Source organism: Mytilus californianus, unplaced genomic scaffold, assembly GCF_021869535.1.
Source record: "Mytilus californianus isolate M0D057914Y unplaced genomic scaffold, xbMytCali1.0.p SCAF_1, whole genome shotgun sequence".
Lineage (NCBI taxonomy): Eukaryota > Metazoa > Mollusca > Bivalvia > Mytilida > Mytilidae > Mytilus > Mytilus californianus.
In genome coordinates, this window is record NW_026262581.1 from 44020349 (window position 1) to 44092437 (window position 72089).

At 31.3% G+C, this 72089-nt stretch overlaps 2 protein-coding genes and 2 long non-coding RNA genes across 5 annotated transcripts; 3 read left to right on the forward strand and 1 right to left on the reverse strand.

Moving 5' to 3' along the window:
• Positions 1–5736: 5736 nt before the first annotated feature.
• Positions 5737–19737, reverse strand: LOC127702053 (uncharacterized). The gene is made up of 7 exons (XM_052206060.1): positions 19551–19737; positions 14182–15178; positions 10422–10790; positions 9709–10118; positions 7813–7912; positions 6847–6932; positions 5737–6347 (listed from the first exon to the last, which is right to left on the reverse strand). Exons 2-7 carry the CDS (start codon positions 15173–15175, stop codon positions 6300–6302), a joined length of 2007 nt encoding a protein of 668 aa, XP_052062020.1. The 5' UTR covers positions 15176–15178; positions 19551–19737; the 3' UTR covers positions 5737–6299.
• A 5760-nt stretch (positions 19738–25497) lies between these two features.
• Positions 25498–42739, forward strand: LOC127703054 (uncharacterized). Of its 2 annotated transcripts, none has more exons than XM_052207445.1 (5): positions 25498–26023; positions 37907–38033; positions 39819–39918; positions 40233–40394; positions 41366–42739. In XM_052207445.1, exons 1-5 carry the CDS (start codon positions 25911–25913, stop codon positions 41383–41385), a joined length of 522 nt encoding a protein of 173 aa, XP_052063405.1. In that variant the 5' UTR covers positions 25498–25910; the 3' UTR covers positions 41386–42739. The 2 variants fall into 2 exon arrangements, with proteins under 2 accessions (XP_052063405.1, XP_052063413.1); XM_052207453.1 differs by lacking the exon at positions 25498–26023 and adding an exon at positions 34168–34480.
• Positions 42740–50337: 7598 nt separating this feature from the next.
• Positions 50338–54890, forward strand: LOC127703262 (uncharacterized). Its single transcript, XR_007982884.1, has 4 exons — positions 50338–50501; positions 50756–50807; positions 51431–51556; positions 52467–54890. It is a non-coding gene; the product is annotated as an uncharacterized LOC127703262 (long non-coding RNA).
• Positions 54891–64399: 9509 nt separating this feature from the next.
• On the forward strand, positions 64400–70725 carry LOC127703280 (uncharacterized). The gene is made up of 4 exons (XR_007982890.1): positions 64400–65064; positions 66162–66285; positions 67732–67843; positions 68941–70725. It is a non-coding gene; the product is annotated as an uncharacterized LOC127703280 (long non-coding RNA).
• Positions 70726–72089: the final 1364 nt, after the last annotated feature.

Sequence of the window (72089 nt, forward strand, 5' to 3'; positions counted from 1 at the left end):
ATTTCTGAGGGAAAAAGTTAAAATAATCGGGGGTTCACTGTGGCTTTCCATATTAAACAGTTCATTAGAAAATTAGGATTGTATTTTATCACCATCTTATGTTTGTGGACGTAATTGCTTTAATGTTCAGTGCAAACTGTGTGTGTGTTGATATTAAATTTGATTTCCCGCTTCTTATTTTTTTACATATACTGAATGGAAACAATTCAATCTTATCTTTAAATTTATTATGATATACAATTAAAAATGTTATTTTTTGCAAATTACTATTTGAATAAAAATTTCAGTGATTGACAACAAGTATCTTTTGAATCATGTGATTTGCCATTTTTCGGTACAAATCTTAAGAAGAAGAAGCAGTTAAATTAAAGTTTATGGTTTTAATGTTCATTGTTACATCAGATATAGCGATGGCAGCTGGCGGTAAAGTTTTGTATTGTCCTAAATGTTTGTGTTAGCTCGATTGATAAAAGATTATTAAGAGTAGTGAGCAATATAAAATACTTCATAACATGTTGTTTGCTGTTTTTCTGTTAAATGATAGAAAGCTTGAAACCCGTAAGAGTCTTTTAATTTGTAATGGAAATACATTCGTTATACTGTTCAGTGTTCCAGGTTTCTCCACTGATACAATTTTAAATCTTAAGCTCTTCATGAAATGTAGACGAATGCCTTTAATACCTTGTTGAGAGGGATACGATTAGAATGGCGGCACATATGAACTGATGGCAATGCTGGTCAATTTGTGCTCTCTCTCTCCCGTCGATTAAAACCCAGAATTGGTATCTTCGACGTACAGATACAGAAGATTGTTTAAGTAATAGCTAGAATACATTAAATCATTATATAACCAAAACTTAATCTTATTTCAATAAATTTCCTTCTACTATCACCTGCTGGTAAATAAATATCTTGATGCCACCGAATTCAAGTCGCCACCTGTTCAAGTTTCATATTAATCTATAATCTGTATGTCCACGGTATAATGCATGCATTGCTGTCCATTTCAGCAAACAATCTATATGCGACTACTGACCAGGTTTATGATACTCGTATAATTGTAAAGCGTATTAAATATCTTGATACTCATACTAGTAAAACGTATTACATATATTGATACTCATATACTAGTAAAATGTATTGGATAGATTCTTACATTTTTTATTAAGTTAAATGTTCTATTGTTGTATTCTTGTACGTGTATGCATGCTATTTGTAATTGCTTGACCCTTATGGGTGTTATTTTGCAATGAAGATCATATAAACGATATTTATTAATTTTTTATAGTTTTTTTTTAGATTTCTATACCCCCGTTTTCTAAAGAGAGTGGTATATAGTAATGGGGAATAAGTCCGTTCGTCCGACCGTTCGTTCGTTCGTCCGTCCTTCTGTCCTCAACTGATCCTGGACCTCTTCACGTCAGAATTTTGAGAACCTTGATGTACTTTTGTTCCTGCTATTTCATTTCTTTCTCTGAATGATTTTTGGGTAAAACTTCTAAAAACATTGGGATGATATGGACTTCATCATATCTGAACGCTATAGTACACATTACATCTGCTTCTAAACCCGTAGGCATAATTGAATGAAACTTTCTCAGAATCTTCACCGTAATATAATGCCATTGTGCACCTCCTGTATTGTTTTTTTTTATCTGAATCAATTTTTGGGCTTCCTTTACAAAGCATGGACTTTGCCATTGATTTAGTTGGCCATGGGGTTACATATTTTATATTCACATCTGCATGCTTATTAACCCCTCATTACAATTTATGGACAATTCTGAAATCTTAACCATATATTGCCATTGTGCATCAGAATCATTTTGAGGTTTCCCTTAGTAAATCACAGTCTTTGCAAGTGGTGAGGATATCATTTTGTGAGCCATCTAGTTTTTGTCTCGCCTTGACGGAGTCAAATAGCGAGACATAGGTATGCTGACATATGCGCCGTCGTCAACAATGTATTAGTTTGTGATTATGTCTAGTTTATGGTGAACCACTAGTGATAGGTCAGTGATATTTGGTATGCAGTTGTATCAGCAATGGCACATCTCATTTCCATGGAGATTATTTGGCCCTTCCCCCTCAGTCATGGTCTATAGACTTTGAAACTTTTGCTTAGTTTACATGTACCAGTTTGTGATTAGGTCAGTTTATGAGGAACCACTAGTGGTAGGTCAATGATATTTTGTATGCAGTTGTATAAGCATTGGCATATCTCATTTCCATGCCGATTATTTGGCTCCGCCCCCTCAGTCATGGTCTATTGACTTTGAAACTTTTGCTTAGTTTACATGTATTAGTTTGTGATTAGGTCAGTTTATGAGGAACCACTAGTGGTAGGCCAATGTTAATTGGTATGCAGTTGTATAAGCATTAGCACATATCATTTCCATGGAGATTATTTGACCCCACCCCCTCAGTCATGGTCTATTAACTTTGAAAATTTTGCTTAGTTTACATGTATTAGTTTGTGATTAGATCAGTTTAAGATGAAGCGCTTATGTTAAGTCAGTGATATTTGGTATGCAAATTTATTGGCATTTGCAAGACACTCCATGGAGATATATAGCCCCACCCCTTCATCATGGTTCATTGACTTTGAAACTTTTACATAGTTTACAAATAATGCAATAAAATGCATTAGTATTAAAAAAAAACATACTATAGATCCTTTATCTACGTATTCTTTAAGAACTTAAATAGTTCTCATTCTTTAAGAATTTAAATAGTTCTCGTTAAACTTTTTTTTTTTATTTCATTGTTTGTATTGTATTATGAAAAATTATTGATGTTGTAATGTTTATGCCCTTTGGGGCCCATAATTGGAAATAAAATATCTTATCTTATCTCATCTTACAAATAATGTTTGTGTTTAAAGGGATCGACTTATGATAAGTCAATGGTATTTGGTATGCAGTTGTATTAGCATTGGCACATCTCATTTCCATGGAGATTATTTAGCCATGTACCTTCAGTCATGGTCTATTGACTTTGAATATTTGCATAGCTTACATGTTAAAGTATTGCTATTTTAATTTCAACATTTGCATTATCAAAATTACAAAAAGACGAGACATATCTCTGTGTTAACAGTTTATATTAAATTTGTGTTAGATATTTCAATTTATTTTCCCTTATGCAATATATGTTCTTGCTCTTATCCATACACAAGCTAAAAATAACTGTAGTTTATACATCCTGTCCGTCTACTCTCAGTTTCAAATCAAAATTTTTGGAACTTCTTTAAACAAATAATACTTTGTATAATAGTCTCTCTTCTCCTTCTCCTCGTCTTCTATTCAATATACATGTAACCAGGGTAACAAGTATAATGATGTTTAGCTTATCCTTGACATACCGATCGTTCGAGGGCTGTATAGCCAGTCATGGTCGTTAAAAACTCCCATCATCATCCTTGACATGATTTGAAAATTATAGCGTTGATTATGATGAATTGCCCAATTTTTTGGCAGTCTTAAAGATTTAATGTGTTAAATAAGGAAACAAAAGACGGCATATAACTTAGAAAGCAGGGCCAAAATGTGCTCGCTACTACAGGAAGATAGCAAGCTAGGGTAGCTACCGCTTTTGGCTGGATACTGACGCTCGAGGAAACAAAACAAAATTAGATATCACACTCCTGACAGGTTTAATGAAGTCTCATCATAAATATTAATTGAAATGGTCAGTATTTGTGAGAAGTCAGTAAGTATGTAAAATCGCCAGACCATCGGAAGAAAGTACATTTTAACTGAATTAGTTTATAACGCCCGAAGCTCTTGCTCTTGAAAGATGTAGAAAATTCCCCCAAGTGCATATACATCATAATTTTTCAATGTTTTAGTGTTATTTACGACATAACAAATTTACAATGAAAGGTACGGTGAAATACACCATACAATAATGAATATTAATTTTAACAGAGATACATTATATTTACAGATAAAATACTATACTAACAGATTTTTTAAAAGTATTAATAAATCGGTGGTATCTGTAACCCTGTAAAAAGTAACTTTTGTGTAAATGCAAGGTTACTTTCATTAAAGTCGGTTTCATTTGAACGATATTCTACAACCGTACAAGTTGTGAAGTGTACACGCCATAGGATGCAGCAAAAGGAAAATCGCAGTCATCCAAAAGAGGGGACGTTAGTTATGGCAAATTTGAAGTCTTCTCTTTTGTCGTATATATTAGTTTCAGTTTGTACCAATACAGCTATACTTGAAATGGACAATGTTGACTGTTATTATCAAAATTGACAGAATGTATACGTTTAATTATACATTGCTCGCTTTCACTGCCATATTTAGAAGTAATTAGGTAATTAATCTTCATTAACATGGTTGTAATGTTAGAGACGTATTATAAGAATAATATGTCCTTTTTAATTCGGTCAATATAATTACTTATAATGTCATTATTTGTTTACATCTAGTTTAATATGTAAACACAATTAGAATATAATTTGACGTAAAATGCATATTCTGGCAAAGTACATCCTAAATTTGAATGAATTATAAGAGTAAAATTATTTTTACAATCAACACTATTAAATATTAAGGAGATGTGGTATGATTGCAAATGAGGCAACTATCCACCATAACCCAAATGACGTAGATGATAGAAACTAAAGGTTACTGTACGACCTTCAACAATAAGCAAAACACATACCAAATAACAAGCTATAAAAGGCCCTGACATAACAAAATATGAAACAATTCTCTGTGCAAAATATATGAAAATTGGTCCCCCCCAAAAAAAAAAACAAAAAGAAAGAAAAAAGAAAAACAAGTTTAATTACTGCCCATATCTTCTATCTACCACTCATAGTAAGCATTTCTTTATTTGCAATTTGAAATTCGATATCCAACCAGTCAAAACTTGTTCTAACTAAAGTCCTACTAAGAGTTTATTCTCCTGATTGATAAATGGATTGAGTAGATGATATACTACTCCTTCACACCTGAGAATTTGCCAGCAGTGCATGCGACTCTGGCAAATCCATTTGCTCTTATGATGCTGTAAATAACTCATTCATGTATTAATTTTAGGATATCCAAGAGAAATTGATATGGTTAAACACAACTTAACTCAGAGAAATTAGTAGAAAATCTCATCAAGGACACCAGGCTTATGCTACTGTATTTAACTAGACTAAGTTATAAGAATCAATTTCACTTGTCATTGATTTTTTTTTAGATTATAGTGATCGATATTTTAATCGTACTTTATACTCATGATTATCGCTTTTCACTCAAAAAAATTTGAATATCCAACCAGCTTCTAGCAGTTGACTGAATTTTTTATATTGAATGAACGAAACAGGTACTAATTTTGCAGTCAAGGATCTTAGGATTTTAAAGGATATAAGCAGATCCAACAAGAAACGGACGAATTTCTGAAAAAAACGACCTTATTTTAACGTGGATGTACGTTTTAACAAAAAATACTAAATCAATCTATTGGTTTTTCAGATGTTCACTATTTCTCGTCTAAGTTTTTATTAAATAATTGTTAGTTTTTAAAACTCTTAGGGAGAAAAAACCTAGAACTGTTCGAACGCAAAATTAATATAGATATAATTCTTTATTAGTTGGGATTGCAGTTTCTCTTTTTACGTATGGGTCATGTCGCGGAGAAGTGACATTGAATGTCCATGTGGTGTTATGGTGTTCCATTCGAATGAAGATCTATAAAATTGTAAAATAATAACACAAGTAGACAATATTGAAGTAAAATGTTTTATTGGATTTCGCTTTATATTATACACAGTCAAAGAAACATATAGATGTGAATCGTACAACCCGTGAAATTCATAAAATGACAAATAAATGGCAACAATAATTTTATACTCAAAACACATATTGTTTTCACGTTCCAATTTGCAAGAATACGTTAGTATATTATGGTATGTGCTTAGGCATTACAACTCCACACGAACACTAATTTCCATATGCAAAATTTCATGGACAATTATTGTGTGTATACTATAGACCCGAATCTATGTAATGATCGAATAAGAAAGAATTTTTGTATTGCTATAGGAAATTTGGGTGAATTTGTAGTGATCTTTTACCAAAAAATGTGTGATATAAGCTAATGTGTCTATTGTGATTGAAAAATCATAAGCTATGGAAATATATATGCTTGTGAAATGTAAATCTAATCTGATATAATTGTTGGCATTTTTTCGTATTTTGATTTGAAATAGAGTTTAAACAAACACCAATTCTGTTTCGAACTATAGAACTTTTTCAACAAATATGATATTTGGAAGTCATAAGTTTTTCTCACGATGCTGAATCTTGCTCATATTTACACTGTTTCACAATCTGTAGCTAAATAAAAAAAACATATGTTATAAAAGTTGCAATATAGATTCCACCACAATACGACAATGTTATTTTTAAACAACCCAACGAATTACAAAAAGCAAAGTCCATCATCAAACAAATATTATGTACGGATGAGTGCTAGATGATAGACAATCTTAGAAATACTGTGAACTACTTTATTCATACACGTAATGTTTGCTAAGTAATTACTTGCTCGTTTGCTGTTCTTTTTACTCACATTTCAACTTGTATTTGCTTAATTGCTTAATCTAGAATACCTTTGAGCAAAATTATGAAAAAAAAATCAGTCTTCCTTAAAATATGATGCATAATCATTTTAATGTTTACTTGTTTCTAAAGAATTCTAGTGTGATAAACTAAACGGAATCAATACACAAAAATAATATTTAAGACACAGTTATTAAAGGAAAATCTTTTCAACCATATCAAAACAGTAATTCGTTGTTAACGAATGTTAATTGTGGAAAAAAAATTAACTTACTTCATCCAAATATCCATCAAAATGTTCTTGTGGATTTGTAGGTGAACCTGCCACTGTTAACGGGCAATCCGTCGATTTAACTCGTCCTGGAATACACAAGCGCAATGTATAAGAAACAGACTATTTTCTTAATACTTACTTACACCAAGGAACTATGAAGTAGGAAACGTTGAAGTTATATCATCAACAATTTCTATTTATTTAAGATTCATTTGTTCTGCAAATAAAAAAACCCCTTAAAAACAAACAAAGGAAACCTCCCAAAAAAACACAGCATGATACACTTTTACAATATTCTTTGGACGCACTAATTCATAACGTGTTATCATTATTTACTAGCACCGGGTCAATATCGCTATCAGTGGCGGCATAGTGGCATAGTGTGCGTACACCCCTCTTTGATCGCTAAATGAAATTTTAAATCTCATGTTTTCACGATATATATAAATTTTTGATATATAATGGCCTAAAAATGTTTTCGACTCGCTCCACTCGGCAATTTATATCCAGTTATCGTGAATTACGCACCTCTTTCAACAATCCTGGATCCGCCCCTGGCTATTTGGAGAATGCTGACCACCGCTGGCATCATTAACCCAGTTGTAAGTGCTTCACAACTACACGATTTATATCATACGATAGAGAATGGAAAGGGTAATGTTTCAAAGAGACAACCCCTACCAAAGAGGTAAAAAACAAAATGGGTCTTAAACGCATCGATCCAGCATTTCTTAAATTTCCACTTGAAAATTATTCAGAAATTAATGCTCCAACTCCTTTGGGGAAAGTTGACCGTAGAATGTTTTGGTTATTATTTTAAAGTGTTCACTATTTAGATAAAAACTTAACTACAATATGTAACACGTTCAGAGAAAACCTGCATCTAAACGAACATTGGAAGTCATTACATCAAGGTAATAAATTGAAGGATACCGATACTGTAATGATGGTTTATCAAAGACTAACCTGACATTCCGTTTGTCGAATAAACTTTTTTGCCATTTACTTTTAAGTTCAGCACCCTGTCTTGTAAATATAAAACACATTGGTACCATCCACTTGCGTCCTAAAAATAAAGCAACAAAAATCGGTTTTCAATATGTTATTATCTATAATCTAAACAGAAATGTCTGATAACGTAAGATTTGTTACTTTACGAATATTCACTGAAATCAAATATTTAGTTCGTCCTTATTGTCGAGCCTGCGACTTTTATCACAAAAGCGAGACATAGCGAGCCTAAATTCCGTCGTCGCCGTCGTTGTCATCGTCGGCGGCGTCCACAAATATTCACTCTGTGGTTGAAGATTTTGAAATTTTAATAACTTTCTTAAACTATCCTGGATTTCTACCGAACTTGGACAGAAGCTTGTTTCTGATCATAAGATAGTATCCAGAAGTAAATTTTGTAAAAAAAAAATCCTGTTTATCCGTATTTTACTGATAAATGGACATAGTTTTTCTGCCAGTTAACATTACATTCACTCTGTGGTTAAAGTTTTAAAAATTTTAACAACTTTCTTGAAATATCCTGAATTTCTACCAAACTTGGACAGAAGCTTGTTTATGCTTATAAGATAGTATCCAGAAGTAAATTTTGTTAAAAAAAATCCTGTTTATCCGTATTTTACTTATAAATGGACTTAGTTTTTCTGCCAGTTAACATTACATTCACTCTGTGGTTAAAGTTTTAAAATTTTTAATATTATAACTTTCTTAAACTACCTGGATTTGTACCAAACTTGGACCGAAGCTTGTTTATGATCAAAAGCTAGTATCTAGAAGGATATTTTGTAAACATTTATTTTCTGTTTTTCCGTATATTACTTATAAATGGACTTAGTTTTTCTTCAAGTTAACATAACATACTGTCTGCAGTTAAAGTTTTTAAAACATTTATTAGATTCATAAACCATCCTGGATTTTTACCAAACTTGGACAGAAGCTTCTTACAACCAAAAGATAGTATCTAGAGGCCCCATTTTTGTTGAGCCTGCGACTTTTGTCAAAAAGCAAGACATAACGATCCTACATTCCGTCGGCGGCGGCGTCCACAAATATTCACTCTGTGGTTAAAGTTTTTTAAATTTTAATAACTTTCTTAAACTATCCTGGATTTTTAACAAACTTGGACAGAAGCTTGTTTATGATCATAAGATAGTATCCAGAAGTAGATTTCAAACGTTTTATTTCATTAACTGTAAATCTATTATGTGCATTCCCCTATCACACTGAAAACATAGACAACAGCAAAAGTAGGCGAGACACTGGGTTCCGCGGAACCCTTACGAATATTTGTTATACTTTTCGGTATGCACCATTTCCCATTTGAATGGTACTTTATAAAGACTAAAAGACGGCTTCGGCTGTTCTATCATAACTCTTATTTTAATACTCATGCAAGATTTCTATATATTTGTTTTCCTACGTTTTGGGTCTCGAGAGTACCATACGAAGTTTATACCATAAACAATTTATCTTATGCACTGAAATTGACATCATATGTATTTTCCTTTTATATACAGAAGTGTTTAATTGCACTGATCAGATCATGGTACGGTTTCATGCTTGAATGTGTAAACATATACACAATGAATGTATAGAGGTGCAGGAGATACCAATCAAAACGACATCCATGTGTATACATTTTGCATTCTTGGTCTTGTCATGAAAATGTAATTAATTCAGTAGAGAACAATTGGGATTTCACATTTGTAACTCCAACCGTTTTAACAATTAAGTTTAACAATATTTCGAAATATCAAATTTTGCATCTTCAGATCACGAAAGGCTTCCATTTTGTTTCGAATACTAGTAGTTTGAACTCCTGTTTTTCACTACCAATTAATAACAAAGGCATACCTTAACTCCTTTCATAAACTCAACAACCGTTTTTCCACTCGTTGAAAACTGTACTTCAAACGTTTCATTGAAAGGATAGAACGCTACTTCTAATGATGGCTTAATCACTTTACGTTGCCAACGCCTTTTGCAACCATTTGACATGATTATCATCTTTTGACGCCTGCGCACTTGATCTGGATGAACTTTAAAATTGAATTTGAAGTACACAGTAGATTGTAAATCATTTCCATTGAAAATTCCTAATTTGAATGGTGCACGACGAATTTCTACTGACTTTCCGATATCTCCTTTTTCTTCCACCACTCTAATTCTCTGACGGCCAAACAGTGGAGTAAGATCGCGACCGTCTGCATCTCTTAATCCTTCATCTAATGTCATATTCACCAAATTTACGCATTTGGTCATTACTGAAATAAGTCATACGTTGTAGATTACACATGAAATTCAACAATTTACAAAAGGAATATATTTGAACAAATTTAAAATGGTAAAACATCATTTAAACACTGAGGTTTTTGAAAAAGATCATTGAAAAAAAACATAAAAACGCTTTCAATTTTAGCAATTACCCGAAGAAAATTGAATCCATATTAAAAAAAAAGGATAGACAGGATTTCCATCTAGACATTATTAAAGAATACATTCTTGCTGTTTAAAAAAATGAGCAATACACTAAAACAGCTTATTATGAAATAGCTAAAGATACTAACATTTAGGTAAGATAGCTCCTCTGAAAACTGGTGCTTTGTGTGATTGTGGTTTATTTGGGTTCCACACACAAGTGCAGTTGTCATCATTCCATACTTGACTATCAGTATAAGTGCTGCAAGTCTCTTCTTGCCATTGTCCATTTACCAAGCGTTGATACATTTGTGGATTTGTATGTGCTTTTAGTCCTTGACTACAGCATTTGCATGATTCAACAAGTTCAGGTTCTGCCCATCCACATCTGCACTGGTCTTGTCGCCATACTAATGGTACTGGGCAACTCTGATAGATATTTTCAAACACATTTTCATTAAAGGCTGTTTCAAATTTTGTCTTATCCAACGGATGCGCTTGAAATCGAGAGCTGCATGCTGTAACAAATAGAAAAATTATTATACCAGGAAGAGCCCTGAAACGTGAGAGGTTTAATGACCGGTGTATCAAAAAATATCAGAGGTTAAATACAATATAAAACAATAAGATTCTCCACCTGAGACAAAATGGCGTTGAAGTTAGCAACTATAGGAAACTGTACGACCTTCAACAGTGAACAAAACCCAATGTATAGCAAGCCATAAAAAGTCCCGACATAACAGAACGTAAAACAATTCAAACGTGGAAAGTCACGGCCTGATTTATGTACAAAGCACTAAAGGAAATACAAATATGATAAACAGAAACCAACGTCAACCACTGAAATACAGGCTCCTCACTTGGAACAGGCTAAAGAAAATGTGGCGGGATTAAACATGTTTGTGGGCGCCCAACCCTCCACCTGACCTGGATCAGTGGCGTTACAGCACAACATAAGAACAAATTTAAAAAATCAGTCGAAATGATCGACACAAAGCAAAAAAATGAAACCGACTCCAAATTTATCACAACGATATGTTCACATGTAAACAAAAAGGCACATATAGCTTAGCATGAAATAGGGATACATTAAATGCAAAACGTATTTGTAGAACTATCATTCTTTCATTTGTTAAATGATTTGATAGCTCCATTCAAATTTTGAGTACATCTCTAATGTGGTTGAATGCTTAAATTTTAAAAGATGTTTAGCTGAAAATGTTTGCGTGTCTCGTTCTTTTTTTATTGACAACTGTATGCCTTGCAGCCTTGCAGTGTTCCGGAACAAAAGAAGCAATTTCCAATCAAATTTTGATAATAGAGTTTTAGTGAAGAAACTAGTTCTCTGATGAAACAAGTTTAAAGACACTGTGGACTTGTCTTTTCAACACGGTATTTCATTTTTCTTTCGTTAATTGAATACTTCGTTGCTCTAAGTAAATATTGAAAAAGAAATAGGCTGCAACAGTAGTATACCATGCTCAAAACTCGTAAATCATTTTCTTTAAACAAATAAACATAACAAAGTGCAAGAATCGCATAAACTGCAAACGGAGCGAGAATATTCTTGTATTTTAAGACATAATATCAGGTAAACATGTCAGGGTGTTGAGACAAAGATACATGGTATCGAGCAACCAATTTGTGATAATAACTATAAAAAAACTTGTGTATTGTCGTTTCGATATCAGTCATTCTTACTCATGAAATACAAGTGTCATATGGTTGGGCTTAAAGTTAACTTTGTAAATCAGAAAGGTTCAACTGTTTAATATGAGTTTCTTTGAAGCACTACTTGACCACTAGGCCAACCTCCATACCACAAGATAAACAATTCTTTTCTTTATTTGAATTTATCTTATTTTTTCCTCATTGGTTTGTATATTTCTTTATAAATATAAAAGTCTTAAGCTTTGCGCAACGGTGCTAATATAAGATAGTAATATACGAAGATGATGTTATAAAATCGTGTTTACAAATATTTCGACTTAACAAATAGCCTTCGTCAGTGTCAATAACTTTTACAATACTATATATATAAACTTCATTTGGTCGTTGTCCCGTTTCACATGTATAGTGAGACTTCACCGATTTAGATAGTTTGGATTTTGTTTTAAATAAAAAAAAAAATGACCGTCAATTTTTCAACAAATTACTTAAATCCAAACTTATGTTACACCTTTCAAATTGAAATATGCATTATGCTTGATAAAATAAAATATCGTGATTTAAAAGTCTTTGTAGTTTAGGCTTTGAAATGCTAAAAGATCAATCTAAGTGATTGATGAAAAAAAATTGTATATTCTACAATGAATGAAAATAAAAAAAAGTCTTGGGACATGTTACACCTGTTTAATTTGTCAATTTGATTTTCTTTATGTCTTTGTTAAATTGTGCAACGAAGAAAACAATGCAATAAAAATCACGAAAGTTGATAAATTGTGATTCACAAATACTTCATGTAATGTAGAAAAGGTTTGTTAGGTAAATATAGTGTTTAACATATTTTACCGTTCAATGTAACAAATCAGCTGTAATCTGGTTAGTCCTGCTCGCTCTACTAGCATTTTAAAAAAAATTAGAATAAAAATGAAAGCGTAGACCTGCTATACTTTTTATCATAGATAAACGACCGAAGAGATGGTACTGCAGCGTATCCAAAATGAAAAAAAGTCCTTTTTACCCCGCTTACCCCAAATCGATGACATCAACAAAACTCAATGTTTCTCTGCTCAACATGTGATTCAAACTTAATTAACATTAACAGGTTCTAGTTTTGCAAATGGTTTAAAATAACCCGTTACACGTTATAAGCATCCGTTAATTTTTTTTGTTAAAAATCAAGGTATGATCAAGCAATATTTTTGGCGCCTGGAATTCGAAAATAAAAAGTAATATCTACCAAACACAATCGCTCAGATTTTTACAAGACTGAAATCAGTATTTATATTTTTGAATTTGCTTAAAAATTTACCTTACGACTTCAAAACTGCATAAAAGTGTTCATAATAACATCATTTTGTTTCTCTTATATTAAAGTCTTACTTAAAAAGATATGTTTTATACAAAAAAGTTAACGTGGGAAAACTATCTTTTTGGGATGGACCTTGGCTCATATCTATTTATGATAATACCAAATTATTGTGTAAAATAACAAGTTTAAGTCAAATATGTCGATAACATATTGACATCACACATGCCATATTCTGTTCGAGATTATATTATTCTATTCATTTGTTAATAATTTGTTAAAGAATTTTCCTTTTTTTAAATCCCAGAGGACATATGACGACTCTTAGCATATCTCATTCTTTATCCCTAACTTTTCTATACTTGGGGTAATTTTGAGCATGACAGAATGTACAGACACCTATCGTGTTGAAGACAGAATGTACAGACACCTATCGTGTTGAAGACAGAATGTACAGACACCTATCTTGTTGAAGACAGAATGTACAGACACCTATCTTGTTGAAGACAGAATGTACAGACACCTTTCTTGTTGAAGACAGAATGTACAGACACCTATCTTGTTGAAGACAGAATGTACAGACACCTATCTTGTTGAAGACAGAATGTACAGACACCTATCTTGTTGAAGACAGAATGTACAGACACCTATCTTGTTGAAGACAGAATGTACAGACACCTATCTTGTTGAAGACAGAATGTACAGACACCTATCTTGTTGAAGACAGAATGTACAGACACCTATCTTGTTGAAGACAGAATGTACAGACACCTATCGTGTTGAAGACAGAATGTTAACCTTCTTTTATTCAAAATTTTCAATTCTAAGCATAACACAACTTATTACATAACAACGGCAATCACTATGAATGCTTCACTGAATCATATTATGGTGATGTATAAAAAAGAAGAAGTATTAAGACTGAGCATAAAACTTACGTAACCCATCCCATGTTGTAGCCGTCTCCATTGTATCAGTAGCTGTAGCTTGTGTGGTTGTAGATGTTGTTAGAACATTTCTTCGGACTGTTGATTTTCTTTCATTTTTCACATTATCTTCTTTTTGTTCATTTTTTTTCGCTGTCTCACGTTCCGGATCATTGCTTTTGATTTTTGTTTCAGGGATAGCCTTACTAGCATCTTTAGCAGAAGGATTTGATGTTGTACCAACTAAACCTTTTTTGCTTTCAATATCTTTTGTAGTTTTGTCTTTAGGGGATACTTTATTCTTCTTTACATTTGTTACATCTGTCGTCTTTGATTCTTTCAAATTTGGCCTGTTAACATTTTGAGATGTCTGTTCTGGTTTTAAAACATTTATATTGTTCTCTTTTTGCATGGTTTTAGCATCATTGCTTTTGTTATCTGCTTTTATTATTGTCTTAACAGTGTTTGTTGAAACTGTCTTTTTCTGATCTGCATTATCTTTAGTTGTTGAATGTTTAGATTTTGAAGAATCTATTGCGGTGGTCACTTGCACTGATTTCGTGTCACTTATTTTCTTGGTTTGTTTTTTTATTTCTTTAACATTGTTTTGTCGCTCTTGTTTTAATTCAGAATTACCTATGACTTTGGTAGTCGTCGATGCATTAACAATATTATTAGATTTCATTTCCGGTAGGTTTGAAGTAAAACTAGATTGGGTTTCTAATTTAGAAGCTTTACTAGAAATATCTGATTTTGAGTTCTTGCTTTCGATACCTATTTTGGTTTGTCCTGTTGTCGTAGACGGGTTTTGGGTTTTCTTTGATTCTACTGATTTTTTTCTATTTGTCTTTATCATCTGTTTGTTCTCTATTTTTATTTTATTCGTTGCGTTTTTCGTTGTGGTATTTGCCTTAGTCGTTGGTGGTGTTGTTGGTGCTGAATAAGCTTCATCAAGAACAATTACTACTAGAAAAATTACTAAAAGTTTTGTGCGCTGTAATTTCATAATCTGAAAAAAAAATCATGATTTTAGTTAGCCTCACTTAATCATTATTCTTATTATACAAAGACACTTTTATCTTCATAACATATACTAATTAACAAAAAATAGCAATCATGCAACATTTCTAGGGAATTATAAAATGTAAAACAAAAAACAATAAAATAAAATTCAGAAACTTACTTAACAAGTAAAGGAAAAAGTTTAGTTTCAACATTTCTTTAATATTTTCAATAATTTTTTAAAGCAATTCGCTTTTAAAAGTTCTGAAAAACACAGATAACATAATAGGCTAGAATTAAATGCGTCAGAGACGGCTTAGATACACCTCAGTTGCGCTCAAATTAAAACAGCAGAAAAAACAAATCATTCGATTTGCTCATATGGTGCAGTTAAAATTAGTACCGTTTATTTTATTACTACGACTGGGTCGATACCTCTTCTGGTGGACTGCAAGTCGCCGATGGTATCACCAAACCAGTAATCAGAACCTCGATACTGGCATGACAATACGGATAATTATTTGATTGAAATTTGCTGTTATAAAAGTATAATGTATTGGCCTCAAACATTACTTAATATAAGGCGCATCCAGTGCAGTAAGATTGGTACCATTGATGTTATCAATTATTTATTTAATAATAAATTTACATCAAATGGTTGTATCAATAATATTTCATGTCAGCACATGATGGTTGACTAATAATGTCGCAGACGAAATGTCCATCAACAGTTGCTCTGACCCAGTTATTGTACAAATCCCTAAAGATACCATACCTAAATTTATTAAGCCAGACGGCGTTTTGCAAACATACAACTTATCAGTGTCGCTTTCATCAAAATAGAATCCCAATCAATACCATAATTAATGAGAAAATAAAACCAATGATTCCAAGAGGTTATGCCAAATCTGGATAAACCACTTGAAACAATACAGATTGAAGTGCAAATAATAACTAAGTTAAAGAGCTTTGAAAACCAAAATAAATAATAATAATAAAACAAATGAAACGACCATCAAATCATTTTGCAACAAGTTATTAGATGTCAGGTGAACATTATGGAAATCTGAATTGTTGATAATTAGCACATAATCAATTATGGAAGAAATGCACCCAGCGAAACACCAGAATAAAAATGAAAATTAAGCAAGTACAATATGAAAACTAAAAATATCAAAAGTGATATCAGATAATTTCACATGATGTAAACATGAAATATCTGTCACGTTTTTACAGTAATATTTGTATGATTTATGACATAGAAATTCATAAACAAACTGAATGAGATTATGAGAAATTAAGAAATAAAACAGTAGAACAAATTACAAGAGAAGAAAAAATTCTCACATAACTAAGAGTCCGAATGACATACCAATCTTAATTCAGATACATTTATAAAAGCTACAGTAGCTCGACGATATCATGACAATGTAACATGTTTTCCTAGAATATTTCATCTTTTTTAAAAGGAATATAACTGATTCAAATTTATAGAAATGAACAAAAATTTATACAGAAGTGATATGAAAATTACTGAAATATGTGTTTTTATATATCTCAGAACTATAATTTCGAAAATCTTATTAGTGAATTTGTTTATATATATATATATATATATATATATATGGAACTAACAAGTCTAAATTGAAAACAAAGTTCAAACCTACGATTGCGTTGGATAAAAACCGCAATTTTTATACGTGTGCATGCAAAACAAATTTCTTGATAGAGGGGTCTAAATACAGCACAAACAACATTTTTCAAAAGACCAAAAAAGTGAAAAAGTCTATTTTAACAAAACGCATTTGACTAGCAGGTCGAACAACGGATGTTCTTACACCCTTCCTGAATGCCATGGCGATTGCCAAATAAACGGATTACCAGATGTAACAAAATGGATCTTAAAACTATACATTCATGGTCACCGAATTCGTTTTGGATGTTAAAATCTTTCTATGTTTAGTTTGAAGTGTAAAGTTGAAAGACAAAGTGATGGGGTCACTACAGTTAACAATGTTTCGCTTATTTATAAGTTTCCTTATATTTATCGCCTCAGATGTCTGCCTAAAATTATCTATGCAACAACATCTACGTCATTTAATAAATACGATGATGATTATCACTGTGACGTTGAGGAAAATACTGCGTGTAACCATTAATCACTAGACATCGCTACACACAATCACTATAGACAACGATCATATACGGGAAAAAAAGTTTATACGAATAAATTTGGAGTACAACATAATGAATAGAAACTTAACAAGGTCCTATTATTTCAATTTTAAGTTAAATAGACAACAATATAAAAAATCAGCTATTCGTCGAAATTATTTTTACTTTAGATTCCTTTCAGAAGAAAACTGAAAATTTGAATTTCATCTAACAGAGTTTATTGAAGAATTAAAGATTTTATAATAGTATGGTGCCTTAAGCATAACAAAACCTTTTAATTTTATGTTTTTCCGAATGTAAAATTGAAAAGAAAGTATATGTTGTATCAATTCATGACAAAAAAATCACTACACGCTCACAAAAAACAAAAGTAAAGTAAATTGGTATTGTACATTTTGTGATTTCAAATGATTCTGTTTCCTTCATTCAGTACTTACGCAAATCGATTAGTAAAGACATTGACCTAATATGTATTTCCTTATATTCGTATATGATTTTCTCCACAATAAGGAAATAATTGCATAAACATATACTTACGCAGACAAAGATGGTCACCAAATGTGTCAATTCTGTCAATCAGTTTTATAATTAACGTATAGTGTATGTAGGTGTAGTGACAAATGTTATATGGACAAAAACTGCAAGAACATGAAATTTTGACAGGCTGTTAAGAGGGCTACTTTTGTCATATTATAGGACCATTATTTCATCTCCCTGTGTCATTTAAGACTTCCAAATAAAAAAAAATCAATTTAATGATTCACTGTCTATTCCATTTTGCTGATTGATACCAATATGTCAACTCTGTAGACCACTATACCACGAAGACTGACGCCAAATGGAAAAAATTACAATTTTAAGACAAAACACGTAGCCTTGGTTTAAAACATTAATGCATACAGATAATGTTTTACTTGCATACTACAAACAAGCTTTTACAGTTTTTAAAAATCATTGTTTTAAACACCATATGAACCTAAATACGCAATTAAGATGATATAATTTCTTTTGTAACCACACTACGTCGTGCATTGAAGAAATTTAATGGAGGGTCAATCATCAAATGCCCTAAACTTCATTCATTTCTGTCTAATAATGATAGATTAATAAAAAAAAATGTAACCATTTGATCTATTTACAAAAGAGTAGAAACAAATTCTCGTTAGTACAAAACAAGAAATTATGTATTCATGTATTGCTATGGCGTCATAACCGAGCGTTTTGGTGATGAAAATCTGGAATTTTACTGCGTATGAATTAATAATTTAGAACTAAATGAACCTTTAAAAGAATAAAAATAAGAAATCTTGTCAATATCTTGAAAAACATTACACTTTTTAAAGACATCAACACTCATCAATGCAAAAAATAGATAGATCGAAAGAATACCTTTTACATTTTTTTCGACGCTCTTTCATTTCTTAATTGATTTGGTTTTGTAGCTGTTTTGATTTATGCACCACTGATGAGTCTTTTGCAGACGAACGGTGCATTTGGCGTACTGAATTATAAACCTTTAATCTTTGGAGAGTTTTTAGGTCCGGTCTGTTAATTTCAAAATGTAAGTACATTATATGTGTATCAGCAGGGATATGACATCTATTTTTTCCAAAAAGTATGTGTAAAATGGTCATTTTAGATGCGGTATATCAATTTGAACATGTTTATGACATTACCGTGATACCACAAGTGACCTTTATGCATTTAAGTGTCCGGACTATATTAACCTGTTCATTTATCCTTAAAATAAACATACTTCTGAAGGGCATTTACTTTTTTGTAATTTTAGGGGCCAAATAATAGCTCTTATCATACCTCTTCCTTTATGCAAAAACGATCACCTGGTGCATTTTGAATTAGTTTATAATTTCTTACATCCGGAGTAATCTAGAGCTTTACATATAGCTCAAGTGTTGATGACCATTTCTATACCTCATCAATTCGATTTGTAGTTAACTTGTGATTGTTGATTGCTGTCTCTTTGTAGCTGATAATTATAAGCCTAGTATCTTTGATGAATTTTTTTTTATATCACATCTCTTTTTAAATAATATTCACTTGCACATTTTCTGAATTTGGTTATTGTATACGACAAGGATATCAGCTTTCCCGTTTGTTTTATTATAACAGAACGTCTTTTGTACTCGTCTTACATCATATTTTTCTTCTCTCTTCATGAATCTATTCAAAATCAATTTACTTACGTTTAGGTTAAAAATATTCCGTATTCTCCAAAATAATAATGCTTTACAGGAAACAGGCAATCTACGATGGAATCACTAGACCTTCATTACGGTAAATGGGTGTTACTCATTAGTACGTTGTTAAGAAGTGTGATATTTTTGTCACGAACATTAAATGCTATATAAATGACACCGATGATCCATCACACGACTGGAGTATTCCCTGGCATGTAATAGATACAAGAATACCTTACAGAAGACAAAATACAAGTTGTGTTTTAATTAGATACTACCTTTTTATTTAATTTAACATTAGATTTGACACATAACATATGATAAATTATAATAACGATAAATAAATAAATAAATAAATAAATAATTAAAAATAAATAATAAAATCAGGAGTGTTAAGCGAAAAACTGCATATATTTTAGAAATGCTAATTTTATTACTATTTTGTAAAAAAACCCAGCCTTTTTCGAATTTGTTATGCGACGTATCATGATAATTCTTTATATTCTTAAAAAAAAATTTCACTTTGCTGATTTACATTTAATGTGATGTGTATCAGTGTAAAAAAATAATTGCAGGGATTTTCAATATATGAAAATAAGGCGAAAGTACGAAGTATGAAGCAAGCCATTGTATGGTCCCTGAAATTGCAAAGAAAGTGAAACTCTTCAATCACTCCAAGTTATGTTAATTTCCCTGAAAAATGAATTGGATGATTTAAGTACAAAAATGTTACTTGTGATGCACTATGATCACGTTAACATGTCGAAATTGACATATTTGAACAAAATTGAAAACATACTTTCTGTCGAATTAATTATGAGCCAAGACCTTACTTTTCCATCAGAACCATCTATGTATTAGGCATCTTTTACCGACAATATCTTTTTAGGTAAGACCTGGGCTGACATCTCGATATTAATGACAAGATCTCAAGGCTATTTTGTATTTTGAAGTCCTGATGCAAACATGAAGAAGATAAAATAAAAAAGTATCAATATCTGTCAAGCTAGTGTCTTGTCAATATCTGAAAGATGATATTTGATAGCTTTTTTAGATTAAGGAATGTATCTTTCCCGTGCTTAGCTCTGATTTCCTTTTGTTCTTGATGTTTTGGCTTTACGTTTAATCGTTTTTGGTTTTATTACTTCTTTAACGTTTTTATTAGGTTTTGGACTTTCAAATATTCAAGCCTCGCGCATCACTGAAGATACATTTATTGAAAATTTTGATAGCTATTTAGGGAACATTTAGGATAAATAATATATGTTTGAGACAATAAAATAACAACATACACAGTTATGTGTACAGATGTTTTTTGCTCAAAGTTCTGACAGCTTGGGCTTTTGACCGATATCAAGCCTTGTCCTTAGACAAAACCCTATCAAACAAAATATGTGAAGGTCAGTATGATGATATATATATACAAATAGCTTTTAATTCTAAAAAAGTTTGTAACGTAAAAGTTTGGACAAACACAAATTAAAAGCAATTTCTATAATGAATAAAGGCGGGAAATCTCCTTTGAAATATATGATTATTCAGGCAGTGCAGTAGATGGTCTTTCCATTTTAATGTAGCGACATTTCATCAGCATCTCTGTATTGAGCACATATACCCAAGTTGATATGAAATTACGTTCCCGCTTATGATTTTGCTATTCTTAGAAAAGTTTCTTTAGCAGACGAGATGTTTAATGTTTAAATTACAATAAAACTTATCCGGAAATTGAACGTCGCTTTAACATAAACTACAATAGACTTAGTAACAAAATTAAAAATGAGTCATCATTGCATTCGTCCGTGTCATTTTATGACCACAGTTGATATTGAAATAAAAAGAAGGCAACTGAAATCGCCTGACAGCTTAATGATAGGAAGACCACAACGAAAAAATATGTAAAAATCAAATATCTTATTTTGCTTCCGGTAATGTAATTATTACCTTGAACAATATAAACTGTTTGATTTGTTTCACAATCAGTTAGTTGTACATTGTCGTTTTGTTGTGATCATTCACCTAGCTACTGCATGATGTCTTCTTTACCTGCAAAGTAATAGATATTAAGAGTGATTCTTTAAAGGCTTAAGAAATTTTGAATTTCTATTAATTTTTCTATCGCCACATTTAAGAGTATCTCTGTATATTTAAGACAATAAAAGAATAAATTCAAATAGCTAATCTATTAAAGGCGACGATGTTTCTTTATAAAGGCTATCAATTAATTCTATACTTTTAAGAGAGTTGTATTTCTTTATGGGAGATACATATTTTGTTTTTGTTTTGATGTATAGAACAATTATGTGTTGCGTACATTAACTGCAAAATACTGTTTTAGTTTTTTGGCATGATTTGCCTCTTGTTAATAGGTTTACGAGATTTGAACATCAGTTAACTTCTGTCGCCTTAAATTACATATTTTTGACCTATGATTCACTAATTAATAGGATTTATTTTTAATGTTTATGTTTGTAATCAAGCAAAAAATCCGATATAAAAGCATAAATGTCAGAATCAAAGTGTCCACCAATAATTGGTATGACTAGGGAATAGTTACATGAATGAAGACACTTATTGGTGAAAGACAATAATTATTCAGATATCACTATTTATCAGTGTTGGCCAAGATGTAGATGTTAACGTTGATCTATTTAGTCTTTGTACCAACATCCACTAAATCATTAGATACAGTTTAAATTATAATAATTTATTTTCTTGTAAATAAAGGGAATGTCTTCTAAGATATTTATGTTAAAGTACCAGAAATTAAAAAACAAAAAGTAGCAATTAAAAAAAAAACAACTGAAAACTATGGAAAATGTTCTTTTAAAATGGTTTGATGTGCATAATTGACGGCACGTACCATAGCAATCCGATTCCAACCTCAGAAATACGTATCAATAAAAGAGGATGTGAGATAACGTAAATGAAACCCTGAATAAACCCCTAAAACTCAAAGAATTCAGAGACATTTAGAGGACAACATACGGACTCCATAACTTTCAGATATCCATACCATATATCAAGTCTACACAAGTTGTTAGATTTAACAAAAGTGTCCGAAGTTCATCAGCAAACCTAATGAAGATCTAAACAAAGGCAACCAATGACGAGATTCTTTACTTCGGACAGGCACATGAAGATGTTGTAGGGTCGAACTATTGTCATTCCCTCAAACCTTTTGTATTTTTGGCTTCCAAAAGTTTGGTCTTGATGATACTTGATGAATGTTTAATGGAATGTTATTCCAGAAATACGTCTAGACAACGAATATCATACCTTTGTAACATTGCACCAGCTGCGATATCGAAAGGCTTGCATTTTCAATTAGGAGTTCCTTGATGGAGGGTTTCTGCTTACAAGAAAGCTTTTCGGGAACTAATGGGACCTTATAGTGCAGTTTAAGTCATCTCTTCGGAAGTTTAATATTCAATTTTCTGTGTACTTTTTTTTAATTTTGTTATTCTTTTACCTATGGACGGTGATGTCTGCTTTATATTAGATTTATGTATTTTGATTGTTCCTCTGGAATCGTCTTACTTTTTTAACTCTTATTTTGAAGTTGACTGCGTTAAAAATGGAATATAATTTTACTGTACAATACTATAAGTTATTTATGACACTCTACTGAAGATGAAAAAGAGAGGCGAAAGATACCAAAGGGACATTCAAACTCATAAGTCGAAAATCAGCTGTCAACGTCATGGAAAAAATGTCATTACTGAAGCTTTTTAATTACTATTTTCTGAACTGTTTTTAAAATTTTGTAAACTGTTCCGGTTCTTCATTTTTCAACAGACCACGAAAAAAATAAACTTAATTTTATTAGATAAAAGTTTATCATTGCAAACGGAGATCTATCATACATTTTGTTTACTACCATAGGGTCAGTGCACTGCTGGTGGACAAGCAGTCATTGAATGGCACCATCCGGGTAGCGACAAGTTCTTCAGTTACTGTATTGATATGATTTAAATGTATATTTCCAGTCCATGAAATTAGGGTTTCAAATCCCTGAGGCAAATTGACCGCTCAGCAATTGGGGCATGTTTCGTCACAGAAATAACTTATAACATACATTTCTGAAATTATCCGTTGAAAAAATATGACAAAGTTGCCTTTAGACGGTTTTGGCTATTCTTTTTTGTCCTTTTTGGTCATGTGACTTGTCAAGTAATAATTCATCCCAGGCTTTGAAATTTTGGATTTGAGCGTTTCTGATGAAGAAGGAAAATTTTATAGTATTATTTTCAATTTTAAGCGGATTTTGCCGTAGTGTTTTTTTTAAATAAAACTCTTTGGTTCTTTTTTTTGCTCCAACTCATATTGTATGTTTTTCTTTCCAAACGTTTGGTCTCGAGCATACCCGACAAAGATAAATCAGGAAAACATGTTACGTTTTCTGATGATAACTACAACTTTCTACTCCAATTTTACTACTTCCACATTTAAAAGAAATATTAAATATTAACCAATTTTGTCAAAATAAAGAAAATAAAAGAAACTTTGAAAGAAGCTTAGATCATACCTTTTGTAGAACTGATACGACTTCAGAGCTGTCTAGATACACCGGAATGCCACACATTTTTATGTTAAATCAAACTCTTGAAATCGATATTTATAATTTTTTATAGTCTAAACAATATGCCTCAACAAGATGCTTAAAGGAGACTACAGACCTGGCTAGAGAAAATGCATGCAGCAAAGTCTATGAATTACTTTGATTTACTAACACTGGAACTATAAGACTGTTGTTAGTGTGGTTATCCTCCATTGTTTTCATTGTCTAGATATCACCAGCTATTTATTATATACTCTTTTATAAACTCTCAGCTCATAAACAGTTTTGCAATTTTCATAAAAAAAACTGTGGTTGTATCTACCTAATGCAAGTTTGGCTAATCTTTCAGGATATTTCAAATATAGAAATCCTAAGGTTCTTTCAAGATATTTAAGCGTTTCATCATGATGTTAAATCGAGAAAATAATTTGATTCTGAGCATTCCTTGATGATGGTGTATCAAGAAATGTGCGTTGCACACATCAATTTCAGTTCTCTCTATTTTCATATAACTTTGCATGATAGAAATTCACATGCCGCCATGTGTGAGTGAAAGCACATTTGTACTAATAACATTTTTAAACAACGGAAAGAGTTACCTTTTATTATTGCGACATCAAGTATACATTTACCTTTGTAGTGTTTGATATTGATGTAGAATATTTACAAGCTGAAAAAATACAGTGCGGGAAAATCTAGTGAAAACCGTTTTGAATAATTCTTGAAACTAGAATAGATCGCATAATAAAACAAGGGTTGGGAATGTTTTCTGATAGATATTAGCCAAAGTTTCGTTCTTCTTTGTTTGATTGAATGATTGGTTTCGGGGGGGGGGGGGGGGGATTTTTCTATGTCTTATATTTTATCGTTTTTCTTAATCTTGAACTTTTACAATGGATAATTTTTTGTAACTTTTAATGGATTAAATTCTTTACATATCTATGCAGAAATTTACCCTAAACCAGCAGCTAACTTACAGATATCTCCCCCACCCCATTTCACGCGAAACCAATTGTCTCTTTCGGATTTTTACTACCTTATCAATCGAACAATCTTGAGCTTTTAATAAATTCGCACTTTTGTTTACATTTTTTCGAGGTTATTACAACATAATATACCTTGTCAGTAGTGTACTTGGAGTTTTTCCGAAATGACAAACTACATAACTGAAATTGCTCAAATCTATAAATAAAAACAACTTAACAAGGTTGTGTCACACATAAAATCATGCAATAGATGCATGTGAATATATTTATCAGATTCTGTTAAAGGTTGTTTAAAAACCCCGATATATTTCTTCCTCAATGTATACATATTTCGTCATTGTTTTACCTGTCCATGAAAGAAATTACACGAACCTAAAAATAACTTTCGCATTCTCGGAACGTTTCGTTTTTTGTATATACATGTATTTACAGGCATATGTTTAGAAAGGTTTATACTTTTACCGAACATCTAACATCATAAATTAACGTTTAAGGAGTCTATTGAACCTCGTTTTTCAAATATTTTATAATTTTCAGTGGTTACAATACATTACAAGTAAAAAAAGATCATATGACAATCATACGGTAAATCGTCACTTACAACCGAACAACCGAAGTGGATTTGAACATTCGATTGTAATAGATTTGAAGTTAAATAATTTGCAAATGGAAGTTAATATCGGCAAAAATCAAACCGAAATGTGTTCTTATTGTAAATGTGTTAGTTCAGACATTGGATTAGAAAAGTACTTTTGTGTTTTTATGCATTTTCAATCCATTTGGTTTAATATTTTTTGGCGTTTTTAATGAAATAAAACAATTATGGAAGATTTGACTCCATTTCATGGAAAATGCAACAAGGAAAGGTTGCCCATGATGACACTGTTCATCGTTATTGTCGATGCAGTACTTCTAGTAACATTAGGATTAAAGAGGTTAGTAATCATTTAAAAATAAGTTCGAATTTTTGTATTTCTTTATTTCTTTATTTCTGTTTTTTCTTTCCTTATTCATTACTTTCATTATTTTATCTTATTCTACTTATTGATTAATTAAGCTATTAATTCATTTTATTATTTATGGATACTTTGATCAGAATTTGCGTATTGCTTTGTTGTGCGATTTAATTTTTTATACGAGAAGTAGGCTTACGTCATCTATAACTTGTAATAGACAGTTGTATAACAGTCACCAATTCAAAATGATATAGCTTGCAATTTCATTATTAAATTTGATTCCTAAAAAATAGCTGCATGGGAAAAGTACTCATTGATATAAACCAAAATTATTCAACAATGACTAAGAAAAAAAAATACGCAAAAATTCACAAGGGCTTAGAAGGTCTTGATAGTCACGAAACTTATTTCTATATTGTAAGGTTTTCATTCATATTAATTTCGAGCTTCAAAAATTGCCTAAAACAGTTTAGCAGTGTAGTTAAGAGTCAGTGTATCTATTTGAAAACTGTGAATGTAAATTTATTTACCTACATGTAGTTTAAATAATAAAAATATGATCTTTACTAAGATTGCCCTAACACCACTATAAGACCATCTTTTGCTAATTAATGAATATATGATATAGAGAAATATACCTAATATTTTTATTGCGTTTTAAGGTATATAATTATGTAAAAAGGAATTGTAATAATATGATAAATTATTAAAGTAATGATCATAATACAAAAAAAATCATTAAAAAAAAATAATGACAATAGGAACCAAACTAAACTGTAAAGAAATTATTAGGTGATATAATCGTCTGTATGTATACATTTTAAAAGGGAATATCGCATTATTTCAAGAATAATTCCAGAAAAAATAATACTGTTCATAATAGAAATTGACAAAAATAATTTCAAACAAGAAAGTAAACTGTTGAAAAATTATTATATTCTTGGATGAATGTGTATACAAGATTTGACCCTAAGTCCACTCGTTTGGATTACCTTTTTATTTGTTATAACTTGCTGTTACTTTTTTATTCATGTAAAAGATAATCATAATAAAGTTCGATGAATAGTTTAGCTTCTGTTTCAGAATCACCAAGAACAGATGTTTGTAAACCTCCACCGTGTATCAGAAATATAGCCTCATATATGTTATTTATCCCAAGTTTTAGGACTATCCTAAGACCAAGTCGAGAAACCTATGTTGCTATCCTAACTTTAGGACGAATTTTATCACATATCTTATTTAAGGAGGCTTTCGTTAACCTAACTTGTCGTAAGCCCATCCTTATACCACGATGTGACATGTCCTAGTCCTAAGACAACCAGTTTGCTGTCATGACACCTGGTTTGATCATGATGCTAGAATGTTGCAGTTTTTTTACTTTTTTCGTTTTGATGATAGAGGGAGCACTGTATTAGTAAGTACCACCAAAATAGGACTTAGGATTTTCTTTCTACATGTACCCTTTTTTCAAATTCTCACAATTTCCCAAAATTTCTTAAGATTTGAGTTTTGGGCCATCTTATAGCAATCATAATTTGATAACATTTAATAAAGTAGCACATATATTGATAGAACCACAAAGTGCATAGATGAAACTGGGATACAATAGATTTTAGTATAGACTGAAAGTTGTTTTGGATATGTCTCTGGTTTGGAAGAAGTTCGAGAACAATCATCCTTACATCTTTGGACCGTAATGATTAAGATCAAATGTGTTTTTCTTTTAAATGTTGAAGTTGTATTGGCGTTGTATTTTTTTTTCTTTTTAATGCTTTCTGTTTTACCTTAATATTTTTAAACAGTTTTTGCGATGACTCGTATTTTATAAAACAAGAAGTAAGTGGATAATGAATAGAGTTTATGTAACATTAAAGATTAAAGAGGCAAATTCATGAATTTTCGAATGGGTTAAACAATACTCATTGATGAAGAAAGTTTTCTAATATAGAAGTCTCAAAGTAGGCTGATACTTCGTGACATACAAGGCAGTAAAAACACACCACAGTAATGGTGAAACTCGCTCCTTGAGACGAAATTCAGAAGTATTTGTAAATGGTACTCCCCATTTTCAGTTGTTTAAATGACGATGGAAATGATTTTTTATCAATCAAATAATTTCTATTATCTTTATTTGTGGGGATGTTGCATTGTCTTGATTTATACTTTTGTCTTAATCTAGTATAAACATAATATGTCGTAACAGAAGACATATTTTATACAAAGAAAGTTTTAAATCATGAAATGAATAAACAATCAAATATTTGTTCTAAATATTTTATGACCAGATCAGACATTACGACATAAACCTGATTTATCGATCATGTCTGCGTTCAGTTTTACATTACCTTCTTCCTACAAATCCGGAGACCACCTTTTTAAATATTTCAAAACATTGTTACCCAGAAATACATGACAAGAAGCAAATTGTTTGCTAAAAGTACATCACGTTAAAAAATATTCTGCATACCGAAAAATCTGACTAATAGGTTAGTACATAGACTAAATTTTTCTCGGGCTTTGTATAAAAGGCTCGATTCATCAGATTGACACGAAGGGCACAAATAACATAACAAACAGACAAAAGAGAGAGTACTTGCAGTTACTGTAAACTAGTTCAAATAAATTTTCTAAGTACAAAGTTCGGAACAATATGGGTCAATCAAATGTCCGACATCACATCATTGTAGTTTCTTCTGAGTTTTGGCTCAAACAATCCTATATCTAGTACATCTTGACACATACTTAGTCTTTTGAATGTTTTGATTATCATGATATGTAAAAAGACTTTTGTAATTATTAAAGATAGTAACTTCCTCAAACTTTTATACGAACTTTTTGCAAGTAAATAGCATTTATATGCCAAAGTTTGCTAATTTTAATTAATCTATTCGATCACAATTTGGATGGAAAGATGGCCACCACAATCACCACCTCAGTAGTCCAATAATGTTTGAAATTTGATTTTAAAAAGATATGAATAAACTATTTATATATTCATGGCATCTAAAAGAGTTCTACAGGCTTCATATTGTGTCGAACACTTTAGATTTTAGAACTTATGTAGTCTTCATGTCAAAATATTTGTCTTACGTGCTGATTGGAGGTAGACGATATGTTCTGGTCAATATCATTTACGTCAGTGAAAAAGCCGAGTCAATCACAAAGTCATGATTTTGGGATAGCAAAAAAGACTAATTGATACTCTGTTAAGTATGAATTCAAGCAAGATTCTTTACTCTTTGAAGGTCATTGTGATATTGCAAAACATCAGCTGGAAAGAAAAATTCATGCACAGAGGAGGACCGTTTTTCGAGAAACATGTATTTTATTATTTTACATGATAGCGGCATGAAATCAACACAAAGAAGTTTTTGTATACCATCATAACCGTAAAAATCACAAAATCCTGAATTTTCTCCAAATTGCTACATTAAGACCCTAAACTTCGCCCTTTTGTTTTCTTTTACGTGAAAAGTAAATGTTGGAAAATTAATTTTGCGGTATATTTATAATAGTCATTTGAAGAAAAGTAAAATGGTAGAAGTATAAATATGTTAGTATGAAAGTCATACTTTTCTAAGCTAATGAATGAAAATAACACTTCGTAAATTATCTCTTTATATATCTTTTAATATCAAATTAACACACAATTCTTATCAAGCTGACAGAAATCAATATTTTCGGTTAAATTGTGCCCCAAATTCCTTCCGCAAAAATCCAATTTTCTTGATTAAAAGGTACTTCAAGATACTATCTATTGAACATATTTGGCACTGTTAACGGAAAGTTTGTGATATAAATAGATCAATGTAATATGTTCTTATTTTACCTAGTAAGATATACTTACATGAAAACTGTCAGATATTTATACTTGGTCGCAGATTTTCTGAAATCGTTTTATTATCAAAATTTGTTGTCATACTTATATTACATGTGTTAAAGATGATGGCAATTTGCCATTCAATAGCAATATATCTTTATTATTATTTTGGCAATATTTTGTCAGCTGTTGTCGTATAATGTTGTTTCTGTTTTCGTATTGTGTTGTTGTCCATTGAAAATAATTGTCCCAGGACTTCATTGCTCTATATCAAAAGAGAGAGGGTTATAGTTCATTACTTGAAAAGCGGAGTTATATGACGTTCAATCTGTACAGTTTACTTTTTGTCTCATAAGCCCACTTTGCATATAGGGTCGGTGTAAAGTTGTCACTATCAACATGAACAGATTTAATTCCGAAGATCGAAGTGAGGTACATGTAGCATTGCGAGTCAAATTCGCTGATACGACGTTAACTTTTAATTCATATTATCAATTAATTAATTAATCTAATTCGAATCACAATTTAAAAAGTGTCCACACCACAGTTAAATTCGAATTAAAGCGAATTAACTAATTCGCATTAACGAAAACGCATTTCTAATGCGAATTGGATAATGCGAATTAGCCAACGAATTCGAATTAAAAAAAAGAAGAGTGTGTGAACGCGATTTGCGAATTCGATTCGCATTCGATTCGAATTCAATTCGAATTAAATGTACGTGTGAACGAGGCATTAGTATCTTTTAAGTTCTTTAAATAAGTTGATGTTAATTTCAGAATTTTGACAATTTCAATCAAAATCAAAATCGATATTTTTTTTACTTTGTTGCTATTTAAAAAAAAAGTTTGGGTCACCGAGCTATTTTCATGCTAAAGGTTTCTCAAAATTGTCAGATTTTTTAAGAATTATATAAGGAAAATTAAAACACTTTTGTGTGAATAGGAAGAAAATTAAACATAATTTTCATATAATATATAAAAAGATAGCCCTTGTAATTTGCTTTTAGAAAATGAAAAAAAAAGAACTAAGCTAAGCTAGCTACATAACAAAATGGGCAATTTTACTGTTCACTCTTTTATTAAAAAATAATCTATCCTGATATTAAAAGATTTACAATCTTGAATCGATGAAAACATTTTTTTTTTCTTGTAAAAAGATGTTACCGGAAGAAATCATATAAATCTGTCTTCAAACTATAAATCAGAGAATTGGTATTCAAGAAATATCAGACGCAATATTTGTACAATAGCAGTGGCGTTATAACCTTAATCAAAAGTCTATTCAGCTAAAGCGAAAGATTTAAAGGGCAGTTTCTAAACTTGTTATGTTTATGAATAACAATAGCGAAAGAAGGTGTGTGTGTGTGTGTGTGTGTGTGAAATACCACATTTGATGTGATAACAACTATAAAAAGAAAATTGACCAATTTATGAAATCTATTTCACTGTTTCACTGTTTATTCAAACTACACTCAGACACAGATTTCCTGCGTAACAGGAGCGACAAATACACATAAATTTACAAATAACATAAAAGCGAAATTAGTAGAATACATAAAATAAAACAATATAAATATTTTTTTTTTTACAAAACTAAATGTATACTACATCTATTGACCAGATCGCAAAAAGTCCGTGCAATCTGTAAAGTTTAAGTAACCACGTGATCAAATGAACACAATAAAATGATAATGGATAGTAACAAAAAGTGTAACATACATAAATATTCATATGTGATGATTTACAGAGAAAGCAGTAGTTTTTCAACCTTTTGAATGAAAATAGAAAGGTTAGTTAATACATTTAAGTTGCAATATTTCAACATTCCATAAAGTTTGTTGATATTTGGGTTGATTCTGTAGTAATTAGGAATATATGCATTTCTTACTTCAATAACATCAGCATTGTTACAAAGCGCTATGTAATGATACTCATCTCCAAGACCAGTCTTACAAAGCTTACATTTTCTTTCAATTTCTGGAATTCTATTCCATCTCCCCGTTTCGATAGGAAATTTGATATTGCAAGTGCGATGTTTGTTAATATAGAGTCTACTAAATTTTCTAAGTCTAATTAGATAGGGTTCCATACAGAAGTCAGTCTTAAATTTTGAATAGAACTTCCTCCTTGATGAGTTATCGATATCCGAAAACCATTTTTGTATGAACTGGTCATGGAGTCTTTGTTTAACGTTAATTTTTAAAAAATTCAAATTAACGTTTCCTTGTACATGCCAGATTTCACTGTTACCAGTTTCATCAAAAATAGAATTTACATAATTAATCCACTTAAAAGAATTATTTCCATTTTCAAATAAATTAAACATAAGCTTGTAGAGTTTTCCAGACAGTTTATCAACATTTGTTACAAGTTTGTACCAGAAACAAATCATTTTCATCTTTATACTAATTTCGATAGGAAATCGGCCAAGTTCACCATAGACCATGAAATTTGCGGTCGATGACCTAACCCCCAGAATTTTTTTGCAGAACTGTAAATGTATCTTCTCAATATTCATCTTATTTTCATATCCCCAAATTTCAGAGGAATAAGTCAAAACAGGGGCTACCAAAGAATCAAATAGTTTTATCTGTAAATCTAAAGGAATACTAATATTATTAATTCTCTGGTGCAGACTGTATAAAGCTTTTTGAGCTTGATCTACTAATTTGTTTCTGGCTTTACAAAAATTACCATTATAATTAAATAACAATCCAAGATATGTATATGTATCTTGAATCTCAATTTCATCATTACATAGATTAAATTTGAATTTCTTATTACAGTTACGTTTAGAAAAAATTACAATTTTTGTCTTTGAGACATTGACCTTAAGTTTCCAAGTATTACAATATTGTTCAAATATATTTAAAGTATTTTGTAAATCTTCAGCAGTATCTGCAAAGATAACTGTATCATCTGCATATAGTAAAATGAACATTTTCAAATAAATACCTATGCTATGTATACATTCTGAATCTAGGTATTCTAAACCATGGCCCAAATGTTGACTTAAAAAGTCTTCTAAAACATTCAAGTATAAGGCAAAGGGAATGGAGATAATTTTTCTCCTTGTCTAACACCCGTTTCACATGGAAAAAATGCAGTTTTCAAATTATCAAGTTAAACACAAGACTTAATATCTGTGTACATATTCTGTATCAACGTAAACATTTTCCCTCTGATGTTATTTTTTTTAGTTTTTTCGCTACTGTAATAGATTTTTAATTGAAATTAATACTTTTATGGCAATCTTAGACGTCATGACATTGAAAACTCAAGAACTGTTATGAAATGTGAAACCAATATTCCATAAGAAGTAACAAACGGAACATTGCACCAAGAAAAGGGAAATGAACATTAGAAAAAGAACGTCCCGTTTATCATAAATTTTTGCATGAAGTAAACCAAAATTTTATGTCAAGAGTGACAAGAGTATACAGTTTGGGTTTGTAGTAGGTTTCAGAAATTAAGTAGCGTTGTGCACATAAATATTTTATGTTCGTTTGAACAAGTGAATTTAAAACATAATGAATATTATCAAGCAAAAAATCTAATAGTTTTTACAATTTTTTGCACGTCCAATTTGTCTATTTTTGGAAGTTTTATTGCTGAAAAAAGGGATTGTAATAGCTATAGTTATATAAGATTTATCGAAATACCAAATTATCAAAAAGGATTTTTGTTCTTTATCAGATTATGCGGCAATGTACACGTTTGTTATGTAGTTGCACGTTTGTATGTAGTTGCTGTATATATGAAATCTTTTTAGAAGTACAGTAACCGACAGTGGAAGGAAACAAGGAATTTTCTAGTTGTCAACGGATGCTATATTTTAGCTTGTTTTTCAGTCATTTTAAGCATTTTTTATTTGGTTGTGTCTTCGGTCATGTTGACACATTGAAGAAGTATTTGTTTATCATGGTTTGATTTTTAATATACATAAATTATTAGGTAGATTTCACTAAATCAGGTATTTGTTTTTGAATTAATTTGGTGTCAGTGTCGGATAAATGATAGTTTTGTTGAATTCATTGGTAACTTGTCTGGACTCAGGATGATGTACAGGTTGAACCATGGCATTTGCGTTTGCTCATTATTGAAGACCCTAAATATGCGTGGTAGCCTTTAGATATCTATTTCGTTCAAATAGGATAGATGTCTCGTTGAAGTTTACCTAAAATTTATTATATATCGAGTTAAACACTATCTTTTAAGAGAAAGAGATGTAATGTTGACACGTTAAAATTAGATACACATATAATATACCATGTCTCCTTTAGTACATCCTGGTTTGTTTTAAAAATACATATTTTTCACAACATTGTGAATTTTCAAAATGGCAACAAACAGTGGACAAAGTCGATACGAAATGTGTAGTTTTAGAAAGGGTGCATATTCAAATATTGGACAAGAAATGTATTTTATTAATTCTATCTATATTCAATATTCTTGGTTTAATATTTTTTGGCTTTTTTGGTAAAGAATTTGAAATATTGAACTCATGGAGGGATTAACGTTATTTCATGGAAGCTACAAGGAAAATCTTCTTTTGATAACTTTGATCATCCTGATAGTAGATGTGGTCCTCGTTGTTACTCTTGGAGTAAAGAGGTAAGTATAGATTGGATAATAGAAGTGAAATTCATCTCGGTTTCTGGTACTAGATTGGTCTTATATCAAATTTAATGATATAATCTAATGGAGAATGGAGAATGTGTCCATGGGACACGGATGATGCTCCGCTTGCATATAACGTTACAAAGGGACATAACTCAAGAACAGTAAAAGTGACGCTAAATTCGAACTTAATCTGAGTTTTGTGGTAATAAGCATTGTGTATAAGTTTAATAATAATTGGTTGAGGCAAACTTAAGTTATTCAGCAATTTTTCCATTTGTAAAGGGGCATTACTCTAGAACGGTAAAAATAACGCCACCCAAATTCAAACTTAATCTGTGATTGGTGGTAATAAGCATTGTGTATAAGTTTCATAATTTGGTTGAGGCAAACTAAAGTTAGAGAACGGAAACTAATTTTGGGACTTACGTACGGACAGCCGGACAAGGGGTAACACTTAATGCTCCCTCCGCTGCGGCGGGGGCATAATTACACTAGGATTGCTAATAGTGCTTCTAAATAACACCAAAGAGATTGTAAACATTAGTGACAAGAACACATGACCAGTTTTTCGAAAAGATTCATTTAAAAGAAATTTAACGGTGAATACAAGATATTTAGCACCTGTACTTGTACAACTTGGATTGTAGATTTTAATGTTAAAGTGATCTTTAATATTATCTGTATAATATCGATTATATCTAGTGAACACATTTTTTGTTAGTTTTCTTAAATCCTTTTATCACCAAAAATTCATTGAACTATATTTGACGATTTTAAGAACTTGGTAACCTGCCAATATTGTGAACTTTTTAAAAAGAAGTTATTCAAGAAGAAAGTATTTCCGATGAGTTAATGTTATAGCAAAAGAACTTTCGTCTTAGAGGACATGGTTCATTTCTTAGTTTTAATCAGCCTTGAACTAGCTTTCAGTACCTACGAGTGCTCTTAGATCAATACTTTGTGTCTTTTATATTTATGTTAGTTGTTTTTGTGCTCTGTGCAAATCTGTTGAGTCGAACCATAGTTGTCTCATTGGCAGTAGATAATTGTCTTATATACCACATCATCTTATTTTTATATAAAGGAAAGTGTTTCATAGGAGTATGTAATCAAAAAAAAAAAGAATAGAAATCTAACACAATTAATAAGAACTGTACCCAAATTACAACAAATCTAAACAATAAACTTCTGAAACAAAAATGGGGCAATTTTTTATAATAAACATGAAAAAGACAATATGAACGCACCATTATTGTGTTGTGCTTCATCAAATTTACAAAAGTAAAACAAACACAGAAAGAGCGGTTGTCGTTGGTTCATATCTATCATATATGTTTTCGTAAATTGTTTTGTTATAAATTAGACTGGTTTTCTCGTTTTTGAATTGTTTCACATTTTTAATGTCGGGGCCTTTTATAGCCGACTATACGGTATGGTTTTTTTCTCATTGCGGAAGGCCGTACGGTTGCCTATAATTATTGTTATATCCACTTCATTTGAACTCTGGGATAGTTGTATCATTGGCAATCATAACCAAATCACCTTATCTTTATACAGAAAGTGAAAACGAAAGAAAACCGAACCAAATTATATATATAAAACCAAAAATAAACAGAAAAAGATAAGTAAAAATTAAATTAAAAACAGCCACGTTTTCCTTCAATACTGACGCGCGTACAGATGGTGCAAATGTTCGCAATAAAACTTTTTGTTGCATTTATGACATTGACCTATGTATTATCAGTTATATATATATAGATACTAGTAATGTACTGGAGTTGAAGTATACCGTCAAGTGTATTGCGGTAGGTGTGTGATTCAGCCTCCTACTCACTCAAGCTAATGTGACTTTCAGACCTTCATATTAAAACTGTTCATCTTATTCTTTATACCTAAACTTATTACAAACCGGATAAATTGTCCTTTCCTATTGTTAATGCTCCTTTTCCTGGATGATAATATGTCAGTAGCTCCTTTGTGTACATTTTTCGGTTGGTTCTAAATGAGCATGTATTTAATGATGTATTAGATTTCAATGAACGAAATATTTTCGTCTACAAAAACAAAACGTTTGCTAAATCCGTTTGATATGTTCTGATTGATACTTTTGATGGGTGCTTCGTGCAGATTTGCCGAGTTAAGCCATTTGCAACTGATTTGTACAGTGTGTTCTTAGCACCACTGTGTCCAGGTTAGGGGAAGAGTTGAGAGCTCACCAACACGTTTAACCTGGATTTTCCCATTTTTGAAGGCCGTACGGTGACCTATAATTGTTTTTATCTTCGTCCTTTGAACTCTGGTGGATAGTTGTCTCATTAGTAATTATACCACATCTCCTTATTTTTATACAGTAGGAATATCAAAATTTTGTCAAAAATATTTTTTAGATTTGATCAGAAAAATTATGAAACAAGTTTATTTGAAAGTATCATTTTAATCATTGTTACTGGTACTTTTTGGATGCTCATGACATAGCAGGTTAAATATTTAAAATCGCCTAACGTAACTGCAATCATTCTTTAATACGGGTTTGCTGTATAGTCGTATTTTCTTAATAATATTTTTTTGAGTTTAAGGTTTTTCTTCTGTCTTAAAATCTACTCTTATCTTTTAATCTTATTCGGTTAATTTTACTTTAACCAAATGAAGAAAAAAAAAAGCTCTCAAAAAAAAATTAACGAAAAAAATATCTCTATGATGGAAAAAAAAATGCCCTCAAAAAGAAAAAAAAAAAGAAAAGAAAGAAGGGTAAGAATATTACAAAAAAGATAATTTGTTTGTGTGAATAAATACTACATATAGTTACGTCATGAACACGCGACTTTGTCTGTTTTTATCCCCTTGTTTGTTTGTTTCTTGATACGATATGTGAACTGACTTTGCTGCACGTTAGTCAAGCGATTAAACATTTTTGCTCTTTTTTATTTTAATTTGTCATGTTTGGGAAAGGTAATAATACGCTATATCGACAATACAATAATTTGATACATTTTGTTCAGTTTTGTTATGCGTCAGTTGATCTATTGACTGAGATTATCGAAGCAGTTTTGTATTGATCATTTTTAGGAATGATACACTATAACGTCAATACAATAATCGGATACGACATTTGTATAAACAAATCAGTTATTTAAATGTGAATGGAATTTGCGAAAATAATCATTTGAAAGAAGAGAGAGATCTGAACATTTCCTGTATCAATCAGATGTATATTATATTCTTGTGTTTTCACTTATTGTTATTTCTTTGTCTTATCTTCGTATGACTAATAATAAAGTGTATATGTTTCTTTCTTTTGTAAACAGTTTTAGCATCACACAATTTTTTGTCAAATAAAATAAGTTAGCATTATTTGTATATTTGGTACCAGTGTCGTGCAAACATACACACATAACATCCATTATGTTTTATTTACAGTGATGGCTGGTCGAAAGTAACAGAGGGAGACATCATAGTTATTGTGGTGGTGTTGGTGTTTACAGTGTGTATTCTGATAGCGGACATCACACATTTGGTTGAACGAGTTCTGTTTTCACGGAAAATGGTACATCGGTTTATATTTATGACATCCAAGGCACTTCAAATGTAAAAAAATTTCATTCACTACCGTGAACTTCGATATTAACTCAAATTTGCAATGGCCACTTACAACATTTTTTTTTTATGAAAATCAAATTGTCTTGTTTTGACATTATCTCAATGAGCTATAGTCTTACTCAACATACTTATAATTTTGTTCAACAAGGATTGATTGATTGATTGATTGATTGATTAATTATTATAAAAAAAACCCAAAGAAGGTATAGTTTCGACCAATATTAATTGAGACGATATCTATCCCACCAAGAAAGCTACTTGATCATATCCATCGCCATCATGCAAATTACTTGAAATAGAAAAACATATAATTAATCTTCAGATTTTTTTTAAATCACGTACGCTGTAAGTTGTTTCTGTATTTAGGAGTCCTTTTATAAATTATGATTGACAACTCCATGAATGACCCAAACATTTATTCTCAATTTAAAAAAAAGGGGAATGGTTTCTTTTTAATAACCCTGAAAAATTTGATAACAACCATTAAAACTTTGTGTTATTGTGATATGCATCCCATTAAAAAAAAAATAATTAAAGGTGACGACCCTAACTCATCATTTAACATGATCGCTTAAGTGAAAAATTTATGAATTTCAACAAAAAGTAATAAACATCTTAAAACTGTGCCAACTGCTCATTGAAAAGTAGCTTATTTGTGACCATTAATGATGGTATTCAATTGCAACAATATCAACATCGTCTCCGTTTCAACTAAAGCAACAAAATTTGGACAAAAAAGATTAATAAATAAAATTCTAGTCACCTAAAATGTCAATGGTTTGCCAAATTTTATCTATACGGGCTTAATTGAATAACTTTAAAAGCTTCTCTAAAACAACATGTGTAGTTGGCTATTTTTAAACGTTTCTGGCATTGATCATTATAAAGGACGTACTTGGAGAATCATATCTGACAAACCAGTCTGCTAGCTGAAACAACTGTCCTACTTGGGGCATATTACACGTTAGATATTACCGTGTTGATGGCATTATTGTAAAAGAAAAGACATAGATGTAAGTGTTTACCCAGAAACCTTTTCTGTTAGTTTTTGACTGGTCTCGTTCGAGCATTATCATCTTGATATCTTTATTTCGTATTCCCCTCTCGGCATAGTTGGTTTGACTTACATCCACTTCATTTGAACTCTGGTGGATACTTGTCTCATTGGCAATCATACAACATCTCATTATTTTTATATTGGTATCTTCTGTATGTTATTTGCACAAGGCAGAGATCATATATAAGCGATGAACTCCTCATTAGGCTTCATGTTTGAGGTGGTACCAAACACCTTGACTAAAATTGATTTTCATAAAATTTTGCCAAATATGTACTTTGACCCTTTTACAAAAAAATATGAAAATTTAAAAAATCTTGAACCACACACTTTATCGGAAAATTTCTTTGGATATATAGCAGTTGACAAACACTAATTTTGATCATTGAGAAGCCTAATATTTCCTTAAAAATAGAACGTGATTAAAACGTTCAGCTGATTTTTAAAGAGTTATCTCCCTGTAGTGTTATGTACCACCTTAATAAATTTGAAAATTCAACTATGAAATACATGCGATTAGACTACCTTTACAATGTGGCACCAATACGGGGTAATTTAAACATTAATCAAAATACTTGGAAAACAAAATGTATTTTGTGACACATTCCTGTAATGACAACATACATACAGTGATTTATTTCAAACGTATAATCTTACTTTTTTCTTACGTTATAGGGTGCATACATTGAAGAAGCAGAATTCACAGCAGATTTTAAGTGTGTTATATGTTTGGACAACTCCAAAGATCATATAGGAAAATTAAAGTGTGGTCATAGTAAGTATTAACTATTGTAAGGTTATTTTAAGGAAATGTAAGCGTATTGGTTCTAGGGTAGAGGAATACTTCACTAAAAAAAATTTTTTTTCTTTAAAATTATGACATATAATTTATTATTATATAGAGTGAGGAATAAGCAAAAAGCAAACAAGAGAAACGCTCATAACAATATACTTTCTACTGGTTGTATGAAACGATGAGGATAATATAACCAGATAAGTAATACCTGTGCATGATAAATAATTATTAATAATAGACAAATTGATTTAAACAATCTACCATGTACTAGCCAGCCTTCTTTCTGATTACAGCATTCCATTATGAGTGTATATATGACTTTATAACAAGGGAAGCATTGAATGATGCTGTTCCCAGCTGTCCTTTATGTCGTAGGACAATGGAACGGTTTGATAAATGGATTTGGATGCTAAATTGGAGACATTTGATGTTTAGGGATCACAGTGACATGAAAGGTAAAATCATTTTTTTTCGGAACAAATATAATTTATTATGTCAAAATTTGATGGAATGAAAAACAGCTAGGCAATGTTATAAAACGTAAATAAACGAAAATCTGGGTTTGGTTGATCTAGACAGTAAACTGTTGGTGAGAAAAAAAAAAGAGGCAGGAGATATCCTGGGGGACAATCAAAAGCAATCAGTAAGAGAAAAAACAAACAATATCATTGCCAATACGAAAGACAAACAATACCATTGCCAATACGAAAGACAAACAATACCATTGCCAATACGAAAGACAAACAATACCATTGCCAATACGAAAGACAAACAACAGTCTACAAAACATTTCACAGAAAACTAAAGACTTTGCAACACTTACTATATTTAACTTACCTATTTAAAGAACAAGGTGTGATCAAAGGTTCTCCGGGAAAGCAGGCATATCCTGCTCCACTAGTAACACTAGTGACGCCCATCGCTTTGCTCATGACAAGAAAAATTTCGAGCTTGATTTGATTTTAAGATTCCATAGCTTTAATATTACATTTCGATTTTGGTCTAGTACATTGTTATTTTTATCTGAACTCATGTGTTTCTGGATGTGTTGCAACATTTGCTTGTCTATTTTAATCTTTCTGCTGTTAATTTTTGATTTTCAGTTCGTTATAGATAAATTTAAACTGAAAGGTAGCTTGCCGGTTTTTAATTTTAAAAACGATATTAATGATACTTCGTAAAGTATGAAATAGTCGTGGTGAGGGGGACCGCATGATTCGTATTGCTTTTTAATAATATTTATATTAACCATTTATTTCTTTTCCCACCGTCGTATATTTGCTTCGGATTTTTTTTTCATTCATCGCATAACACCTTAAAAATATATGGTATTTTATTTATCTAAAAGTATAGCTACATAATGACTGTCTAGAGAAATTCTGTCAAGTCTGTTTTATATAATAATTATGATGCTTGTTCTTTTCAGGACTGATAAGCACTGTCTGAAGAAGACTTAACAACGAGTTCTGTACATTCAATTTTGAACAGAGCAAAGAAAATGTATTTTATAACAATTAACAATTAGCTTGATAAAATACTTATTGTTTTATTATTTTCTTTTTACTTCTTTCATTTTGTTTTTATTCGTATTTGTGAACTGCAAATAAATCATTGGAATCTCTTTTTTTTACATTGTCAATTTTAATAATAAGTAATGATGCGTAAGATCATCAAAAAAGTATGAACATAATAATTATATCAAGTATAATGTGAAATATCTAAAAACAGTTTTAATTGAAAACTATGATAAAGATATGAATAGAAACCAAAAAAATGATCTTCGAGAATCTGTTTACATAAAAAAAATGGTCGATAAAAAGATATAGTCTTGATATTTCATGTGTTTTGTCATAAATAGAAAAAATTAGATAGGATGATACAACATATTTTCAGTACATATTTTAAAAGTGCATTCTTAAGTGTGATTACCGTAATCTAAAACAAATAGAAAACAATATCATAGCTCATTCTTAATGTTGTAATAAAAAAATGTATTGCGGAGTACTCACGTATTGTAATATCTACGGGAAAGAATGTTTTGCTTTGTCCTCATGTCATCGTTTTATTGCATATGATACGCTTATAAAAGTGTACTCATAAGAAACATAACTTAAACATGGGATGAACTATATACATAGTTTTTTAATATACGTTCTGTATCTGCATACAAGTCATCCAATTGTTCGTCAGAATAGTGACATATTTTGCAATATCTCATGCAATTAGTGTTTTTTTCTACCTTGTCCCAGCGTATTCTAAGCAATTTGTTTTGGTCTGTTTTTGGATTTAAGCTGCAATAGACGTCTAGTTAAATTATTTCAAGATGCCCTGTGATATACGAAATCAACCACCTCCTCTGACATGTCACATTTTGAGACGAAAACAGACCACAAGGGATGTCTGCTTTTAATTTTAAGAAATTGCTAAAGCATTGATATCTTTCATGCCATAGATGACATAGTATTAGGAATCCTACACATTTTTTAACACTTTTATTAACCTCGATTGTGTTTTTCTTTGCTGCGAAGCCGCTATCCGTGTTATTCATAGCATGTGGCGTTCTACACCTTGGTAATGCTTTTAAAAAATAATAAATATAAACATTTTCACGCTTTTTTCGCTATTTTTTGGAATTTTTGAGTTTTGGCTTCTTTGTCAATTTATTATTTTCAATGCTAGTAATTTGACGCAAGTGCTCCTGATGAAATATATTCGATCCATTATCAACAAAAATGAGGGTACCTGATTTGGTTGAACAAATCACCATACCATTCGTTGTTCTTTTGAACTGTTTATGAACTTGAACAAAAATTATGCAATCCTTTTGAAATCCCTCCTTCCCAAATATTCCCTGTGGTTTTCAACCAATAACAGTTATTGCATGTTAAGGTCTAGCCCATGGCAAAATTTAAACTACATTATAACAAAAAGTGATCATCTATAGTTATTATTAATTAAACTGAGTAAAAATTTGTTGTGGATTGAAGGCGTCATTTTGATTGTTGTATTATTCAAATGACCTCATATTTGAGACCTAGATTTGCTGGATTCTTAAGAAGAACTATACTTATTTTAGAGGGGAATGGATGAACATTGGAATATCGATATACTAATAGTCGGATGTTGTGTTTTATATTTAATTTTTCAGTACATGTACATATTACGATAGATATTTCAATTATGTATTAGCTGTTATTTCATGGCTGCATAACCTGTAATAATAAAATCTGTTCAACCAAAATGCGATGTTTTTTTTAAGTTCATAGCTTTAACATTTAATTATCAAACAGTTGAAATGAGTGAAATTTGAGACTTTCACCACTTCCAGATCAAGATAAAAAATTTAAAAAATATATTTAGTCACAGTCCAGCAAAATTTAAGTCCATGATAAAACTGTTGAAAGAAATACAATACTGCACAAAACATAGTATACACAAAACTAAAGAATACCCACTAAAATCCTGGATGAAAGCATACGCTACAGAAGTGTATTAAGTTTCTGTTTTGCTATTATGGCACAAGTCGTGCTGCTCCAGACAAGGTAACTCCGATCATAAGTTAAATTTGATGAAATAATGAACAGTGGCCAATACAAATGAATCATATAAATAGTTCTCTTTGATGAAGATATTCCATGACTTATAATCGAAGTCATGATATTCGATGGCACCCGTAAAACTTTCTAAGAGATTACTTCTCAAAACTATTCATTAATCAATCTACTACACCACCGTCCTAAATTATGAGGAGGGTTGAGCGCTACAAAAACATGTTCTATTTATGTGTCTGTGCGACGTCATGACCCTGTAATTCAGTGGTTCTCTTTGTTTGTTGTTTATCATGTATGTATTTTGTTTATTGTTGTCATGATAAATCAGACTGTTGGTTTTCTCTTTTGAATTGATTCACATTATTTCATGCTATGACCTATACGATATGCGTTTTGTTCATTGTTTAAGGCCGTGTAGTGATCTATAATTGTTTACATCCTCTCGTTCTTTGGTCTCTGGTGGATAGTTGCCTCGTTGGCTTTTCATACCACATTTCCTTATCTTTATATTCATATTCACAAGTATAGTAATAAACCACTGGACATTCGTAATAACCAAGAACAGTTTTGAACTAAGTGATCGAAACACCAATTCTGCCAAATAGCTGATGGTAGAGTTGCGCCACATTAGTACATTACTAGATTGGTTGATTGATAATTGATTGGTTTTTAACTCCACTTTCAGCACTATTGTGCTATTTCGTGGCGGCTAGATTTTATTGGTGGAGGTAGCAAGAGTGCCCGGAGAGCCCAGAGAGAACCACCAACCTTCGGTAGGGAAACTGACAATCCTATTCAATTACGATTTGAGTCGAGCGCACCTGCCACGTGCATGATTCGAAGTTACAACCTCAGTGTTGAAAGGCTAGTGATACAGTAGTTAGACTTCTTAGACCACTTGTCCACCACCGAGGCCCCTACATCATTGAAAGTACATTGACAAAACTTAAAGAGTTAAATCAGTTGCAACCTAAACTTTGCCAAATGATTGAAAATCAAACATCATCATCGGGTGAAACCGTTGTAAAGATATGATTTTTCATGTTTTTGAAAATTCAATCATGTCATATAAATCTGGACACATGTATAAAGATGAGATACCGCTTCAGTATAGGTCTCACAAGTTTATCCTGAAAGCATACAATGTAATAGATTTAAAAACTCACAATAGAAAAATTATTAATTTAAATAATATTTTGTTACATAACAAAGTTTCCTTACCAAAACACGGAATTTGAACACGAATTTAGCATACAACAAATGTCAACTTGATCTTTAGAATGTCATTTTGTGAAGTTATCAACATTCGTGAAAGGACATAACACTGTAGGCTTATGTATCAGGTTTGTCCCAGCATTTACACTGGGATTCCAAAACTTCGGAATATGTTCGAAACTATGGAGGGATTTTCTACAAAAAAATTTTACAATATGTTTTATGAAATTTATGAAATTGGGATACCAAAGGCAAAATCCTTGTACTTTTCAAGTTTTTGATCAGGTCCTTTGTTCTGTTGTATAACATTTGATTGCATTTCATGTTTTTAAAAGGCAAATTAAACAAACGGAACTCAATCGTAATAGAATCTCTTTGCTGTCTCATAATGACGTAATAGCATGATTTTCTAATTTGCCACGATCTTAGAAAAGTCTGTTAAAGCTAGTTCACACTGCCGATCAGATCAAGTCGATCAAGCCCGATCACAGATTAAGCGATCGGGAGACTGGTCTGACTCGTTCGACAAGAATGTTCGGGGTGGTCTACCTTGCTCGTCATCGATCTAACTTTCTACCAGAGAATTCTTGACATGTCAAAAAAATTCGAGTAAGGATCGAGAAGCCAGTCACTCGAGAAGAGATCTGGAATTCGTCGAGTAGCGATCGAATCGATCGGGAAGGGATCGTGTAGAGATCGAGTTTGGTCGGAATACAAATATTTTAAAGATCAGTACTCGATCATCTCGACCGTTGCTCGACTAATATCCGATCGTTTCTCGATCAACGCCATCCTGTTTGATCTGTGGTCCAGATTAACTCGACCAATGCCCGATCTCTTTCCGATCAATGCGACTACTATTATCTTTGAACCCAGTCCAACTCGACCAATTACCGATCTCTACTACCAAATTCGACCACTTTTCGATCTCTACTCGGTTATACACGAGTACACATGACTGCTACAAGATTCTATAAAAGAAATGCATATCTGATTAACTCTCATAACTTGCTTCCGCAAAAATATATTGTCACTGTTTTTTTTAACTGTACAAAAGATTTAACTCCTCAAAAATTCCTCCATGTACAGGACTTGGGTGTACTTTTGCAAGGAGGGTTAACATTTTAAAAGAGAGGCGAAAAATACCAAAGGAAAAATCAAACCCAAAGGTAGAAAACAAATCGACACAGCCATGGCAAAACGACGACAAGACAAACAGCAGTCCACATAACACAACATAGAAAACTAAAAACTTAGCAACACGAAACATTACAAATACACGTTGCACCCGAGTTATTGTTTAACATAAGTACCAATCCGGTGACAAGTCTCATTTGGTGGTGTCATTTTCAAGAACAGTAAATTTTATAAATAAGAAAATACAAACGGTTCAAATTATTTATGAAACGACGAAAAAGGCAATACATATACTAAAGCTTAAGGCATACAACAAAACCAGGTTCAACCCACCATTTTTTTTCTTAAAATGTCCTGTACCAAGTCAGGAAAATGGCCATTGTTATATTATAGTTCGTTTCTGTATGTGTTACATTTTAATGTTGTATTTTGTTGTGTCGTTGTTCTCCTCTTATATTTGATGCGTTTCCCTCAGTTTTAGTTTGTAACCCGGATTTGTTTTTATCTCTATCGATTTATGAGTTTCGAACAGCGGTATACTACTGTTGCCTTTATTTAAGTTCAACTTTAAACTAAGCAAAATATAATTATTTTATTTCAAAACAATCTTGACAATTTTATAACACATGAGAACAAGATGTCACACTAAAATAACTACATCAGCGGTTTTACGGTGAAACAACATGTAACTGTATAATAACATGGATGAACTAAATCATACACTCTTACCTCTCAACTGAACCTGCTGGTGAATTGAAAAATAGTGCTTAAGATAGCCTCGGTTCGGCTACGTCTGGAGTATGGCTTCATCCAGGTTCTCAATTGGAATGCATCATATTCGATCATGAGGTATGGGGTGTTCTTCTTATCTCCGGGCAGTGGACGTTTTCCTCAGTCAAAGTCTTTCGTTCAGAATGGTTGAAGAGTTGAGCGTCAGACGCACTTCCATTTGCACCAACATTGACCCATATGAACTTGTAGTCTGCGTCGACGAGGGCCAGTAGTGTGATTGGGAAAAATCCTTTGTAGTTGCAGTACAGTGTTATGTACCAGAGTCCTTTGGAAATTTTATCCTCACGTGCTTGCCATCTAGTGCTCCACATGCACGAGGAACGTTCCACTTGGCTTGGAAGTCATCGACAATCTGCTGTCACTGTTCGGATGTGACGATGGCTGGCGTCACCTCTTCCGAGTACTCATGTATTATAGCTTACAATACTTTCGAAATGAACAAGCTTATGGTGTTTTATCTACTCGAAATGAATACATAAGCTCTGCATAAAAAAGCGCTATTTACGAGATGGCAAAGGGTGACAGCCAATTTCAGTCAAGGCTGTAAGACTTCTCTGAAATATAAAAAAAGTTAAAAAACTTTTAAATGTCATTCCTGCAATAACATTATAATTTTACCTTGCTTTCATTCAGATAAACTATTTTAATTTTACCTCGCTTTCATTTGGATTAAATTATCAATGCATAAACATGTCAATTCGCATAAAATTATTGTTATGTATTTCATTTGTGAGATATGGTTTAAAAACTCCCATATCATATCAGCGTCCACTCTGAGGAAATTTTATAACCTCTCTGTTGAGCTCCTGCAACATTCTCTCATAGTGCCCATACAGTGGTCGCCGTGTTAGCCACTACCTCATCTAGATTTCTCGGTGCCTTCTTGTTTGCGGTCTCTTCAAGCTCTGTCACAACTATTAACTTGTTTTTCTGGAGCTCTAACTACCTTGCCCTAAATTCAACTGCTCTATTTCCATGTAGATATTTTAAATGTATGATTTTACTCAGACCTTCCGTGAACTACTGAATGATAACCAAATAAATAGAGAATGGATAATGCCCCCGCTTGCATACAACGTTATAAAGGGGAATAACTCAGGAACGGTAAAAGTGACGCCACTCAAATTTGAACTTGATCTGTGTTTAATTATAATAAGCATTGTGTATAAGTCTCATAACATTTGGTTGGGGGCAAACTAAAGTAAGAGAACGAAAACTAATTTTTGGGACGTACGTACGTACGGACGGACAGGGGTAACAACTTATGCCCCCTTCGCTGCGGCGGGGCAAAAAATAATAGTAGCTTGTGGAGTAAAGATCATGTAGAGATCGTGAATTGGTCGGAATAATCGAATATGTATTCAATTAGTGGTCGGGTTGGACTCGTGAAGGGGTTATTAAGGAGTCGTGAATGGTCGAGTTAAAGTCGTGTACAGTCGGATAGCGGTTGGGTAGAAGTCGTAAACAGGTTCGATAAAGAATTTGGTTACGCTTGGTCGTGGTAATTTGGGCAATCGGGATCATCGAGTTGATCTGATCGGCAGTGTGAACCTAGCTTTACAGAGTGTGTTTGGTGTTACGTGCTCAAACTGTGTCCAATAATGTTTTGTGTTTTATGTCCTGTTGTGTTCAATATCCTGTTATGTTTTATGTCCTATTACTTCCCTACGACATTGGCGACAAACTGATCATCAGCACTAGGAAATATTTTTACTAATACATTACGCAGAACGTCCATGTAATTGTTGATTAGTTTCAAATACATTACAATCAACATTACAAGTGCAAATTCAAGAAGAAAAGTTCTAGTCTTAACTTTACTTGCGTGAACTACAAATCTTTACAACATTTAAGAAAATAATAAGATGTATAAAAAATATGCATGATTGAAATTACCATTTAAATTATGCAGATCTATAAATAATTTGAATTTTACCAATACAAGTTTTTTTTGTTGGGTTATCAAATTATATATTTTAAAATTCAATGCAACCGACTTGAGTTCTTATTTAAAAACTTAACCTGCATATATCTTGACTCTTTTTAAAGTAGAAAGGACTTAAACAGCTGTAATAGGATTATATATATATATAGGAAATTTAGTTTAAACATAATTCACAGGAACTTCCTTTTAACAGTGTTATATGATATACAGTATTTTACATATATGATACATGTGATAATAGTAGTTTGAAAAATTATAAATGGAAACAAACAGTTTACAAAATGCAAATACAATGAATGATGACAGGAATTGTGTTTTTCTCAGACATTACATTGCAAATGTATTTGGACTTTTTGTAAATTTTATGTTTTTTAATTCTTTCATGTTCTGTCATTTTTGAAAATTACAATCATGGAAGTAATACCAACGTTGTATAGAAGTTGTAAGTTTGACAACTTGCCGCTTATTGTGGCGACTGCATATACCTTGGTGATGGATGTAATTCTTCTGTCTAAACTGTAAGGTAAGATGATTTCTGTCTATGCTGTACCTAAGAAAAAGAAGAGTTCTTTCTATACTGTTACTAAGAAGTTAAAAGAGGAGGACGAACTGAGCATGACATTCATTCCGATATTTTTTGTTGTTTGCTGTACCAAAAATAAAAAGTTGATTCCAAAACATATTTGAATGTCCCTTTGGTATCTTTTGCCTTTGTTTTGTAACTAATTTCTAGCGCTAAATTCTTACTTGTCTGATTGAGTATTGTTGTTTGTATGGATTCGAACGTTATTGGACATGAACGCTCAAGTGTGTATGTGTGTGTGTGTGGGGGGGGGGGGGGGGCACTCTTACTATATAATGAATAGTAGGGCTGAGCCCCTGGAACATATCACTATTTTCCAATATACATGCGTATAACTACTTATTCCAATTTTAGTATGCCAGTGACACTCCGAACTTGATAATCTATATACAAGGAAAACAATAATTAGATTGTGTTTTGTATGACATGTTTATGTTTTTAATGATATGCATATAGGCAAATACATATTAAACACATTATTATTGATTTCAAATACAGATTATATAATGTAAGATTTATCAATTTTCAGTAAACACAACTTACAAGGTTCCAGGTATTTGAAATGAAAGTAAAACATTCGAGTTGAATATTTACCTGGAAGTTTGATCACACAGAAAATTTTGATGCAAGCTTCATGATTTTATTAATTAGTTTAGGGGAAATCCTATGATGTATATATGACATTAGGTACAAATAAAATAGATGCAATGAGGCCTTGTGGTGCCAACAGACGATAAACCAATACTGCATGTTGAAGGGAATGTAGAATCGGCAAAGTGCCCGAAATTTATGAAATAATTCAATGGTACAATAAAGGTGTTGACACTATCACACATCGTATAATAGTTAAATATAGATACATGTTCGAGAGGAATGGGTGGTGCGTGATCGTTGGAAACAAAATAGTGATATGTAAATAAAATTAGCATTTCTAAATGTATTTGTTGGAATACGCTCAACGCTCAAAGCTCTGTTTCTTCTTCTGATAACAATAGTTAAAATCATTTTCAAATGATAATACGACAGTCGCATGAAATACTTAAAAAAACAAAAAATTTTATTTGTTATTATTGAAAGAGATACAAAAGTATTTTGATCTTAACATTTTAAAATGGGCTGTTTTCCATTATTTGAAAAATTCTTTCACATGATTTTTAAAATTGCCTTTTCACCCTAATTTACAATTCTATTATTCGTACATAATTACAATTTTAGAGATGGATCAGACATAACAGACGGAGATGTTATAGCTATAGTGGTGATGCTAACATTCACAGCAGGTATCCTGATATTGGACGCGTATTTCATGTTTGCAAAGGAAAAGCGTTCAAGGAAATTCGTACGTTTATCAGTGTTTTGAAAAATTATATTTGAAATAATAATTGATTGAAATAATATCATAAACAAATTACGGCAGATGAAATTTATCAACAAATTTCTATTAACCACTTTCATACCAATCCTATTTTTTTTATTTTTCTGCTTGTCTACGTTATATTCTGTTTTATCAATATACGTTCTCATTCATTGTCATTTTCATATCATTAATTTTGAATAATTGTGTATATTAAAGTACTATTTTAATTTTTGTAGAATGCAAAGCGTGACTATACAGTCAACAAAGAAGACGTTGTATTTGTTAAAAGTAAGGACAACAAAGAAATAAAGATCCTCTAAACTGAACATATAACTTAACGTATGTTGCTTACGTATTCTACAAAAAGGAAGATTTAAATCAATTCAAAAGTAAAAGAATATGATATGAGCACTGAATAAAGTTGCACTCTTCACTAAAAGCAGATTAGAGGTCACTGTCAAAACAGGTCTTCAACAATGTATTAGTGTCCATCCAATTTGTCGAGCTCTATATTGCCTTCTCTCTTTATAAGTTGCGAACATGTATAACATATAAGTGAGGCTGCCTATTTTTTCAATCTTCATGAAAATAAAACAAAATGTACGAATAAACAATCAAACAACCGACATGTTTAACCCTGTTAATTCTATAGACGCTAACTTATAGTCTCTATATCACTGAGAGTCAAGAAAAGTAGTGATAACTGTACAGAACCCACCATCAAATATAGGCCATAACACCGAAAGTACGAACAATACAAAAGACATAACAACACAAATTTTTAACTTAGGACGAGTGTTTAAGGTCTTCTCGATTTGAATAAATGTCGAGCTGTTTTTTTTTCTCTGCTCGCTTAAGTCTAGTCATTAGTTGCTAATGTTGTCTATTACACTAAAATTTACTCTTTGCAGCTTTTGAAAAAAGTATTTGTAAATACGCAAAAGGTAAAGAACCTAGAGCGTTTGTTCCAACATGTACTGAAACTAAGAAGGGTATTGAATGGAGGCTTATTGTTCCTCAAAATAATCAGGACAAAGGTATTGTGACTTTCTCAGTTTGTTTTGTTTCTAAGCCAAAATACCATAGTTTTTATGTTATGTTACAAACTCTGATTCAAGTAATTAATATACATGAACACAGAATGACAAAATTAGTATTTACAAAAGCATTCATTTACAGAACAGGCAAAACTAGTAATCAATCAAAATTTAGAAAGTGTATCAAAACTACAATAAAAATTATGCTTTTACAAATTTCACTCAAATTCCAAAAATAATGTGAAATATATTTCCATATTTACCCGTAATTATATATATGTCAATTTAAAAAGTACACGTTACATCCCACTCTCCTATACTGTTGTACACTTTATCACTTTTCTCTGTCGTTATTTTTCGAAAATGATATTTTCTATCTACATTATCCCGATTATTGATGTGAAAAACTACACGTTAGTTAGCTCGTAATAATATAAATGAAGGAAGTGGTGTAATATACTTTATGACAGACACCCCTTACACAAACTTTACAAAACTAAAAACGAAGAAATCTAACAAATACCGTAATAATTTGCACAACAATTTCGTTGTGAATACAAACACAATTCAAACATTTTGAACTGTCAAAACGAGGCACATCAATATATTTCTCAGAGAGCTTGGCATAATATAAATGTATAAATATGGAAATTGACACAGAAAGACAACATAATAAATTCGATAAACACAGAAAGAGTAAAAGTAAAGTACTATATATAAGAGAAGTTATCTAAAGAATTATAGAAATTTGCATAACACCTATTGTGACCTACTATGGATACTCTTGTGCATAAGAGATTTATTAATCTTTGTTATACAATTTTGGTTGGAATTCGTTTACATTTACCACTGCCTTCTCACAGTGTACTATGTCGACTTAAACGTCATTTGTATTTCATTTTCTTTTTAGTGCCGATAAGCCAGGTTTAACAAGGAATATACGATGGAGAGTTCACTGTCAAATTTTGTAAAATTAACCTTTCCTTACATTTCAGATGTTATTGTGAAAATTTCAATGTTGAAATTAATTGTGATTTCTTTTATGCGTACATTTTCAGTTTTACACTAACATGTCATAAGTACAGATATGGTGTTAATCAATTATTGAAACAAGTACAACCGTAGTCCGCTTTTTATTTTTTTTTATCACAAACAACCCTTTATCAATGTCAAATATTTTAGATGATAAGGAAGCTCGATCTTATAGAGGAATAGCCCTTGCTTCTGTATCATATAAGCTATATTGTACGATTCTTAATGATCGACTCCCAGAAAGGGTAGATGATAATGATTTGTTGGTAGATTAACAGAATGGGTTCCGTAAGGGTAGAATCACCATTGACCATAATGCATCTCTCGCGAATATGATAGAAGTACGTAAAAAGTTTAAGGAAGTCAACACATTGTGCCTTCATCGACTTCAAAAATGCATATGACAGCATAAGACACATAAAGAGAATTTACCGACTGCCCCTTTATACCTATTGTTCACATAATATTAGAGAAACTACTCATGTTAACTTCTTTATTGTTATTAAATAACTCAACATTATTTGAAATATTTTAGAAATTTTAACTCTCTAAAATCAAAATTTATCCCCAAAAATTAAGAAAAGGAAAAAAGAGGGCTCAATATCCAAGCCACGTCTGTGAATTAAACAGTTGATTTCATTTTTAACAGTTCATTTAAATCGTTCTTGGAGTTATTTTCTGAAGTCGACATATTGTGTTTCGTAAGGATAAATTAATAATGTCCATGTAAGAAATGATTTTACTATCATTCTAACTTGTGAGCAAAATTCACTCTTTTTGGTTAATCATGTAACAATGATTATCATATGTTTAAATCATGTAAGTTAAAATTTTCATTTTTATAAACTGTTTATTTCACGACACCTTGAAATGTCACATGAAATCCAGGTATAGCAACATGATTGGTCCAAACTTTTAGAAAGTAAAACAGATTCAAAAACGTAGAAAAAATACATATTGATTTTTGTAAAAGAATTTTGAATGTTAAAACAAGTACACCGAATGTCATGGTTTATTATGAACTTGGCAGATTTCCAATGTAAGTAACCAGGAAATTGCGTATATTTAAATATTGGATTAAGGTATTGAATAATAACAATTGTATATTACTTGGTTGTTACAATTATTTATATGATATGTGTTTGAAGAATCCGAATGACAAAAATAACTGGATTTGTAATATACGAAAGGAATTGTTCCACCTTGGTTTAAATGATCTGTGGTATTCACAAAATTCTTTATGTAAAGATCATATTATGGTTATTAAACAGAGACTATGCGATATTGTCAAACAAGAGTTTGATGCTACTTTAGATAGTTCATCAAAAATGTTTTTTGTATAGATATATGATATCCAATTTTTCTTTGCAGTCATATTTATGTAAACCAATACCCGAAATTTACAAAAAGTGTATTGTTAAATTTAGATTGTAATCACATAATCTAGCTATAGAGAAGAGAAGGTATTCTAATGTAAAAAGAAACCTTAGAACCTGTACATTGTGTATTGATGATATTGAGGATGAAATGCATTTTATTTTATCATGTCCTTTATATTCAAATTTGCGTGAATGTTTGATAAAACCATATTATTGGCGTAAGCCATCTGCTTATAAACCTTTACAATTATTAAGCACTACTAATGTAAAAGACTTGTGCAACTTAGGAAAATATATATTTAGAGCACTGAAGCTCAGAAATAACTGTTTTCAGTAAGTTGATTTGTAATTCATTTGTTACATATATTTGCTTTTTGGAATTATATTCATATGTATTTATTTTTTGTGTATTTAATACGTCTGTATGTTTTGTCATGATCGTATAATTTTGTAATCTATATTTAGTATATATTGATTATACATGTACCTATATGTTGTAAAACATTTGGTTAATAAAGAATTGTATCATATAACAAAAGATTAATATCAGAATTTAAAAGTCTTTCTAACAATAGTTAACTCCGAACTTTAATTGGCATCACTAGCGGATACCTCCCTAGCTCTGTTCGCACTATTTGATAAAGATTTCCTCGTTCCAAGGATATACTTACAAAAAGACAAATATAACTTTTTCAAGCATAATATAGCTGTGAATGTAATAAGGTTATATTTATTTGATATCTTTGAACGTTGATCTACTCTATGTTTTGAAATATATGTGCCCATATAATGCAATTTATGTACGTTGTTTCGGTCTGACTGAAGAGTCAAAAATGTTCAACGCTACTTTTACTGACACATAATGTAAAGAATAAAATTTTAATGGTGTTCTGTTTAAAATAAATATATGTTGTGTTATTGTACATAGGCTTTGTTTTTTACGTAGCTAATATTTCTACAGTCTTTAGTTTACTTTTGTGATCTTCAAACATTTACAATATTAATAAAAATGATAAAAAGTTAGAAGTATGCAAGTTTGAAAGTACCACTTAAATTGGAAAGATCCATAAATAATTTCAATACAAGTTGTTTTTGTTGGATTATCAAATTGAATATTTTAAAATGCAGTGCAACCAACGGGATGTCGGCTTATCTTAGCATATACGGACATATTTCAAATTGAAGTGATTTCAATAATCACTTAAATATAATAATCGATATAGGAAATTTAGTTGAAATGTAAACAGGAACTTCGCCGTAACTGTGTTATAATCAATGTTTTAACTATACAGCTAGGATTCTATTTCGTCAATATTGTCGCAACCTATTACGCAACCTTAATTTTTTCAATAGACTATTTTCATATTACCGACTTTTGACTCCGGAGTTTAGATGTTTTCGACAGGTTACCTTCTTTCTGGTAAGTCATCCTGGTACTCGGTCAACTAAGAGCAACGTAAAAAAAGCAAAATCAAGCTTCCAATTGGTACAATTTTTTTGAGGAAATAAACGGTTTTATGTTGACATTATACAACAAAATAATCAGAAACAGTTACATTTTCCCCCCAGAGTGCACATATTATATGTTTGATTTTACTTCTTTTGGTTGCTCTTACTTGACTTAGTACCAGGATGTCCAACCTCAGATTAGGAAACCTGTCGAAAAATTATATAATCCGGAGTCAAAAGTCGGTAATATGAAAAGGTCTATTGTAAAAATGGAAGCCATTGTTGAGATAACGCGCTGTCAATTAAGCTCTTGAAAACCGATAAATTTATTCACATAGTATCATTTCGATCCTTACATGCCAGGTGTATTTTTAAAGACAAATGTATCAACTAGCTATTAAGCACAATTTAGTGTACTTTTCGGCCTTTTGTCAACTTCAAACTAATGTCTGATCGGTTGTCAGGGAGAATTTTTGAAAGTCGAAATAAAAATAACAGCTTGAAAACAATATTAATGGACACAAACAGTACACAAAATGCAAATACAATGAATGACAAAAATTGTGTTTTTCTCAGAATTTATTTGGGGCCTTTTGTGAATTTTAGTTTTTTTATTCTTTTTTTGTGTGTTTTGTTTTGTTTCAAAATTTCAATTATGAAAGTAATACCATCTTTATATGAAAATTGCAAATTTAATAACTTGACGCTTATTGTGGCGACTGCATTCAACTTGGTCATGGCCGTAATTCTTCAGTCTTTACTGTTAAAACATAGATGAGAAGAGTATTTTTACTGGGCATACAAAAGAGTTCTGTCTGTACTGTCAATATAGATTTATTTTGTGCTTTATCAAATAAACTCATCATAGATACCAGGATTAAAATTTTGTACGCGCGTCTACAAAAGACTCATCAGTGACGCACGAATCAAAAAAGTTAAAAAGGCCAAACAAAATACGAAGTTATAGAGCATTAAGGTCTTAGGACCCAAACTTCCGAAAGGTTTGGTCAAATACAGCTAAGGTAATAAATAGACAATTGCTTCAAAAATAAATTCAACACTTTTTTATTTTCGTGTTTATTTTGCACTAGATATTGCGCGACATATATTTGATAATGATAAAACACAAACAAAATCAAATCGAATTGATAAGTAAGAAACAGAAAAAAAATGCAGGAAACTTTTACCTGGTGTATAGAAATATGTTCCAGTTTCTCCGTCTGAGAGGTACGGCTGTCCTGCAAGGACTGTCTATTTGGCTATGCGGGATGTTTAGAGATAAGATGCCATGTCCTGTCCGGCCGGGATGCGGACATTAAATAATACCCGTGCAATGAGAGTTTCACGCTGCGCTCATGTTGAATAACCCCTACAGCAACTCTTTAAGGGATCCGTATTTCCAAAGGAGAGTGATGTAAACAACTACAGAACAGCGGATTGCTTATAACAAAAAGTAGAACCCAAGCTGCTTTGTAAAGACATTTACCAGTACCGACATTGCTGCACTAGACGCGCATTTCAGCAAAAAATGTCTCTTCAGTGTCGTTGAGGCCAAAATATTGGTTAATCTAAAATCTAAATCCAACTTTAAAGGCTTAGAAAACCAAAAAGGACCAAACATATAGTAGAATACGAAAAAGAAGTCAGAACTTTGTACAATGGAGATTGATTCCTTCATTCCAAATGTTTTTCTTTGTTAAATCACTACCTATGAGTACCGTGCTATTTGAGTTATGATGCACTCGAAGACTAATAGTCCACCAGCACATCTATTGGCAAAGTGGTAGTCAATAACATTAAATGGTACCAACGGTACTGAACCACACGACATTTCGATATGTCCTGTCACATCAATACTGGTCGAGTTCAAAATACTTGTAAATCAAAAACCTATTACAAACGTTTCATATCTGATCAAACCGAAAAGAACTAAACGCATTGTCAAAAGCTGAAGTTGAATTACGTTCTATATTCCTTTCTACTGTATATGGTGTATAGGGCACTCCAAATTGCACCGATTGTAAGCTTGATTTTACTTCTTTTAGTTGCTCTCACCTGACATAGTACCATAACGTCCTACCACAGAGAATGTAACCTGTCGAAAAATTATATAAATCGGAGTCAAAAGTCGGTTATATGAAAATATCGTATTAATTGTTTACAAAAATGTCGCAATTGCTAAAGATTCTTAATTCATTTGGCATTTGAGTAATATTTGTAATGCCAAATGATTGCTCTAAGTGTCTTATTCCGTAATCCTTTATCTTCATTGCATCATTTTCTTACTATCTTAGGCACACCTTAGAATACCACTAATATAAAGTTCAAATTTCAACTGTAAAAACTGCTTATTTATAATTGGTCGTTATAACAGTGGGTAGCTAACGCCTAGTTCAATATTTGTGGATCCAACATAGTTAAATCCGCGACCTTGTGCATTTAATGGACCACCTTCCAACCAGTGACCTTTGAAAATACGGAAAACCAAGAGTCAGATCAATTAAGAACTGTATTGTTTGTTTAATAGTAACTTTGTGACCTGGTGCAATTTTCAAACGTGACCTTGTGACATATGGAGAAACCCTATACTGGAGCCCCATTTTGGACAAAGAGCGGTATCATTTTGAGCATTTGGTATTAAACCAGTTATTCATTATTTCTCTTTTTCGGGGATAAGGAAAGTGTCTCAAAATTGTGCCGTCCTTTGCGTTTACAATTTTTACAAACGGAGTCTAATCTTGGTTACTTTGAAATTCTTCTATAATCTTCATTTTGTTTGAGATATATGACCAATAACCATACACTCTCTTAATTATCGTGCGTTGAAATCAAAGTACTGTTTGCTGTATACATAAGTTTAAAAACATATTCCAATTATAGTATGCTCTGACTTAAACTACATACATTGAACAAAATATTAAAATTGCACGTGTATAACAATGTTTAGGTTTTTAATGGTATCTACATTTATCGGTTAGTCTATGAAAAGGTATGTACTATGAAATTTAGAGCGAGGGCTTGTCCCGAGCACTTAATTTCATAGTATATACCTTTTCATAGACTATCCAATTTAGCACATATTTACAACTCAAGTATTCTTTTGATTAATTTATTGATAGTTTATTTTGGCTGACTTCTTGTAGCACAGGTGTTTATAAAACGGAGTTCGTTACCTGATTTTATGTTTTGTAAATTTACTCGGTATCATAGCTATCATATTTGTTCACTTTGTGACAATGATTTACAAGATCATGAGTTTATAAATGCAGGAAACACGAATTTGGAAAATAGCGGTTTATAAATCAATCTCACATAAAAATATGTGATTTTAAAAGGCCCTTGACTCCAGAATGAAAAGATGGTCGCTACTGGTGTAAGTATGTATATCGATATATAGCGGTGTCTTTCTACATGCACGTATTTACATGGTAAGATGACAAAATAAATTGACCAAAAACAGACATATATAATTGTATTAAAGTAGGAGCTTTGCATGTTTAGAAAAAAAAATCAAGTTCACAGTAAAACTAAAGCTATCATAAATTTGAAAAATATAGATATATGTGCCATAGATAGTTGAGCGGTAAGGTATTAAAAGGCCACCAGTAGGTCAATTTGAAAGATTATATTTTTTTTTTTTCATTTCAAAGTAAAAACTAAAAGCTTTATCATAATATAGATATAGATTGCACATTCCCTTCAGAAATTATCACGGGTTTTCAATTTATAATGAAATGGATCAAATTCCTTTTATAACAAAGTTGAAAAAAATCATCATTGAGTTAGCTTAACTTCCTTTCACAATGTTTTATAGTACATTCTATTTTGTGTACAAAGTGATTGCATGGGTGATAACTTACCAAAATCATAAGATAGCGTCGTACTATAATTAAAGTATTTAGGACCATATTTGTTAGTCTTTATTTAAATGATGAAACTTGCAATTTAAAAAAAAAAAAAATTTTAAGACCAAAGATTTTAATAACTGGATATATATAAATCAAAGTGAAAACTAATTACAATAAAATTGAAAATGGAAACGGGGAATGTGTCAAAGAGACAACAACTCGACAAATGAGCAGAAAACAGCTCAACGCCACCAATGGGTCTTCAACACAGCGAGAAAATCCCGCACCCGGAGGCGCCTCAACAAAAATGTATACTAGTTCAGAGAAAATGGACGTCACACTAAACTCCGGAACATATAAATGAAGCAAAATAAAAAAAAACATACAAGACTAACAATGAGGTTCCTGACTTGGGACAGGCGCAAAACTGCGGCGGGGTTAAACATGTTTTGTGAGATCTCAACCCTCCCCCTATACCTCTAGCCAATGTAGAATAAACAATTACACAGCAATACGCACAGTTAAACTCAGTTAAAAAGAAGTCCGAGTACGATGTTATAATAGGTAACAGAAGAAACTAAGCAAAATGACAATGATTAGCATAAATTAACAAAGGACCACTAGCAGTTACTGACATGCCAGCTCCAGACCTCAATTAAACTGATTGAAAGATGATGTCTTCTACATATGAAAATCAAGCACAATCCCTCCTGTTAGGGGTTTAGTATCATACCATCATAAAATATACGAGAACATAACCCGTATCTTGCCAACAACTGGATTTAGAATAAATGTGTTTATTTCCGATGCAAAGACCCTATGAGTGAATCACTACTAATTCCAAAAAATGCCATCTTTATTGACCTGACAACAGTATCGTAACTATATCCCTTCTGAATAAGTCTGTTTAAAGGTTTGGTTAGCTTTTGAGGTGAATGACAACATTTTTGTACCCTGTATAGAATATTACCATAAAAGATGGGATGTGAAATACCTGAACGTATAAGATGTATGCACGTTGATTTATATTTACAAATGATGTCCTTGTACCGATGATAAGATTTAGTTAATGTTTGACAAGTTTGTGATATCGAAAACCCTGGGTAATAATTTTTCAGTAATACAGAGATTTCTTTCGTTAAAATCAAATACGTTTTTACATACACGAACCAATCGAACAAGCTGAGATATATAAACACCGTAAGATGGATGACAAGGGAACGTCACTATCTAAAAATGAATAATTAACAATAGGAAATGAAAATCATTTCTTTTATCGTAAATTTTGGTATTAAGCTCCCGTTAAAGATATAGATATCAAGATAAAGGAAAGGAAAGGAAAGGGCAGTGTTCATTGTTAGTATTTTCTTAATCTAAACTTAGTTCAGCAGGATAAATCTTGTTTTCAAATTTGGGACACATAATTTTATTCTGAAATCCCCAGTGGCAATTTTTGTTTTTAATATTTTGATTACGATACAATGAAATCTTACCCTTGTGGTCATTCATGCATAGTTACTTAGTAAACGGAAAAAGTATGTACTATGAAACTTAGAAGGCAAATTCAAGCAATTTGATTGGACGAGAAGTTGTAAGTATGTGCTAAACTAGTTTTGTTTTTCGTAAATTGTTTTGTTATAAATTAGGCCGTTAGTTTTCTCAATTGAATTGTTAAATAATTTTCATTTTGGGACCTTTTATAGCCGACTATATGGTATGGGTTTTTCTCATTTTTGAAGGCCGTACTGTTGCCTATAATTGCTTAAATGAACTTTGGTAGATAGTTGTTTCATTGGCAATCATCCAAATCTCCTTATTTTTATATACATATATATTTAACCACTTTATAGTGAATGAATTGTTTATTGTACGTTAACACAACTCCCAAAGTTTCAAGATGTAAAACCTTTAATTTGAATATTTACCTGAAATGTAGGTCAAACAGAATACAAAGCAAATTTTGAAACAGGCTTACTGTTTTGTTTAATTAGTCCATGAAAATACCTATGATGCAAACATACAGTTCTATAAATAAAATAGGTGCAGTAAGGCCGTATTGTGCCAAAAAATTGAACAACATAAATCAATAATACTGCATGTTGATCTTATCAATTCGTTAGCTTGAAACGAATTTAGAACCGAAAGAATTGTTAGAAAATCAGAAATGGCAAAGTGCCTGTAAAGTGTTGTAAGAAATTACGGAAAATATAGATTTGTCGAAACCAGCAAGCATCGTTTTACATTTCAAATCTAACAATCCAAAAAAGAGACAAAAGATACCAAGGGGACATACAAAATTCATGAGTCGAAGAAATACTGACTTGCAAAACTTGGCCAAAAACAAAAATTCGAAAAACGACGAAAAATTCGAGAGATCTGAATCATGCTTATTATATTATATATCACTTTTGTCGTTCGTGTTCATTTACGCCAAACATTTTGCATTTAAATTTGTTTTAAATTTTCAAATGCTCCGCAATTTGTTACTAAATTGTTTTGAAAAAAAGGAAAAAAAGCTTTTGAAGTCAATTCTAATAAATCATTTTCTTTATAAGATAGAAATATGAAATTTTAAATGACATTTAGTTGTTCGGTTTCGCAAGGATATTGAATAATGAAGCTAACATTTAGATAGAAAAAGTTTTAATTTTGAAACAAATCATGAAAAATTAACCAACACATTATTTATTTCATGCGTCCGAAGCGCTTTTCTGGATTAACCTTCATCAGGAACGCTCAAAGCTGAATATTTGAAAGCCAAGGATGTATAAGAACAGAAACAGTTAAGAGCTATATTACCAAAAAGGACCTAAAAAATATTCAAATCCTTCTAAGGTCAACATAAACAAGCATATTTGTTAGTTTTTAAGAATTGTTTTTCAATCTGACTCGTAAAAGCAAATACAACAAAAGTATTGAAATTGCTGAAATAGAATAAAATGTCCATACAAGCTTTCTTTTATTGAGTTGTATATTCATGCATTACGGTAACTGGTCCTCGCATTCATTAAACCTTCCCCGCCTTACCAGTAAATTCGTTATTTATAAAAAGGATTTGTAAGCGCTATGGTGCCGTACCTAACTTTTAGTAAATCTTTGTATTTTACAAGAATATTTCCTGTTGAACAATTATTTGAGAAAAACTTGGAATTTCTTATTATTTGTGAGTGAATATATAGGAATGCATCTTAAACTAGATAGGATATTTAGATACTGGGTAGACACAACTAAAATCTATGTGTATAAAGATACCTCATATTTCCATTTCCATTTTATTCATACAGTATTACGAACGCCTTCACGAGTTTTTTTACCGTTATGGAATATCTGTTTCACAAATGACTACTGATATGTTCCACTTATCCTCGAATGTGACCTCCGAATTTGCACTTGAGCAGCAAGACGGGTGTCACATGTGAAGCAGGATTTGCTTAACCTTCCAGACCACCTGAAATTACCAACGGTTTTTAGAAGGGTTCGTTTTGCTTAGTCTTTTGTTTTTTATGTTTTGTTTTTAGTGTACTGTGGTTTGTCTGTTGGTCGATTTTATTTTTATTGTCTTTTTGTTTTCGAATTATCAATCTTTAAGTTTTTAATACAGTTGAGTATTTCATCTTTTGATATTGGAGAATTAATAATTTTATTTAATTTTATTTTATTGGGGCATTCTTGGTAAATTTTTGTTATTTTCAGCGGACGGAGAAACATTTAAATTTATGAAAAAAATCAAATAATTTAGATATTTTAATATCAGGCTTTCTTTTATATTTATTCAGGATTTGAAATCCTAAATTCTATTGGATTGCCAATTTGTGTATTGTTTATCTTATCCGACAATTGCTTCCTTAATCTTTTATACAACTTTTCGCATTTTTCATATAAAAAAATCCATTGTGTTATGCTCATAAAAATCTCCAGTTTAAAGTGATATAAAGTTTTTAGTACCATATGATTTTGCCAACATCTACAGAGTAGAAAAATAAAAGCATTTACGCGTATGGTTGGGCCATATGAGTATTTACTCGTTTAGTTATTGCCGGGCTGCATCATATGAGTATTTCGACAATATATGAGTTTTTCGAATATGCACGAGCAACGTTTACCAATATTTTTTGCTATTTTTTTCTACTTTTGTGCTTTATATTTAGCAAGTAAGGAACAATACAAGCATGTTCAGGAAATAATAGACAAAAGATATAACTTAAAAGAATATAAAATGCGATGTGTATCTATGGTTTTCTTTATGTTGTAAGAAATATACAAATAAAATGAATATAAAAGAGGTAAGATAACATTATATATGTTGAATAAATGATATATAGCTAGAAATAGATAATATCATGTAAATTGTAATGTTAGATAATTATTTTTAGACAGGCACGATGATGACATAATTGTTTTCTATCACTCCTAATTTAGATTTTTGAGTGAATACAATATTTTACTGGCGTATATTTAAATTTTCAATCCAATAGACAGTGCACGATCTATCTTATTTTCTTTGCATTACTTTATTAATAAATGGTGGTTCATAATCCTCCTTAAAATTATACAAATTGTATTAGTTTTAGATATATTTGTTGTTGAGTAGCTAACAAGCTAAAAAAGACTTCATACATACCACATCTTCTTATTTTAAATATTTGAACTATAACTTCAAGAAATGTCTAAATCAACTGACAAAAACTAAACTGTTTTACTAATGGACGAAACAGTTGACAGGATAAAGACGATTTTAATTGACAATATATTTTAACGTTTTCGTTAATTTATGTTTTAAACTGTCGGTAGGAGTATGGAGCATGAACTGTAAACTGCAACAAATACGCCGCACATATATACTTGTATACGAAAACGGAATATTCCGAGAAGTAAAGTTATTTTAAGTCCGAGTAATCAATAACAACGGACTACTATGACGACGTGAAATTCAAAGATTTATTGCATCATACTTCATTGCATCATTTAAAGCAACAATGCAATACCCAGTTAATAGAAAAGATATGCATGGAAATCATTTGAAAAATTAATCAACGGCAAACAAATAGAATGATGCAATCAGTGCATGTGAATTCATAAAAGATTCTATGTAAAATTATTTCAAACAAGCTTGTAAGAGTTTCACATATAAAACAATATATCATTTTCTCTTATTTTCATATCTCCCTCAATGTATAAACAAATTGCGGGAAACTTGTTGTTCGTAATAATAACTGTCCGTTGTTATTGATTACACGGACTTAAAAATAACTTTGCTTTCGTTTTCGTATACAATTACATATGTGCGGAATTGTTGCTGCAATTTACAGTTAATACTATATATTCATACCGATAGTTTATAAACATAAATTCACGAAAACGTAAAAAGTGTTGTGATATAAAACATTGTTTTTTTAAATTTGAACAATTTTAAGTGGTGACTATATATATTTATTATAAAACAGATCATTTGACATACATACGGTGAAGCGTCATTTGATTTGAATATTCGATTGTACTAGACTATAAACTAAAATAATTTGCAAATGGAAGTTAATCTTGACAAAAAACAAACCGAAATGTGCGCTGACTGTAAACTTGCATTTTCAGATATTGGATCCCAAAAAGGTTTCTTTTTTTTAATGAAATTTCAATTTATTTGGTTTAATACATTTTTGTATTTTTGGTAAAATAAAACAAATATGGAAGATTTGAATTTGACCCTATTCAAAGATTACTGCAACAAGGGAAAGCTTGTATTGCTAACATTGTTCATCTTTATTGTTGATGCAATCATGGTATTGACATTACCGTTTAATAGGTAAGTAGTTAGTTACAAATGAGTCAGAATTTGCGTAACTGAAAAAGTATCATATTTGATTATTTATTTATTTCTGTTATAATTTGATATTTTGGTAAGATTTTGTATATGGTTTTGTTTTTTCTTTCTCATTTTCAAGTTGAATCTATTTGTTTATGTTTGAACCAAGAGAAGTCTTACGTCAGTATTATTTAAAAACATATTGATTATTTTTTTTTTCTTTTTTCCTTTTATTTTGTGACTGCATACACAGATGACGTAATGATTATCTTCGTTCTCGAATCAATATTACGACACAAAAATAAACAAGGTCCTTAGAATGTCTTGAGTGCCAAGAAACTCATTTCTGTCTAATAATGATTCGTTTGTTGTTATTTTTTGCTTCAAATCTTGTTCAATCAATTCAACAGAATTATGTAGTTAGATTTACTGTATTTATTTATATTTAGGGAATATTGATTTAGATACCTAGTTGAAATATCTGAACTATATGTTTTTGAAAAAAAACCTCATCTGATCATGCTACTAAACTATTGTAGTTCCTTTCTTTATCTGTTTAAATGTTAGAAACGTAGGCGGATCCTAACGTAAACAACAACAACGCAAAAACATCAAGGCAGAAAACACGAGGATGTAACTCACTTTATTATCACTGACAGGTCGTACAGGATGGTGTTTTTCATCCAATACGAGTAAGAGATAAGGTTTTACCGTAAACAAATAGAGGGCGTAAAATATAATGCATCTCATTTCAAACAAACAACCCAAAATGAGCATATAATAGGGGACATCTCACTCAAAAAAATATCAATAAGGAGGTGTGCAAATTATTAGATTAAATTCACTAATAATATAATCACTTAGTGGGCACATAGTAATGTGCTTCTCAACTGAAGAATTACCACCAAAAGGGCAAACACCCTCACAGTCCCAGTTGATATCATCAGTTTAATCAAATTTACGTGTTTCGTTTTTGCGAGTTAACAGTTCACAGTTCAACAGAGCTGCAGTGTCAAGGTATTGGATAACATTTTGAATATTTAGCAAATTGTTCTAATACTGTGTGAGCGATTAACAATTTTTTTTTCTGATTACAGTGATGACTGGTCCAGAGTTACAGTTGGGGACAGATTAATTATAGTCCTGATCATAATGTTTACTGTGTGTATCCTGGTAGTAGACATTTATGCAGCAGCAAAAGTTCTACATTCACGGAAATTGGTACGTCAATTTTAATTTATTACATTCAATGTTCATAAGCACTGTGTGTATATATATCTTTCTCTCTTGAAGAGTACAAAGTTTCACTCGTCATAGAATTTGGTTATCGAATGAAATTTTGCATTGCCTCGCAACAATTTATTATGAAAATCACTATACGAACAATTAAATATCCAAATCGTTTAGTAACTATAAGGCAATGATTTCATTTAGTTATTTCTAGGCAGTGAAAGTCGTTGCCTAACCTTCTGTAACCTTGATTAACCGGTGCTATCTTACCGAAATGTATCGGTTAAGCTTTTTTTTTATTCATTTAAAAGATAAAATCGCGATTCAAATATCTTGCTGCTTAGTCTGTTATTCATATTTCATTTTATGACGAGTTTGGGTCAAATATGACAATTGCATGATGTAAACGACGTCAGTGTTAGCCTTATTGAATCGTTTGCACTTATGTTGTCAGATGCTATCATCGATTTGGCAGATATATTGACAAAAAAAACCCCACTTTTTGATGATGTTGATGATGATGATGATTGTTTTTAAATTTAAGTGGTCCATTAATGGTTCCAAAACTACATGCTCTTTTTATTGCCAGTGTTTAAATACATGATTGATCGATCGATTTTTTCTTAACGCCAGTCATTTGACACCTGGACATGTCAAAGGTTTACTTTTTTTTATATATAATCAAATTTGACTTACATTAAACTTTTTCTATGAAATTAGCGTGCCTTTTTCAAACATGTCAGGCTTTAGCAGTTGTTCATTGTTTTTTTTAATCATGTCTGACCTAAACGAAACAGCTTTTTGGACATATCACAATTAAAAGATAATAGGAAAAATTACACATTAGTTTAGAGAGGCGATAGATACCAAAGTGACATTCAATCTCATAAGTCGAAAATAAACTGACAACGTCATGACAAAAAAAAGAAAAAGACCAAAATACAAACAGCAGTATACAATACACAACATAGAAAACTAAAGAATGAGCAACACGAAACCCACCAAAAAAACCGGGGATTTATTCGATAGGTCACATTCGGGGAAAAGAGGAAAAGATTGTAGTTACGACAATAGAAAAAAGAGTTATGAAAATAGAATTGTAGCAGAGCAAAAAAAAAAAAAAAAACTTAAATCCCTTTCTATGTTTGACTCAGAAAAAAAATTGGAGACATAACTGATTTATGACTCCTCAATAATGGCTGGAATCATTATTTCAAGTGTTTCACGGTCGCCATCACTAGTTGATCTACTGTCGGGTTCTTGACTGAATTGGCCTATTCTGGAATTTGACAATTACCGGTTTTGTTTACTGGGAAATATAACGCGTTATGCATGTTAAGCAGAGGGTTTTGCAGAGAACCTTTTGTTGGTTGCTGTCTGTCATATCTGTTGTTTGTTTATTGTTTTGTCATAAATCGGGACATTATTTTTTTCTAGGACGATGTTCCGTTATGTGCTATATGTAGCACAACAGTGGAACGGTTTGACGATTGGAAATGGACCAAAAAGTGGAGACATTTTATTCTCAGAGATCATCGTGACATGAAAGGTAAATATAAACTTATTGTTTGAACTAATATAATGTAAATTATAAGCCTGGTATCTTTGATGTAATTTTTTACCATGTCAAAAAAAATAAATCTGTGTCTTGTAACTCTAGATATTTAAACCAATGTCAACTTATGTTAACTCTCAATTTATGGTTACGCGCATATAATTTGACAACTGCTTAAATGGCAACCAATGGTTTAACGTTTCGAACAATCCTTTTCATTAGTTTTAAACATTCATCGATTAGAAAAAAGTTACCTGAAGGAGAAGTCATTAAACCATTGTTGATTAAAGCTTTGAGAAAAAATATCTGCTTCTCTTTCATTTTGTGGTAACTATTAGCACACTTATGAATAGCTGTTTTTTCATGAAATGAAAAACATATCTTGTTTTACCTAATACAACCATTCGGATTTCTGTATCATCGGTGGTGACTGTCGAGAATACGTGGAGAAACGAAGAAGACGTTCTATATATTATACATTTTATTTGATCTAGAATGCCTAAGTAAATTGTGAAACGTCACTCAGTCTTTGCGTTACAATACCTGAAATACGTTACGTTCCCGCGTTGCGTTCGTGCCGTATTAACAACAGTGACATAATGTGTACTAATATCTGAAGTTGCCGCCATATAAAAAATTGACAGTTTTAATATCAAATTTCGATTATAGTTTCTATAAATTATAAAATGCAAAACTAAGCTGAATTCATGGCTTTGTGCGTGTGATGCAATATCTAACCCTGTCAATTTCATCTTTCTTCTGTTCTTTTTTAGCAGTTTATTGATAATTAATTGAAAACTGTAAGGTCGATGGACAGTTTTAAATTTATAATTGATTATCCATGATATTTCATATTTTTGAGAAAAAAAATACTAACGAGACTTCATGGCTCTTGATGATTTTCAACAGTATCTATTTCAGTTTTTTCCCTTCAAATGTTTATGAAATTCTCTCCCTCTCTTTCTCTGTCCGCACATTTCATTTAATTGTGATAAATTTTGTATTTCACTTATCTATTTATTTATCCATATTATTCAACACCTAGAAAATTTCTGCAGTCTGTTAAAATAATTGATGTTTTTTTTTAATAGGAGTGATCAGCACTGTTTGAAGAAGCGTTTACAACTGGCTATGAACATTCAATTTTGAAAAGTGCAAGGAAAGCAGATGAAGATTTATCTTTTAACAACTAGAATGACAGCAAAGTTTTTGATATATCATTTACTTACATCTTTATAATATATTTGTTTTTAATTTTTTTTAACCTAATCAATGTTGATAATGGCTAATAATATTAATTCATGAAAACTATTTATCATTAGTGAGGTAATTTTAACAAAAATCATAGACACACATAAAAATTTATAATAGATATTTGTACTTATAGCAGCTATGTGCTCAGACTTGGAAATATCTCTAAGTGAATTTCCGTAAAATTTTTAAAATAAAGAATGATACAGAAGTTTTTAATGGCTGTGTTTTTTTTAAAGACAGAAAATTTCAAATAAGTTTTTGTTATCACTAATTTTGAAATCAAAAAGATGCATTTTCCTTATGCAGACATTATCATACTTTTAAATAAATCCTTAATCAATTTTAAAATTACATCTAACATTTTGTTTTTTCCCTTGCTTATTCCATAATTGTTTGCTTTCTTTTAAGGTTTGCCTAGATACTGTTCTTTTTATTTCTCAGAAACGAAATGAAAGGGTCTAACTTTTTAAAGAAGTGTTTGTAATGCTTTTTTAGTATGGCTATTTTTTAAGAAATATAACCAATTTTTTTTTTTTAAATTTTACACCTAGAATATTCATAGCATAATGTTGTGTTTAACCAATATTGAAGACATCGTGAACAACCCAAAAGGGAGTAATACAATATTCCCACGACCGAGGCTCTACTGTATTATCACATTTATAGAAGTATATTCTTTGATAAATAGCATATATTTTGTGTAGCTATACCAGTCATAATCATTTTTTTTCGATTAAAGTACATCGATTTCTTTGTACAGCGATGCCAGTTTTGTCTTCCGACAATTTTGATTAGAGTTCCACTGATAGGTCTTATGAAGACGATCACGCCTTGTGTATACTAAGTTAAAGGGCTGATTTCTGTGGAGAACACATTTCTAGCCATTTTTTTCAAACGTCCTCAAAAGATATTGTATGTGTGTAGCTTTTAACTGCAATTCCGTTCAATTTTATGTTAGTATAAAAGTAAACAACATAATGACATTATAATATCCTGCATTTATTATGTTATATCGAAGTCTTTAAAAATATAGGGTTAGATACTGAGAACAATTAAAAACTGATTAAGCAAGAAAAACCATTTGCAACATCAGTCTTATACGTGATACATGATAACAAGAATCACATTTTAATATGAATTAAAACATGGACCTTACATTTGAAAAAATCTGCAAATTCTACCGGAATGTAAGTCCTGGTCGCTCACTCTTTTTTTTCTTTCATTGGATTATGTTATTTTCTTTTTTTTTCAAATGTTTTTATATTTCTTTGACTTCTTAATTATAACAATGGTGATGTAATGGTGATGAATTTATCATTTGATTGTCAATGCTCCTGATGAAATTACACACAGAAAAACACTTAATAGTTATTAATAATCTGATTCTTAAAAAAGCACACTTGGCGGTGTAATTGGTTGTTGGAGAACATGAAAAGATTCATGCAAGCTTTTTGAACAGTGTCCCTTCCTAATATTTCAGACAATATTCAATTTATCATATACACATTTTTTTTACCATGGCTAGCTAAAGTAAAGTCAGTTTGTAAAGCTTGATTATCTATATATGTATACCTGTATAAAAAGGAAATGAAAATTATGAGATGCAATTATTTAAAATTTAACGCTGTGTTGTTATTCTTATGTATTTTTAACATTGCCATATAAGCGGGAGGTTTGGCTAGCCATAAAACCAGGTTAAACCCACCATTTTTTCTTAAAATGTCCTGTACCAAGTCAGGAATATGGCAGTTGGTATCAAATAGTCCGTTTCTATGTATGTTGGCGTTTGTTTTTTGTAGCAGTTCAGTGTTTATGTTGATCCGTTGTTTTCCTCTTATAGTTGATGTGATTCCCTCGGTTTTGGTTTGTGACCCGGATTTGTTTCAGATACATCGATTTCTGACTATTGAACAGGGGTATACCTTTATATAGCACCTCAAGTATTTATACAACCCTGGCTATCAAATATCTTGGTTATTCATGGCTAATCAAGAAAAGAGCTTCGGAAGAGCAAAATCTAAAAAGAGTTATTCGTATTTACTATCAATTTATCGGTAGTGCTGCAGGTGAACTTTTACTCCCGTAGGGTATCGTTAGCTCAGTCGTCAGTGCTTTGTCACTGACATGATTTATAATATACTTTTCTTAACTTCTTTGTTCATGAATTTAGAAATAATTAAGAGACTAAGTTTCCAACTCGCTAAGATTGTTTTGCCTATATTTTTTTAGATACGTTTTGATCATAAAGCTCATCGTAGCTTCTAATATGTGGCCCTGAGCGTTCCTTATAAATAAGTATCCAGAAATTCACTTTAGATGCAACTAATTTATAAAATGAAATCTTTATTTCCGATGCTAAAAAATCCTAAATCCCTTTTATATATACAAACCAAGAGAAAATCTTGTGGGACTCTTATCAAAACCATGCATTGCGAGACCGTATGCGTCGACAGTATAAGCGTCTGTGTTATACATGTATCATCCTCCGTGCGAAAACGGACTCAGTATAAATGTAACAATACGAAAACGAATAGATGACCATGCCGATGTCTAAGATTGCGGCAATTTGTCTCTGGGTTAAGAAGCAGTCACATCTTATTGCTCAACTAATTAATGGCGTTGAACCTAGTATCGATTTGTCGTTCTTTCTAAATATATTGCCAAAGGATGGGGGTTACATTAGGGGCTCATCTCAGTTTATTCATGCACATTACGAATAAATCGAGTAATATTATCGTCATACAACGGAACAGACAGTATATTACACATACATTAAGAATAGGATTTTTTCTAATTCTAAGCCCATTTATCCTTATCCTGACCAGGTAACTTTTTTTCTCTAATTCTTTGCAGATTTATCTCTTTCCTGACTTGTTGATTATTTTTATTTAATCAACGTGTGGCTCGTTTGATCTCAGTATTTCGTTGGTCAAAATTCAATTATGACGTCAAATTTACTTGCTTTCCTGTGAATTTCCTTTCGTGA

Excerpts from the sequence above, each read along its gene's own strand:
- LOC127702053 (XM_052206060.1), bottom strand. The coding sequence starts at position 15,175 with ATGAAATTACAGCGCACAAAACTTTTAGTAATTTTTCTAGTAGTAATT. Across the intron at positions 10,119-10,421 it reads AGGAGCTATCTTACCTAAAT|TAATGACCAAATGCGTAAAT; the intron begins GTTAGTATCTTT and ends GACTTATTTCAG. Across the intron at positions 7,913-9,708 it reads AGTTTATGAAAGGAGTTAAG|GACGCAAGTGGATGGTACCA; the intron begins GTATGCCTTTGT and ends CTTTATTTTTAG.
- LOC127703054 (XM_052207445.1), top strand. The coding sequence starts at position 25,911 with ATGGAAGATTTGACTCCATTTCATGGAAAATGCAACAAGGAAAGGTTG. Across the intron at positions 26,024-37,906 it reads GTAACATTAGGATTAAAGAG|TGATGGCTGGTCGAAAGTAA; the intron begins GTTAGTAATCAT and ends TTTTATTTACAG. Across the intron at positions 39,919-40,232 it reads AAAATTAAAGTGTGGTCATA|CATTCCATTATGAGTGTATA; the intron begins GTAAGTATTAAC and ends TTCTGATTACAG.